The 72,089-nt window shown below is 36.6% G+C and overlaps 2 protein-coding genes across 10 annotated transcripts; one reads left to right on the top strand and one right to left on the bottom strand.

The window, feature by feature from the left end:
- The first annotated feature begins 22,069 nt into the window (after positions 1-22,069).
- Positions 22,070-46,517, top strand: LOC140764495 (uncharacterized). 9 transcript variants are annotated; one of them, XM_073103088.1, is made up of 6 exons: positions 22,070-24,023; positions 25,136-25,218; positions 35,720-35,834; positions 45,444-45,531; positions 45,850-45,941; positions 46,062-46,517. In XM_073103088.1, exon 1 carries the CDS (start codon positions 22,085-22,087, stop codon positions 23,891-23,893), a length of 1,809 nt encoding a protein of 602 aa, XP_072959189.1. In that variant the 5' UTR covers positions 22,070-22,084; the 3' UTR covers positions 23,894-24,023; positions 25,136-25,218; positions 35,720-35,834; positions 45,444-45,531; positions 45,850-45,941; positions 46,062-46,517. The 9 variants fall into 9 exon arrangements, with proteins under 9 accessions (XP_072959189.1, XP_072959188.1, XP_072959187.1 ...); XM_073103087.1 differs by lacking the exon at positions 35,720-35,834 and having other exon boundaries at positions 45,444-45,551; positions 46,062-46,515; XM_073103086.1 differs by lacking the exon at positions 35,720-35,834 and having other exon boundaries at positions 46,062-46,514.
- An 8,088-nt stretch (positions 46,518-54,605) lies between these two features.
- On the bottom strand, positions 54,606-55,964 carry LOC140765701 (uncharacterized). The gene has a single exon (XM_073104908.1). The coding sequence runs from the start codon at positions 55,843-55,845 to the stop codon at positions 55,162-55,164; it is 684 nt and encodes a 227-aa protein (XP_072961009.1). The 5' UTR covers positions 55,846-55,964; the 3' UTR covers positions 54,606-55,161.
- Between the last annotated feature and the right edge of the window lie 16,125 nt (positions 55,965-72,089).

The raw sequence follows: 72,089 nt of genomic DNA, 5'->3' as shown, positions 1-72,089 counted from the left end.
GAGGATAAATATGTAATGCTTAAATACAATGCTAGAGATATAGATATACAATGCAAATGCAATGCTAGTGAGATAGATATGCAGTGCTTGAACGTAATGTTAGAGAGATAAATATACAATGAAATGCAATGCTTGAATGCAATTTAACTATATTTTAATTTTTGTAAAATATTGGTTTATTAATATTTGTTCTTTTTTACATTTAATCCTACATATATTATAGTAAAAATAATAATTTATTATTATAAATATTTATAATATTGTAACATATTGTTATATTTTATAATATTTTAAATCTTATTATATTTTAAATATTACCTTATTTTATTTTACATGGAACATATATTCATAATAATCATTCCAAAATGAAATTATTAATTATAATAAACTATTTACACTTTCATATTTTTATTTTAGATGAAAACATGAGATTACTAATAATATTATATTTTTGCTAAAATTTCTTACTTTATTATTTTTATAAAAAAATTCAATTAGGTTAAAAATATTTAAATAGTGAATATATTATTTATCTACAGTTTAATATTTATTTTGGTAAAATATTAGTTTAATTATTACTATATTTTTGATGTTATTAGTACATAGAAAAATTATTTAATAATAAGATAATTTATAAATAAATTATTATATCGATTAAATATTATATTATTAAGAATTTTATAATATTTATATTTATATTTAAGTATATGATACGATCTCCCCTTAGACTAAGGTTTGATCTCTTCCAATTCTCTGATCTGGACTAGATCTGGCACGAAAATTTAAAATAAGATTTTGAAAGATGTTGTCATCGAATCGACGTGAAATTTGGATATGTTGTAGCATCAGAAAAGAGCTTACCAACAAATCAAGTTTCAAGCGAATCGGATGTGGAGATCTCGAGATATCATCCGATTAGTGGATGAATGTCAGGGTGGTCTGTTTAGGATCCATGGATAGAGGCACGAGATCCTAGGTGATGGTGGTTGGAGGCGGACCGGTGATTGTGGGGTGGCACCGGTGAAAAGTGGTGATGGAAAAGTTATGGTTGATGGAAGGGTTAGGGCAAGTAATCGATAGATTGGAAGAAAGGGAAGGAGAGGGCCGCCCCTAAGGGTCTAGGGTGATTGGCCGGTCAAGGGAGGTTAGGAGCGGCATCGCCGGAGATTGAGAGAACAAGAGCGAAGAAGACGAAGGAGGCAAAACAAAACTCAATTCTTCAATAATGACTCTCTAGTTTCCATTCACATCCCTTTAGAGGCTAACCAAACAATTCAAAATTAACCCTAAACAATACATTTTTGCCAACCGCGTTCGAACGCGCCTGATCGTGTTCGAACGCACCGAGTTCGCTCTTTTCTGGATTTACAAACGTGATGCAGGAGTTTGAACACATGATCGAACGCGCCTGTTTCCCACTTCTCTTGATTTGCGAACGCGATGCAAGCATTCACAGTGCGTTCGAACGCACAATGCACACTCTCACAACCATATTCACAACCATGTTCACAACCGCGTTTGAACGCACTCCACTCGCGTTCAAACACAACTTACAGAAAACTTATTTTCTTAGAAATTAAACATTAAAACAAGAAACAAAGACACTCCTAAAGTGTATCCATGCTCGAGATAACATCGGTGAGTCGTATCAATCCACTACGCTTCCGCAACCTTGTCCTCAAGGTTTGAAATTTGGGAAGTGATCCATGATATCTGACTCTAGCTCCCATGTAGACTCGTCAGTAGGTTTGCCCAGCCACTCAATCAGCACTTCAGTCTCCAATCTAGATCCATGGCGTTTTCTCCTACGGCCTAAGACTCGGACTAGTTCAATGGGGCCATCTTCCTCCATTGGTTCGGGTAAGGCTGAACCCACCACATGGTTAGGCCCGATTTGGACCTTCAATGCCGATACATGGAAGACCGAATGTATCCTGGTTCCTTTAGGTAGGTCTAACAGGTAAGCTATTGGACCGATTCGTTCTAGCACTCGGTACGAACCATAGTACTTATAACCCAATTTTTGGTTCAAAATTGGCCTCAATGTGAATTGCCGGTACAGTTGAGCTCAAACGAACACCCATTGATCCATCTCAAATTCTCGCTCACGTCAGCCTTTGTCATGAGTTTGCTTTATGCGGTTTTGGGCTGTTGCTAGGTAAATCTTGAGTCATCTCAATATTTCATCTCGATCGGCAAGTTCCAAGTCGTGCTCAGTTCTATCTCCCGTCGTGGGTCTATCGTAGGTACGCAAGATCGGGGGAGTGTACCCATAAACTGCCTCAAAGGGGGTCATGCCGATGCTAGAGTGATGAGCGGTATTGTATGACCACTCGGCCTATGGAAAGAATTTGACCCAATCCTTTGGTCGGTCCGCCACAAAGCATCTTAAGTATTGTTCCAGTCCGCGATTCACCACCTCAGTTTGTCCATCCATCTCGGGATGATAAGCTAAACTAAGGTTGATTCGAGTCCCTTGCAATCTGAAGAACTCAGACCAAAACTCGTTGATGAAGATGCGATCTCGGTCTGACACGATCGTCCTAGGCATCCTATGCAAGCGCGCCACTTTCCGAACAAAAATTTTAGCAACCTTTTTTGCTGAAAACAGGTGAGACAATGCTATAAAATTAGTATATTTGCTCAGTCTATCCACCACAACAAACACCACCAATTATCCTCGGACCTCCAGCAGCCCTTCGATGAAGTCCATGGAGATGTCCTCTCAAATATGCTCTGGTATAGGCTGTGGTTGCAACAGTCCACTGGGTTTGAGCGTCTCCGATTTGACTTGTTGGCAGGTTTGGCATTCACGCACATATTTCTTCACGTCTGACTTCATTGTTGTCCATGTACAGTTTTGGGCCAGCCGCTTGTAGGTACGTAAGACCCCTTCATGGCCTGCTATAGGGATATCATGGAAGTGGGCCATCAATAATCTCTGTAGCTCCTCGTCCGCGGGTACCTTGATCCGCCCGCGCTCGAGTACCAACCCGCCGTGCTCCTCGTGCTCGGGGTAGCTTGATGGGTTCTCTTTCAACTCCTCCATGAGTCGAACCAGTTCACTATCCCCTGTGCTGGCTCTCCGTAGATTTGAAAAAAAAAGGAAAAGTGGGTGCTGAGAAAGAGACAAGCTCACTTGCATCCCCTACGCTTGGAAGTTCCTTCAGTTGTTGATTTCCATTCAGCAACACTCTCTGGTCATTCCTCCAAAATGTCATAGAGAGGTTTATAAAATCAAATGTCACGGGCCTCAAGCTTCGAAGCCATTGGGTCTCCAAAACTATATCGGCACGTCGTAAGGCCAACGAATAAAGATCCAATGTGAAAGTTTGGCCTTACACCTTCAATTCCACACCTCCACAAATAAAATCTGCTCGCAATGTGGTGTCATCTTCAATCGTCACATCGAACCCTTCAGTGGGTTCCGACTCGAGCCCAATCTTCCTAAGGAGCCTCTCGTCGATGAAGTTGTGGGTGGACCCGGTGTCAATCAAGATTCTCACTATGATTTTCTTGACTACACCGTTCACCCGCAAAGTCTTTGGTGTAGCTGTCCCCGAATAGGCGTGGAAGGAGATTTATCATGTCCTCCATGGGTTGCTCCTCAGCTTCTTCTCCTTGATGTCCAGCCACACCTTTATTTTCAGCTGCAAACTCATCCTCAGCCTCCTCCAATTCGTCGATTAGCATCATCGATCCCATCGGTTTAGCGCAACGATGCCCGGGTACAAATTTCTCATCACAACGGAAGCATAGGCCTTTGGCTCTTCGTTCCTCCACTTGAGCAGGTGTGAGTGCTCGTCCCGAACCTCTAGGTGCGTACTTCACATCTTAGGATGGCTTTAAGAGTGCTCGAGGAGGCACCATCGCAGCAGCGGTTCTCGGTACTCTAGTAATATTTCCTGTCTCTATGGTTGGTTAAGCTTGATTGTGGCTCCCTTGGCTCGTCCAACTCTGTTTCAGGTGTAACTTTATGGCCCTATGTTTGTCTTCCATGAGCACCACATCTTCGAAGGCCTCTTTTAAGGTTCTAGGCTTTAAAGCCATCACATTGGCTTGTATGTCTCCCCGCAGCCCAGAGATGAAGGTGCTGCAAAATTGCTGATCCATCTATGGTGGATGACATCGGTTACTTATCCTCTCAAATTCTTCTTGATATGCCCCAACCGTGGTCTTTTGCACCGTCTTTAAAAGGAGAGCATCAAAGTCTTCATACCCCGACACTCCAAATCGCCGTATGATATCGACGCAAAAGTCAGCCCAAGTTTCGATAGCCTCAATGGCATTGGCTGCTCGAAACTAATGAAGCGCCGCATCCTCAAGGTAGAAGCTCGCAAGTGTCACCTTGTATTCTTCTGCGGTACCTTAGTATGCGAAAAATTGCTCCGCCCTATACAACTAATCGATCAGGTCGCCACCTTTGAACTTGGGGAATTGAGACGCACGACTTGTCCACGGATGCCATTATCTTATTCCAGATCATGTCTAAGTCGTTGTCTAACTGGGGGAGGATGCACTATGAAGGGTTGATGATCCCTCCTTCGGTTTTGATTAACTCGCCGTGGTTCCGGATCGTATTGACCCGCCCACGGATCTTGATCTCCAAAGTGATCTCCATAGTGGTTCACTCGTCGGATGGGTTCACCTACAACTGGGCCTGGTGGAACCATCCTTGCCTGCCTCTGCCCATAGGGTGGTGGCAGCAGCGGCTCTTGTGGTTGCATATTCTGAACCGACGGTGGTGGGTTCATGGAAGTGGACTCGCGTCATGGAGTTGATGGTGCGTTCCCGTTCGCCATGGCTTCCCTCGTCGCCCATAATTCCCGCATCATCTCCATCATCATCTGGTTGTTGATGGCCATTTGTTTGGAAAGAGACCCCAACACGGCTTGAACACTAGGTTCTTCCGTATTTCGATTAGACCGGGCGGTTTCGCGAGTGGAAGTCCTAACAACCGTTTCCCCCTCCTCTATTAGGAGAATCTTTTCTTCTTCATCTTGCCATGCAGCTATGGCTCTGGTTGTCGTCATAGGAAGTGCGTGTCCAAGGAACGGTGGTTTTGATACCAAGCTTGATACGATCTCCCCTTAGGCTAAAGTTCGATATCTTTCAATTCTCTGATTTGGACTAGATCTAGTATGAAACTTTGAAATAAGATCCTGAAAGATGCCGCCGTCGGATCGATGTGAAATTTGGATATGTTGTAGCCCCAGAAAAGAGCTTGCCAACAAATCAAGTTTTAAGTGAATCGAATGTGGGGATCGCGAGATATCATCTGATTAGTGGATGAACATTAGGGTGGTCTGTTTAGGATCCGTGGATGGAGGCACGAGATCCTAGGTGATGGTGGTTGGAGGCGGACCCGTGATTGTGGGGTGGCACCGGTGAAAAGTGGTGATGGAAAGGTTATGGTTGATGGAAGGGTTAGGACAAGTGATGGATAGATTAGAAGAAGGAGGAGGAGAGGGCCGCCCCTAATGGTCTAAGGTGATTGGCCTGTCGAGGGAGGTTAGAAGCGGCGTCGCCGGGGATTGAGAAAACGAGAGCAGAGAAGACAAAGGAGGCAAGGCAAAACTCAATTCTTCAATAATGACTCTCTGGTTGCCATCCACATCCCTTTAGAGGCTAACCAAACAATTCAAAATTAACCCTAAACAATACATTTTCGCCGACCGAGTTCGAACGTACCGAGTTCGCTTTTCTCTGGATTTGTAAACGCGATGCAGGCGTTCGAATGCGCCTATTTCCCACTTCTCTGGATTTGCGAACGCGATGCAGGCATTCACAGTGCGTTCGAACGCACAATGCACACTCTCACAACCACGTTCATAACCGCGTTCGAACGCGACTTATAAAAACTTATATTTTTGGAAATTAAACATTGAAACAAGAAACAAAGACACTCCTAAAGTGTATCCATGCTCGAGATGACATCGGTGAAGTCCGAATTTGTATCAGTATATAAAATAAAAATACTATTTAATAATAATACCTTTTAAAACGTGATGAAGTTTATGAAATATTAACTTATTGATATTTTGTGCTGTTTAAATTAAAATTTATTTATTTAGTATAAAATAAAAGTGTATGATAAATGATAGAGAGAGAGAGTAAAGTGGAGTGATAAATTATGATAAGATGTTTGAAGTAGAGAAGAGATAGTAATGAATTATGATAAGATGTTTGAAAGAGATAAGATATGAGTTATAAATTATAATTAGATATTTAAAAGAGGTTCTAGTCAAATCAAGGGTAAATTGATAATTCGGTTAGTGTGTGATATAAAATATAATTTTGATAAATAATGTTTATATTCCGGAATATGTCTATTATGGTGTTTAGCTATTATTCTGGAATAAGTGGTTGTATTTTGGAATAAGGACTTTTTTATTCCTAAAGTGAACAGGGGCTTAGTGTTAGTCTTCTAAGAAGTACTAATTCTATCTAACAATGTGGATTTAATAGTAAATTGTGCTAGCAAGCCCACTCTACTACCTCTTGCGAACTAAATCTGGAATGATCTGCTCATAGAAAAATTATAAAAAATTTCTAGGTGGTAGCCTTAGTAGTCACGGATTTAATGGCTTTTGAATGAGGTGATTCCATGATGTGATACGGGTCTGATCAGATCAATTCACGGGGACATTGGGCTCGATTGATCAAGTCTATATATCTTTTAATTATTTCATGATGTAAGCCTTTTAGATAAGTCTAGTTTAGTCATGTGAGCCATTAATACAAGTCAAAATAAGTCATAATAGCTCTTAAGACAAGTTTATTTAAGTCAAGTAAGCCTTTAAGACAAGTCCAATTAAGTCATATAAATCTTTAAGGCAAATCCTAATTCGAGTCATGTTAATCCTTTAAGCTAGTCCTAGTGGAACTCATTATAATCTACCTCTATATATAGAGAGGTTGGGCTTCTTATTAAGCATCTAAGCATTGAGAATTAATTGAGTTTAATTATTTTCTTATTACCGTATTTATCATTTTATCGTAGCCATTAGATTATTTTTACCTTTCTAGGAGTATATCATAGCCAAAGAACATCCAAAGCTTCCAAACTCTAGCCACCACCTTCCTTTAGTAGCCACCCTACTCTATAGCTGTTCACCACCACCCTTGACAATCCGCCACCCTCCGACAATCACCGTAATATCGGATATTTACTATTCTGCCCCATTCTGACCTATCTCCACTATTTTCTTTTTAACTTTTCATCCCAACCTTCAATTTAGGTGAAACTAGAGCTATTAGAATCCTAACTCATGAGGCTACCCTACCTAAATTTTTATAATTTTCTTACATCTGGATCAGGTCAGATCTAGTTCGTAACATTCCAAGGTCAAGATGGAAAGATACTAACAAAATCGTAGAGGAAGATCAAAACTAGACAAAATTAGAAATACTGATATTGCGGTGATCGTCGGAGGGTGGTAGACAGTCATGGGATGTTGAAGGTCAGCCGTATTAGGGGGTGACTCATGGAGGAAGACAGTGGCTATGGTTTTGAGGTAGAGTTAATGTTTTTAGGTTAGATATACTCCTATGATTAAATGGTAAATGCAAAAATATAAAACTAACTTAAATCAATATTCATTCCACCGTGATGAATAACTCATGACCACTTCTATTTATAGGAGTAGAGTCATAGTAGGTTAGATCAAATTCACCATATTGGGTTGACATCCGTGGATTATCTGCTTTAATTTAAATTTAAAAATAATAAATAAAATCAACTAATTAGACTTGACTTGACTCAACCTAACTAACTCAACTCTCATTGTCGGATCATAATAATCTACTACACTTTTAACACCTTGTCCTCAATCCCTAACGTTCTTGTATTCATAGAGTAAGTCATATCAATCAATAGACTTAGATTCATCCTCTTGAGCGCACTTAGGAACATAATGTGATCTGGCTAGCGCTAGCATTTGTGATCGAGGGTAAAATGGTAATCATAGTAAAATAGAAGCTTTTCTTTTGGCGCTTCTCCAACTCATTAGGTATAAAGTAGCATGTGATCTACCAGCGGTTGAGCTAGGCAGCTTGTGCAGGTTGAGCAAGAGTAGAAGCAGGCTCAAGTAGGCCCGAGTGTGAGCTGCTTTCCTTTTCTCCTCTTTACGAAGTTGGTTTAGTTGGTCCAACTTTGACTATATCAATACAGCTAGGGAGAATGCCTTGGATAACCTCGGCCTGTTTGTCAGGTTTGAGCCTACTAATAAAAGTACTCTTCAAGGCCAAGTTCGACTAGTCAGTGACTCGATTACAAATCTATTCAAACTCCTCTTAGTAAGCCTAAACTGCTGTTGACTTAGTCATCTTACCTAAAAGTCCTCGTATTGGTCAAATTGAACCGAGGACAAATCGCGTCAGTAGAAGCCTGTTGAGACTCGAATGATCGAGTCTGCTCTACCAATTGGTACCACCTGATCGTCATGCACTCCAAGTGGAATGATACGAGCTAGACCTTTTGGTGGTCAAGCGTGTCGAGCTAGGGCTACACGAGTCTAGCTCGTGTTGAGCTAGGGCTACATGTAGGTTCAGCTTAGTCAGCTATCATTGGTCCACTAGGTTATTTCACCAGTCATCCTTGGGCCCTAAGTTATGCCCACAGGTTCCCAACTAGTTCACGCAAGGTGGTCGAGCCTTGTGATGCGTGCACTTCATCTCCTCCACCCACTTGTGATAGTAGAATGTCGACATGTGGTGGTGGGAGGAAATTAATTTCTTCAGGCAAAGTTTACTACATAGGCATGAGATCCTCCCACCACCACATGTCGATTGATCCAAGGCGCACCTCTGATGCTATCAGACCGAGATGAAGTACTCAAGTAGCTCAAGCTTCATCTAATAGTAGCACTAAACCGAATGAAGCAAGTGTATGACTGCAAGCACTAGAATTGAAGCTACGAAGTGGGCGAATGGGTCTATGTTCAACTCCAATCGTATTGGCAAGTCTAGGTATGACCCATTCAAAACCAAAAGTTAGCCCATCATTTCTTTAGTCCATTTCAGATTCAAGAGAAGGTGGGAGCTGTAGCATATAGGTTGGACTTGCTCAAGTCATCTCAAGTTCACCTTGTCTTCCACATATCTAACCTAAGTGCCTGAAATGGATCGATTGAGCCGGTCGCGGCAAATTTACCCAAGCCCGGATTTGAGAAGATTGAGCCCACACTCAAGAAGATGTTAGCATGAAGAAGGGTCAGACATGCCAGACATCAGATCGAGCCACTTAGGAGCTCGAGATAACTTTGATGGACAGCTTCCCCAATTTTGCACTTTGAAGCCAAAGTGAAGCGTAGTGGAATGATGTGATTTAAGTCAGACCGAGTCATCTCATGTACGTTAGGCTCGAGCATGAAGGTTTTAGGCTCATGAACCGAGTCATTTATCTAGTTAGTTTTAGTTTTCATGCTTAGTTCGATTTAGCTCAAGTCGTTTAGTTAATGGGATGTTGGTCTAATCTTGAATTGGTTTACTTAATTGGTTTGGGTTAATTGATTAGCCTCCAACATATACTGTGGAGTGCAATCAGATTGGATTATGCATGAATTATTAGGTTAACTTATCTTTTCCCCTCTAATCTAAATCATCTTCCTCCTTACTCAAACCCTAGCTGTGCGCCACCTTGTCGCCAACTACTTCTCACCTATTTTGACCGTCAGATCTTTCCTCCCTTTGGAACACGACACCTTCTCCCCCTTCTTCCATCACCCTATTGCACCACATGCAAACCCTTCTTGGAGCCCCCTTTCAGGTCTCCATCTCCACCACCATCATCACGTCGAGAGCCATCACCACCACTCCTTACCAACACCTCCACCTGAAATTCACTTAATTTTAGCCCTAGCTACTTTCTGAATCTAAGAAGGGCATGAATACTAAAATTATAAATCAGGAGGTTATAGAACAAACCCATCTTATTTCGTAACTTTCCCACTACGAACGAATATCAAGCAAATATTTTTCTCTGACTACGCAAACTGCTTTCTTGCGTCTGAGCTTGATCTAATAGTCGAAATCAGACCATAACACAATAGTACCAAAATAGTAACACAATTTTTCATAATCCCCATTAATCATAAAATAATATTTATAATATTTTTTATAAAGTTGGTTAAAGAGCTCCAATATTTACAATACTTTATCAAATTTCAATTTACAAAATAGGTGCATCACATGTAGCATAGCATTGCCATTCTAAATATCTAAAGTAATTTATGCCGCAATCTTATGCCATATAGATAATTAATCTTTTGCCCTATTTTCCTAACAAAAAAGAAGTGTTAATGCCACGTTATACGATATCCTACTTGTCAATTGGTAACTAATTATGTCATTAGCTTACAAATATGATTACATACTTTGCTTTTGACCAAATTAGATCAACAAGTAAAATGTAGTGTAGTAAATTTTGCTAAAAATAAGTGAGAAAGATAAGGGAACAAAAGCATTTGCTTTGTTGAAAAAATTAGTATCGGTTTAGTATAGATTAGAAGCTATTGCCACTTAAAAGTGAGTAAAGAATTCATCGTTATACTAAACTGAAGTTCACCAAACGGAGCTTTAATTAACCATCATTTACTATAGTTAACTGATACACTTAGTTACGATCTTTTCTTATTGCATTAAGTATTTATTTTTATTAAAATAAAATTCTTGTAGGTCGTGTTCGAACACAGGTGGAGTCGCGTTCGAACGCCCTTGTGAACGCCAGCGTTCGAATGTCTGTGTCGCGTTCGCAAATCCAGAAAAGGGGCTTTTTGAGTACGTTTGAATGCGATCGAGCGCGTTTTAACACGATCGGGCGCGTTCGAACGCGATCGACGGAAATCCTCTAGAATTAGGGTTTCATATTGTTTTAGAACTTATTGGCTATTGGATTCTTGATTTTTTGCTTCCTATTTTCTCTCTAGACTTCTCCCTCCTCCCTCTTCACCATCATTCCACCTCTACCGTTGGAAAGTTTCTCCTCGCTTCTAATTTCCCTTGACTGTCGAGCCACCTCTCTTTTTTGGGATCTCAACCACTTCGTTCCCTTCGTCTACTTTCCTTAATTACTTCCACAATCCACCCTTATCTCCATACCCATCCACAACCCTAACATCCACTTCACCCATCACCATCACCATCATCCACGTTATTCCATGTTTTCGTCCCTGCTACAGTTGGAATCTGTGAAGGGTGTAAATACAAAAGTTGTAGATCAGGAAGTTATGAATCCAACCCAATTGGTTTCATAATTTTCTGACTATCAGAGAATATCTGACAAATATTTTCCCACGATTATGCAGACTGATTCATATAATAAATTCAGATTTTGAAGCAATCTTAGCATAGCCTATCTTTAGGTTCTACATCCTATCATTTGGTATCAGAACTTATTATTTGGTATCAGAACCTATCAATTAGTATCAGAGCCTATCATTAATCATCTGCACATGGTTTTTGGTAGGTTTCATATGCAACTTGTGCATGGCATGTTAAAAGTAAGAAGAGAAGCTAGTAAAGAAGACTACTTTATACATTATACAAATATTTCAAAAAGATCATGGGAGAGAATTAAGATGCCACAAAGATCTACAGAATGGTCACCATTAATAATAACAATGTTAGCTACATTAATCAATTGATAACCTACGGACAGTCAATCACAAACTAATTTAGAGAAATTCAAAAATTACATGCCAATCCAACAAGTTAAAAAAAAAAATCAAACTTACAAAAAAAAAAAGTAAGCCCTTACTTTGAGGCATAATTCAATCACCTATATTTCTGAAATCTAAAGAAAAATATAAGTAAAAAAGTCTAGCTTTAGTTTTAGGGCATCTTTCCATTAGGGGTGATTTGTGCAAAACCCATAGTGCATTTTTTATTTTGTGAGTTAGGCTCACTTTATATTTTCCTTGAATATCAGATTTTGTTTTTTATATTTCGTTTTCAACTTTACCCTAACTTTGTCACGCATTTAATACAATCTGACTTTTCTACCAAACTTTGTACTATTACGTTCAATTTTGCCTTGGAATACACGGGCACTAACATTTCTCTTGCATATATCATTAGGTAGACATAAATAGTGTGTTCATTTCCGATCAAGCTCGGATATAGAAAAATAGTCCATACAGTTAGAGAAGAATATTTTAACTTAGTCAAAAAATTACGAAATTAGTGATGATCGTTCCATATCTTTCTGATCTACGTTTTCTATATTCATGCCCATCATAGATTCTAACTACACCTAGGGCAAAAATACACAATATTGCGATGAAGGTGGAGATGTCGGGTGATGGTGATGATGGTGATAAAGGTGGTGATAATGGTAATGGATTTGGTGGCACGTGGTGTTGAAGGGATAATGATGAGGGGGAAAGGTTCTTCTAGATCCCAAAGGATGAGGGAGGACTCGATAGTCGAGGGGGATTAGAGATAATCGGCGTCGAGATGACACACAGCTAGGGCTTGAATAATGAGGGAGAAGAGTTAGGGTAGAGAAGGAAGGAAAGCAAATTTAATATTCATTTATAATTCTCTATTAGGTTGCCATCCACATCTTAAGAGGCTAACCTAACAAGTCAAACTAACAAATGGTAAACATAAAAACATTGCATTCTTGCCGATTATGTTCAAATGCACAATTTGTGTTATCTGTCGATATGAATATATGCAGGTGTTCGCAAGGGGGGTTCGAATGCGACATCCAAAATTCTTATTTTGTGAAGAACAACTAAAGCAAAGTAAGAAATAGGGCCTATAGGTTGTATCTATACACGAGATGACCCAGTGTGGCCCGAATCACATCATTCCACTATGCTTCCGCTCACTTTGTCCTTAAAGTGATGGGTGGGTTAGTTGCTCTTTCAATCTTGCTCAACTCAGTTCGAGCGGATTGGTCCAAATCGGCATCGTTAGTTTAACTCGACTCATTTGCGTCTCCTTTAAGTTGAGCTCAATCACCCTTGATCCATCATAGCAAGCTCCCTTAAGCTTTGATTTATTGGGAGGATCTAGACTCGAAAGAGCGGCTCAGTCGGCCAAACTGATTTGACCTGATTGACTTGACCCACCATAATGTTGTGCTCACCATGGTCTCAGGTGGAGTTGCTGGTGACCGGGGCAAGTCGAGAGTGTCTCCCTCAGCCCAAAGAAGGTTTTGATAGCCCAAATATCTATAATAAGTTTTCCTAACACCTAATTTGGGGTAACCCAACCATCAATTATAAATTAGCACTCGTACTTTGCCAAATTCTATTCCATCAGACATGTTTCCCTTTAAACTTGAATTCGAGCCATATATCCTTGAAGTCAAATGTAACCGGACCCAAGTCATAGAACCATTGAGTACCTAACATGACATCCGCTCCCCAAAGAGCTAATGGGTGAAGATCCAATTCTAAGGCATGTTCTTGGACCTTCAAGGTTACCCGTCGACACACACTATTTGCTCGAAGGGCCATGCCGTCTCCAATCATCACGTCGAAGCCTAAGATTGGCTTTGTTGTCAAGCCTCTCCTCTAGACCAGCCTCTCATCCACAAAGTTATGGGTGCTTTCGATGTCGATGAGTATTCGTACGGCATAGCCTTTAACGATGCCATCAACCCATAGAGTAGTCGTTGTGGTGGATTCGGCATAAGCATGAAATGAGATTTCAACTTGGACTTCCTCACTACTTTTCAGAGGTCTTTGGACAACAATCTCTTCATTTAAAATCTTCTTCTCTAGTTCAGCAACATCATCTACATCTACATCATCTAGCATTATCATCGTTGCCATCGGTCGAGCACATTTGTGTTACAGCATGTATCTTTCATCACAATAGAAACAAAGCCCCTTCGCTCTTCTACCTTCCACTATAGCTTGTGTGAGTCGCTAAATAGGGGCTCTAGGAGGTCCCCTCACCTTTGGAATTGTCCGTGGGAGGGGGCGAATACCCACTGTACGGGATGAGCCAAACGACACAACGGGTGTGGTTGTGGGCTGCTAGTGTGCATCAATCGCCTCCGGTTATGTCCAACTGCTCCTTGATGTGTTCCAAAGTTCTCTTAGCTTCTCCTCCATCACTTGGGCAGTAGAGAAAGCTTCGAGAAGGGTAGCTGGTCTGTCTGCTTTCACCTTGGTTTGGATATCCCGCCTAAGGCCACTAATGAACATGCTTCTGAGTTGGAAATCCGACCAGCCCCGCACTTGATTGCTAACACGCTCGACTCCTCTTGATATGCTCTCACCGTAGTCTTTTGGGTTAGCTTGGTGAGAGTAGCTTGGAAAATTTTATAACTAGAGGGTCCAAATTGGACGCATATAGCATCAGCTTCTCCTACGTCCAATAGGGCTAAGCTCAGTTCGTGGCCTGGTACCATTGGATGACGATGTCTTCGAGATGAAAAGATGCCAATAGCACCTTTTGTGCATTAGGTGTCCACTGGTATTCGAACAATTGCTCCGCTCGATAAACTCGATCGAGCGGATCTCCTCTGTTCAAGGGTGGGAAGTTGAGGCGAATAGTCCCTATACGGATGTCGCGTTCTTCTTCTTCATGTCGGTTGGCCCTTCTTTCCCTTGGGTTTTGTTAGGTTTTTATTTGTTGGCAATTGTGTACAAAATATTCTAAGTGTATTTTTTCATGTATATGAGCTTTACACAAGTCTAGAATATCTCTGGTCTGAAGAATTGCAAGGTTATTGGAGAAAAGCTGTTGAGTTCACATCGCGTTCACAAATGCGTTCGAACGCGGTGCGTTCACAAACGAGTTCGAACGCGGTGCGTTCACAAACAAGTTCGAACGCGAAATCTGCGTTCATACAGACAGAGAGCCGCGTTCACAAACGCGTTCAAACGCGGGCACTGCGTTCACACAGATAGGGAGCCGCGTTCACAAACGCGTTCGAACGCAACCTGAAGAATTCAAGCTGTCGCGTTCGAACGCACTCGAGCCCGTTCGAACGCACCAACAAAGTTTAAAAATATTGGACTTTCATGAGTACGGATAAGATTCGGATTTGGCTCTATCTTGAAGATCATGAGTACGGATAATGTAACGCCCCCGCCCGGCACGGACATGTGCACGCCCACGCGCCCACACGGCACGCGCGGCGCACGCGACAGGTCAGGCGGGGCCCGTCAGCACAGATACACTCCTGTGCACATACAATCATGATATCATCAAATAACACCTGCTAACATATCCATGATCACATAATCCATCACCAAATAAATCATACACTTAACCAAATAAACCTGTTAACATATGAATATCAAAATACACAATAATACACACTAGACCGCTACATAATCTGGCAGGACCCACACAGGCCACAACAAACCATCAAGATACAACTAAAATAACTAATACAAGGGTACACTATGATTCGACCTGTACTATGATTCGACCTGTATTATACAAATCATCGTCTAATACAAAAGAGTACAAATATCAAATACTAGTACAATTCAATTTCTATATAAACTATCATCTATGCCATCTCGCATCTATAGCTCACCTCATCATCACTCTAAAATATCTTCTCAAGTCGCTATCACGTACCACATATCTGAGGGGTTAGAAAAGAAATAAAGAGAGTCATGAGCAAAAGGCTTAGTGAATAGACCTTACCCCGAATTAGTGATGCCAAACAGAGAGTAAATCATGTACTGGATAATATGAATCAGAAGGCAGTATGATGTCATGTATGAACATATATATATATATGTATCCCCAATGACATATATATATGAATGAAATCAGTTCTCATGAATGACCATATTATATCCTCAACCGAAATTATATAACATAATGAAATTACCATATAACATCACCGACTATAACACCATATCATGTATAACAATTATGATCCAATGATACTAGTCATAACAATGATGATGCATGATGCATGCCAACTACTAGATAATCATATATGTCAGAGCCAGATATAATTCACATATCTCTCACTATCACAATCATCCGTCTCAACTCTGAATATCATCCACCATGCTGGACTACGGTACCCGGCCCCAAACTCGATACACATCATGTCACAAGCTCAGAGCATACCCTGTCATACGCTAAGAGTATCTCTGTAGATAAATCATACCCTGCCATACACTAAGGGTATCTCTGAAGAAAGTAATCATACCCTGCCATACGCTAAGGGTATATCAATGATAGTTGTACCCTATCATACGCTAAGAGTACAACTATCAGCCATCACCATACTCTGCCATACGCTAAGAGTATGTCCAGTACCAGTCCGGACCAGATACCGTTCCAGCCATCACATCACATCACATACACATGTACTTTTATGATTTCCTATACATGATAAATCATATGCATATATCCAGTACGACAACAGATCATACAACTCAGAAATTTTGGTGGTAAAGAAGCCGAGAGAAAAATGATGTAATGCAAACTCCAACCATGTATCTAACACATGCATACTCATGCTAATCTATCACATGCATACTCATGATAGAGATCATCTCGACATAAAACCATAATAGCATAATCATCTCCAATCATCTCTATGTATCACCAATGTACTTATATCCCAGATCAGTCTAATCAAATACATGATAAAATATATGCTCGACTGAAATCATCTCTATATAAAGTCATATAATCATGCTGGAGGCCAAAATATGCATGTACATAATATATAATAAATCCTAATTTGAGAAAGGGATCTAGGGGATAAAACTACTCACACTGATCAGAAGATATAAACCACGTATCCCTTACATCCGCCCATCAACCGTGTGACACTTCTCGCTAGCAAGGACAACGGGGTCTCAAATAAGGGGTTCGGGATCTGAAAATGTTTAAGTAACATAAAGTTAGTTGTTTATCTAATTATAATTCGTTCGAGTAAAATATGATATTTTATTAGGTTTAATATTGATTAGATTTATAGGATAAATTTAATTATGGCAATATTAATATGCTATTTATATTTATTTAATAAAATCCTAATTTGGTAATTATAGAAAATAAGTATATAGTAATTTATCTCCTTTTTATAAATAACCAAGACGTCTATATATATGATTTAATAAAAAAATAATTATAGAATAATATTATTACTAGTTATTTTGTAATACTTACTCTTATTTAACTAATCCTAGATTATACATAAAATAATCATTATCCTATTATACAAAAATAATCTGCAATTCTAGTATTCCATTTTATACAAACTATTAGACAATACTAATATACTAAAAATAGACATATATAATATAAGTTAAATATAAATATAAGACTACATATATTCACTAATAAATAATAACTAAAACTCTAAATAAATTTATAGGCAATATTTATAATTGTAATTAATAAATTATTATACTAAAATGCTTAGTAAAATTATATTAGTTATAAATTATCAAAATAATTAATTATCTAAATAGACTATGTTACTTATCATTAGGAAGTAATTATATAAAAAAAATAATAATAATAGTCCTCTTCCAACACTGTCTGCTACATAACAAGAGGAGGAGGAGGCCAAGAATGGAGAAGAAGAAGAGAGGAAGGAGAAGAGAAAGAAAGAAAGAAGAAAGAAGAAAGAAGAAGAAGAAGAAGAAGAGAAGGAGAAGGAAGGGAGGCTCACCTAGGCTGCGGCGGTGGCGACGGCGACGGCGACAGCGACAGCGATAGCGGCGGCTGGCGTTGATAAGAGAAGGGAGAGAGCTCAAGAGAGAGAGAGAGAGAGAGAGAGAGAGAGGAGGGTAAGAGAGAGAGAAGGTGGTGCGGCGACGACGACGGTGACAACGAGAAGCCGTCGACGAGGAGAGAAAGAGAGCGGTGCTAGAGAGAGAAAGAGAGAAGGGTAGAGAGAGAACGAGGGAGTTAGAGAAGGAGAAGGTGGTGCGGCGGCGACGGCTGGCGTCGGCAAGGGAAGGAGAGAAAGAGAGGGTTCGAGAGAGAGAGAGATCAAAAGAGAGAGAGAGAGGCGGTGAGGGTGGTGCTGCGGCGGCGCGGCAAGAAAATATGTGAGAAAAGAGAGAGAGAGAGAGAGGGAGAGAGAGAGAATATGTGAGAGAGAAAGAGAGAGAGATATATAAAGAGAGAGAGGGAAGGCGGTGGAGGAGGGGGAAAGGCTGCGGCGGCGGCGGAGCCCGCCGCAGCTAGCTGGTCCGGCCCGGTTGGCCGGGCCGGCGGTTGTGGGCGCACGTGGCGCCCCCAACACGCGCCCACGTTGCATGGCACGAGCTTGTGCCATGCAACGCCAATATTTTTTTATTTTATTTTATTTCTTTCTTTTTGTCTCTTTTATTTATTTTTATTATTATTATTTTTTTCAATTTATATATTATTATTATTATTCTTTTCTTTTCTTTTCTTTTTTTTTTTTTGGGTTATTACAGATAAGACTCAAATTTGGCTCTATCTTGAAGATTATGAGTACGGATAAGACTCGGATTTGTCTCTATCTTGAAGATCATATATAAGGATTGTGAAACCCTATCTCAAGGTGAGTTGAAGAAATATTATTGAAGGAGACTTCTTGAGGCTACATCGATTATTCAACTAACAATGTTCCACTCATCTACAAGAATTTAATCTTTCGTCTTAAGGGTGATCTAGACGAAAGATCAATCTCGAGGGCTACTGAGATTGGACTTCAATCACAAGAAGCAGTGAATCGTGGGTTCTAGCGATCAAGACTGAGAGAAAAAAAGTCGCTTGGATCGACGGGGTGTTTTGTGAGTCAGTCTTGTAACTGCTACTATTATAGTGATTGGTTTTGATCCGAGTTTGGATCCGTGGTTTTTTCCCGTTCTGGGTTTTTCCACGTTAAAATCTTGGCGTTCATCTCTGCTTTCATTCTTAATATTTCTTCGGACTTTTACTTAAGCGAACGAGCGATATCATTGCCTAGTGTTGAGATACATACGTGTGTCTAGGGATTTATTTTTTCAGGTTTATTTTAGGCTGATATCAAGGGGTCACTGGCTCTTCATAATTCGCCCACCTGTCATCGTCATTGTGGTGAGGTGGATCCGGTGCTTGATCACGGTGAAAAGCCGACAGTGGTAGAAAGGGCCCCCTGTCTTGGCCATCCATGAAGTCCTCATGGTCTTCCTCTAGTCTAGCATGAAATGGTGGAGGCGGTGTCTCTTGACGAAGATGTGGTTTCATTGGTGGTGTAGTCTAGGCTCGAGTAGGGAACTCGGTTGCCACCGTACCCCTTGGTGCACCTAAGAGGACTTGAGTCATTGCATCCATTAACGCTTGCATGGCTCGTTGTGTCTCCATCATGTCTGCAAACATCTTGATCAGATCTGAATTGATTGTAGAAGTTATTTGAGAAGTCTCGACTGATGAGTTTGGGTTTGCCTCCGATTTGATAATATTCGTGGCCTCTCCCTCAATGGAGGTGCTTTCATTAGGTCTCGATGCCATAAATCTAGTTGTTGGCATGGTGTCCGAGGAATGGTGGTTCAGACATCACTTGTTATGGATTGTGCGTCTGTTTTCGATCAAGCTCAGATAGAGGGAAGCAGTTCGCGCAATCGGAGAAGAATATTCTAAAATCATTCTCCTTTAGTCAAAAAATTATAAAATCAGTGGTGATTATTTCGTATCTTCTTGATCTACGTTTCCTATATTCACGCCTATCACAGATTCTAACTACACCTAGGGAAAAATGCACAATATTGCGGTGAAGGTGGAGATGATGGGTGATGATGATGATGGTGATAAAGGTAGTGATAGTGGTGATAGATTTGGTTGTATGTGGTGTTGAAGGGATAAGGACGAGAGGGGAGAAATTGGTTGAGATCCCAAGAAGGAGGGAGGACTCGATAGTCGAGGAGGATTAGAGGTAACTGACGTCGAAATGACACGCGGCTAGGGCTTGAATGAGGAGGGAGAAGAGTTAGGGTAGAGGAGGAAGGGAAGAAAATTTAATATATATTCATAATCCTCCATTAGGTTGCCATCTACATCTTAAGAGGCTAATCTAACATGCCAAACTAACAAATGGTAAACCTAGAAACATTGCATTCTCATCGATCACGTTTGAACGAGGTCGAGTGCGATCAAACACACAATTTGCATTCTCTATCGATGCGAATGTATCCATGCACAAGATGACTCAGTATGATCTGAATCATATCACTTAATAACTAATATAAGTAGAACTACGAATTACATAAATAAATTATGACCTATAGTAGTACAAAATAAGAACTTAGCCTCATTTATTTGTGGACTAGGAATAGCCTGCTTTTAGACTAAGCCTTCTTAGTTTGGTGTAGTAATTAAACAACTCAGCTTCTTCTAATATACTAGTTCATCGTTCTCTCTTTTCTTATTCTATATTACTTTTAGAAATCTATTTAATAATAATCCAAAGTTACTACTTTACTCATTGAAAAAATAACACTTAATAATCGATCACTTCATCTACAATTAGATTCTCTCTCACACAAGAGCAGGACTCTCACTTCTTTAACAAGCCCATCGTCGAGATCTCTTCTCTTCATCACCCCTCTCTTCTAAGAAGAATTGAGCAACACTTTTCATATACAGTCTTATCACTAGAGCACAACTTTCCTACCTCTCCAAACAAGCAAGAAAAGGCAATAAAAGTCATCCTTTTTAATTAGTGAACAACAATGTTTTGGTCCAAAAGTAGATATGGTGCATGTTATGCTAAATTTGTGGAATAAAAGTAATGTGAAAAGATGTAGACTTCTTATCGCAGTGCAGAGAAATAACTATCTAATACATATTATAATCTCATACTATGACCGTGCAGGGTTTTTATTCCATAGTGTGATGACATCTAATAGCAATGTAGGGTTATACATCCATAGTTTAGGGTTACATAGTGCGAGGTTATAATATGAATTGCACTGTTATTTCTCTACACTGTGATATTAAGTCTACATCTTCTAAAATGAACTTATTCTGTAAGTTTAACATGAATAGAATGATAATTTAAAATATACCACATTGGCATCATCAATTAAAATCAATACTTATTTCAACTTTGAGAACTTGCATTTTATTAAGTGCGTGTGGAAATTTTTTTATTAATTATTTTCATTGGTAGTGCGAGATGTTGATAAATGAGAGGAAATTTTTTGTCTTTATAACCATGTAGTGCGGTAATAGATATGACAATTACAGATAAATTTAAATATTAATAGTACGTTACTCTAATTAAGAATATTTTTATTATTTAGTATAAAACATCACCAATTCCTACTACAAATTCACTCTTCACATTAAATGTAATTATTACTTTGTATATAACTAAATATTAAAATAGTTTATATTGATATTAGTTCTCCTATTTTAGTATTAAAAATTAGAATACTTTTTCTAGAATTGGCCTTATTCCACAAGTCAATAGAACTTAAGTAATTTAACTACAAAATTCACAAAAATATAAAAGTTAATAACAAGAAATTATGTAATTAAATTGCGGAATAGAAAATGTGAATATTTAATAACCACGAATCACGTAATAAAACTATAAAACTCATAAAAATATAAGTGTTCAATATCTATAAATTATGTTAAAAATTGTGGAATAGAAAATAAAAGCGATCAATAACTATGAATTACATAATAAAATTGTAAAACTTATAAAAATATAAGCGTTCATTATTACCATGAACTATAATAAATTTTGGCTTTCAACTTGTGGTGCCATATTTTATAGAAGATGATTCGTGAGAGAGATTGGATTAGGGCTTTTACAGTGGGTTAAGACTTTAAGATGTGAGGGATGATAGTAGTTAGAGCTTAAACTGTATCATTATGTGATCGAGATTGACAGACTTGTGGAGAGAGGAGGAGAAGAGAAAGGAGAAAGAGGACTGTATGAATTTTGTAGCTTTTGGGTTGGTTTTAATTTTGAATTATTTAGTTTTGTTATTACAAAATTTTAGTAATTGATTCTGACCCAAAAAGTTTGCAAATTGCACGGCTGGGCCAGCTACCATCGATCCATCTAAATCCCCAGAAAAAAATAAAATAAAATAAGATAAAAAATCAATCCATCTAAAACCTCGCCTCAGTAGTCAGTCCACATCCCTCAATTCGCAAAACCCCGATGTCGTCGACGTTCCACCCCCTCCTCCTCCCCAACCCACCCAATTCCCCTCTCCGTTCCAACCCATGGACCGGCCTGCGTATCAACCCTTTCTTCTCCTCTTCCTCCCTCCCCTTCTCTACCCTGCCCAAAAAACTCCCCGAAATTCCACCCCACTCCATTCGCGCCACCTCCTCGCACCGCCATCCCTTCCCTTCTTCTCCCACCCTTTTCCCACTCCTCCTTCCTCCGAAACCCTCCTCCACAGCCGTCTCCGCCGGCCGGAGCAAGAAGAACAAGTCCCCTCCAGGCCGCATCGAGGGCGGCGGCGCCGTCCGCCGCCAGGCCAAGGCCAACGCCCGCCGCCGTAGCCGCCGTGTGGCCGAGAACCTCTTCTACCGCCGCAACAAGCTCCTCAACTCCAACCAAGCCGACTTCTTCTCCGACGAGGAGCTCCAAATGATCGGCCTCGGCTACGACCGCGCCATCCGCTTCATGTCGGGCCCCGACGATCCTAACCTCCGCCACCCTTTCGATTGGTATAAGTACGGGAAATATGGGCCCTACTCGTGGCGCGGCATCGTGGTCGGACCCCCCATACGCGGCCGGTTCTCGGACGACCGTGTCTCCCTAATCGGTGAGGTCGGCCATCCCGATGAGTGGGATGAGATCGAACAGTTCGAGATGGCCAACCAGTTCTCCCAGCGCCTCGCCCAGCTCGACGCCACAATTGGTCTCCGATACTATTGGGTCTTCGCCCGCCATCCGAAATGGCGTGCTTCCGAGCTCCCCTGGCAGCAATGGACGCTTGTGGCCGAGGTAGTGGTTGAGGCTAGGAAGCAGGAGCGGATTGATAAGTGGAGCCTCATGGGCCGGCTGGGAAACAGAGCGCGCGCCATGATTACCCAATGTGCGGCCTGGATGCGCCCCGACATCATCTACGTGAAGCGACCGGTTTATCAGTGCCGGTTCGAGCCGCAAGAGGACTTCTTTAAGGTGCTCGGGCCGCTGCTTGATCCCGAGACAGAGAATGACTACTTGTTTGAGGTGGAAGAGGAGGGGAGAGTGGTTGTGTGTACTTACTTTGGCGGTTTGTGTAGGCTTGTGAAGATAAGCCCCAAGGCATATGTGGATGACGTCGTGAAGGCGTACCAGAAGTTGACTGATGAAGGGAAGTCGCGGTGCTTGCATTTCTTGCTAGGGAACCACCCGATGGAGCTGCTCCACCCGTACACTAAGGAGTGGAAGATCAAGCTGGAAGAGATGGAGTTGGGGTGTGATGCACCTGACGGAAGTGATGATGATAGCGATGATCAGGGTGACTCACGGATCATCGATTGGATTGAGGATGATGAGGATGGCGAACGTGGCGAGCAAGAGGATGATGAGGATGAAGAGGAAGTGATTGATGTAGGAGAAGAAGAAAGCGAGGAAGTTGAGAGCAACATGGAAGAGAGCGAGGAGTACTGGAACGAGCAGTGGGATAAGGCGATGAGGAGCTCGGAGGACATGGAGAAGCTAGTAAAGAAGAGTGTGGAGGTATCAACTGAATACTACAAGAGGCAGATGACGGAAGAGCAGCGGAGGGAGGACGGTGCGAGAAAGGATGAATTGAGAACTGTTGTTCTAGACCAAGAACAGAGTAAGGAGGAATGGGAAAGTGCAGGGTTCAAAACTAACAAGAGGAGAGTGAAGAGCAAGATACCTCCGGAGCTCTTCCTGAGGGCTGCTGTCCGACCCTTCACTTACAGGAATCTTGTCAAGGAGATCGTTCTGATGCGGCATGCTATTATTGATGGAGACATCGGCAGGAAAAGCTGGGCAAATTGATCAGTTGCTTGGATGCTTTGGAAGTCTCTTTCTTTGATGAAGAAAGCTTCAATTTGTGGACAGCTAGCGTTGATGGTTTTCAGTGAACTATTTGAGTTCATTTCTAGATCAGAAGATTTTGAGTTTTGTGGTAATCTTCATTCTCCTCAATGATGGATATGGTTTCAATTGTATTTCCACAAGTTATTAGATTTTAGAAATGCAGTAGGAATCACATATAACTGAATTTATATGGGAAGAAACTTGTGGCCATACATGTTTCTTTTTTTATGAGTTGGAATTAGGATGATTGTGAACCCATCATTAATTCATTACCGTCATATTTTCTTTCTGCTTGTGCAAGCGCATCTAATTTCCTGATGACACATATGTCTCCTCTTCAATAAAAAAGTTTGCAGCTTGTGTGCTTGTTCTTTAGGCAAAGAAAGTACAAAATTGTGAAAGTCACCCCATTTTTTAAGAACTTAGGTTTCGTCTAGAACTTTGTTAATTTATCATAGAGCAGCAATTTAGTGTTTTGTTAGATGCTCAGTCTTATAATATGGACTTAGAAAAGAAAGGATCAAGCTTGTTTTATGAGGAGATGGTGACATTCTTGCCTATTTTCCACTAGTAAGTTTGAGACACTTTGATGTTCTTTCGTTTTCTCCTTTGAACTATAATTCCTGCAGTTGTACTATTTGTCTTTCTATTTGTTTCTGCTTAAGTTTCTTTTTTATATTCATATTGACCCATAGTGTAAATATCATGTGCCAATGTCTGTCCAAATGAGGAAAGGAAACCATAATGTTCTATAACTTCGTTTGTAATAAACATCACGGAGGTTTTAGTAATGAAAGAAAACAATTGAAAAAAAAAAATTCTTTTCAGTGTCTTAGTGGACTTTCTAGAAGAGCATGGAAAGATGAAAGGATCATTAGAAAGTTAGAATCTTGTCTGCAAGAAGGATATGCCCTGAATTATCGAAGGATAACATGGTACCATACTAATTTATAATTTATGGGCCATAATATGAGATTTATGAACCCTGTTTTACTTTAAGCTTTTCATTTCTATTTCCACACAATTAATTTCCTGATGGCTAACATGTCTTCTAAAAGAATGGAGAACTTGCAGCTCTTGTCATTTATTTAGGCATGCTAAAATGCAACTCACATCGGTAGTTAAAAACTTAGATTTTGTCATGAACTTCGCCAGTTTATCATAAAACATGTAGTTTATTTATTTATTTATTTCTGTTAGAATTACTACCTTGCACAATGAGGGAGGGAAGAAAAGATCAAGCTTGTTTGGAGGAGATAGTGACTTTTTGCCTATCTTGAAAGGTGAACTTGCAATAATTTTTTATATTAATATATTTTCTCTCATATCTTTTAGTTTCTGCACTTTACTTGCACTATTGATCATGTTCTGAAAAGATGTTTGAAGTTATTCATTGAATCTGTCTCCATAGTGGCCATTGCTATAAATCATGTACTATTCAGAGAGAGGATGTGAGAACCAAAAAAGAAAAAAAAAAGGGTTGAGGGAGGAGGGGGCACGTGCTCTACACGTGCAACCCCTCCCCTTTCCCTCTCCGGCACAACGGAAATCTTGCCTAATTCGAATCAAATTAGATTTATATTTTCTTTTAATCTATAAATTAAACCCTAATTCTCTCTCTTTCTCCTTAACCCCCCTCAGCCTCCTCTCTTTTCTCTCTTCCTTCGTTTTTTTCTTTCTCACCGTCGGAGTCACGCAGTAGAATCAGCCTATCGAAGTGTCGCCGGAGCCAACGGAGACCACCACGTAACTCCTTGGTAAGCTCTCTCCCACCCCTCAATTTTAATTTCAGTTTAATAAGTTAAAATAAAAATACCTAATTTGTGGGATTTCGGCTTCGCCGGCGACTCACGCCGGTCGGCAGCTTCGGGTCGCTGTCTCTCCTCCACTGGAAGCCTCTTGTTGTTAGTCTCGTGCCATGGGTGTTCGCCTTGGGGCCCTCGTGGCTCCAGCCGTCGTTGGCTTTTGAGTCGGCCGTCTGCGGTGGGTTCTCCTCCACCTCGTGAGGACAACGAAGTCGCAAGGAGTCTAGGGGCTTGAGCTGTGGTTGTTGAACAGTCGTCGGTGGGGTCGCCAGCGATCACTCTCTCCCTCAATTCTTCTCTTTCTCGCGTTGGTCGTGGGAAGGGAAGGATTTGGTTAGGCTCGGGTTTAACCCGAGCCAACCCTTTTCTTATGATTTTCGGGTTTGGGTTCAGATTTGGATTTCGAATCCAAAGACCATACCCGAACCACTAAAATTGGGTGGGCTAGCCCAATCGATTGTCTTGGCCCAGCCCGATTAGTTTTTGTTTAGGGTGGGCCGGGCCAGCAGTAGCCCAGCCGAGCTCAATCCAATGGGTAATTTAACCCATTTTAGTTCTTTTTAGTTTTTTTTAAATTTTAGAAATATTGATATTATTCATATTAAAAATTTTATTATAATTTATTATTAAAGGTGGTGATTTTTAGCACGTGAGCGAGATATTTGAGATTTCAGTTGTCTTGCATAGACTCTAGTGAGTGGGTTCACTCACATATTCATTTTTATTATATTTCGTACCTTTTATCAAACCATATAATTTTCTGTGTGCAAATTTATTTATTTCATCCTTACGTGTAAATTTAATTGTTACATTTTTTGTGTGCATTTAATCATTATACTCAGTGCATCGCCGTACCTTATGCAAATATTAAATTTTAGTAAAAAGAAAAATGAGACTAGTATTGGTACGACTTAGAGAACAGTCCCAATATAAATCATTTGCGGTTTTCCGTGGCGACTCAAGTCTATCTGGAAGTCTAGGGGAAAGTCCTAAATCAGATTACTACGGTGACTTTCTTAGGTGACTCTGACAGGGTTAGGAAACAGTCCTAGGATGAATGAGAAATTTCTTAGGTGACTCTAACCTCTCTGAACGGTTAGTGGAAAAGACAGGGTGTGTTGATTATATAGTGATACTATCTGATGATCCTAATTGGATCAGCTATGAAGAAAAGTCTCAAGCGTCATCTCGAGATGACTTCTAGTTGATGTGGATCCACAAGGTATAGACCCATTGAGACAAATGACAGTATAAATATTTGAAAGATATTAATATGTTTAAACTGTGCAAGGTTACAAGTTATGACTTTCTATTGTTATCATTGTCATTATTTAAAGAGCATGCCTATTGTAAATTGTTATGTATATTGTTGATCTTAGTTTTTATTCAATATTAATAAAATTTAGAATTTATTTGGTTTTCGAGTGGATTCCACTCATTGAGTTATAGTTGTTGGCTCATGGATTTTTTTTATTTTTATTTATTATCTCACGTAATAGTCAGCGTGGCGACTGAGCGAGACGTACCCGGATCCCACCTCCACTTAAGACCCACCTATTTACCTTTCCGCTCTTGTGGATTTTATGCTTTAGATTAAATATTAAATTTATTTCGTTTAGAGACTCAAAAAAAGATGACATTGTTTTATAATTATTGCAATTAGTTTAAATTTAATAAAGCAGATCTTCGTTTATTTATTCTTGCCATTGTACACTTAGGAAGTATTAGTAAGGCTTCGTGTATCTCAAGTATATTGAGGTGCATGGCCGGTCATGATTCTTATCTCGGGTCGTGACAAAGGAGTAGTAGGGCACATGTCCAAAAATAATTTTTTTATTATTTATTTATTTTGGTATGGGCTGTTAGAGTAGGATACTATGTGAAGATGAATGCCTGAGGGTTGTCTCAAAGACCTGGCATGGGTATGTTCCTATCAAGGTTCCCAGTTTTGATCAATCCCAATTCTGGTCGAAATGCTGGTTTTAGCCGAAACTTGATTCGTTTCAATCGAGATCGGCCGAAATGGTCGATCTCGACCGAAACAAGTGGGAACGAGTTGAATCCAACCTAGATTCGACTCGAGGGGCATCAATAATTGATGTCCCCTCACCCACCTGCCTCTCTTTCTCCCTTTTCTCTCTCTCTTTTCTTTTTTTCTCTTTTTCACGGGTCTCTTTCTCACTAGCGACTGAATAGATCTCCAGTGACCTCGACCAACGATAGCCGTGCCACAGGCACAGACCGTGCCAACCATCGGCCGGCATGGCACGTGCCGCGGCACTTGCCGGCCGTGCCGTAATAGAATGAGAGAAAGAGGTAAGGGATATTTACCTTTGCCATTGTAGTCGCCGTCGTCGTCGTTGTCGCTCGCTGATCGTCGCCCGTCGCTCGTCGCGATCGCTTTGTGCCTGGATCTGGATCCGAACCCGCAACTTAAGTTTTTAACTCTCTCGATCTCTCTCTCTCTTCTCTCTCGGGAGCTAGGGCATGAAGCGATCGGTGAGCGACGGGCGGCAGGCGGCGATCGATGAGCGGCGGGCGGCGGGCGGCCATGCATTAGAAGGGGTGCGGCACCCTCGTGCCACGTGCCGGTATGCCATCGGCACGGCCATCCTTGACCTCGACCTCCAGCGGCAATCTCCGACAACCTCGGGTGAGTTTTTTTTTTCAGTTTCTAATTCTCCGACAACCTCAGGTGAGTTTTTTTTTCAGTTTCTAATTCCTTTCTTTCTTATTTTTTTTTATTGCGCACCTGCTGTGGTGCAGCAACAGTGCTGCTGCTTCACCATAGCTGTAACAGCACTAGGTGTGCTACTATTGTAAGTGTTGAGGAGCAACAATACTAGTAGCAAGGTGCCGCTGTTGCACACCTGCTACTGTTGAGAACTTGAGAGGTTGAGAGAGGCAAAGAGATGGGAACTGAAAATTGGAAAGAAGTAAAGAAAAAAAAGTAGAAAAAAATTGAGAGGGTTTTATTTTTGTAAATTTTAAATTATTTTATATTTTATTTTGATTTTGATTTATATTTTTTAGTTGCAAAGTTAAAATATTAATGTTTTAAAAAAGAAGTCAATCTCGTGAGGATAACTCGCCACATATGCCCTGGCGAACGGTATGTGTCCGAATGTCTGCTGCGCACACAGACTAACGACCTCGGACGTAAGGCCAACAAGATCGCGACCATGTCGAGCGATCAATCATCCACCAAGCGCGTCCTAACCCTCGCGCCCACTCGGGTATCCTCACGCTTTCTATCAACTATCCTATCAATCACATTTCATGCTTTCCTTTTTAAAAGACAAATCATATGCATATATCCAGTACGATAACAAGTCAATGCATAACAGGAATTTAGGTGGAATAGGAATCAAGAGCAAAATGATGTAATGCAAACTCCAACCATGTATCTAACACATGCATACTCATGCTAATCTATCATATGCATACTCATGATAGAAATCATCCCGACATAAAACTATAACAGTATAATCATCTCCAATCATCTCTATATATCACTAATGTACTCATATCCTAGATCAGTCTAATCAAATGCATGATAAAATATGCTTGACTGAAATCATCTCTATATAAAGTCATATAATCATGCTGGAAGCCAAATTATGCATGTACATAATATGTAATATATCCTAATTTGAGAAAGGGATCTAGGAGATAAGACTACTCACACTGATCAGAAGATACAAACCACGTATCCCTTACATCCGCCCATCAACCGTGTGACACTTCTCGCTAGCAAGGACAACGGGGTCTCAAATAAGGGGTTCGGGATCTGAAAATGTTTAAGTAACATAAAGTTAGTTGTTTATCCCATTATAATCCGTTCGAGTAAAATATGATGATTTATTAGATTTTAGAATTTCTACTTATTTTTATGATTGGCTAGATTTTAATTATAAATAAAATATAAATATAGATAAAAACCTAATTATAATTAAATTATATATTGATTAATTAGGGACTATGTAGTCATTATCTTATTTGTTACAAAATAATAATGTATAATAAATTAATAGAATTACTTAAAATGTAGATCATAAGAATATTAGAATATAAATCTAATAATTATAATTTACAAATCTATCTATTAATCTAATAGATATGTAAATAAATAAATAAATATAAGTATTACATATATTTATACCTAATTAATCATTAATTATAAAAATTATCATTAATAAAATTATATTGAAGGATATATAATATTATTAAAATAGTTCATGTGATACCGACATTGAGTGGCAACATTGCAACACTATTGGGCAAGATTAAAAACGTGTTAAATGCAACTGGTGTGAAAAGAAAATGAATGGTGGTGTCAGTCGTTTGAAAGAACATTTAGCTGGAAGATAAGAAACTGTAGTAACTTATACTCAAGTGTCCTTAGAAGTTAGAAAGCAGATATTGGCATATTTAATTGGCAAAAAGAAAGATAAACAATCTGCACAATAGAGAGAGTCAATGATTCATGAAGAATTGATGCATAATTCTATATACATTGATGATGATAGTAGTGACCAGAGTAGAGAGGATGAGGAGAGACATATGAGAAGGGCAATGAAAGAGAGCAAAAATATGTATATAGAAGAGGAAGAAATGAGAAGAAGCACTAGTGATAACTTTCAGAAATCTAAATCAATTAATATATAAGGAGAGAGAATATGGGGGCAGCAGTTCTATCCCTAAGACTCCTAGTGTTACAGCAGAGTCTGAAAATATTAGACCAATAGATACATATCTTTAGAAAAAAAGAGGTCGTACACAAACTTCTATTAAGATAGCTCTTAAATTAAAAATGCAAAAAAAACACATTGGTAGGACTATTTCTAAATTTTTCTTCTACAATCATATTCCTTTCAATGTAGTTGATAGTCTTTATTATCACATTATTGTGGATGCTATATAATCAGTAGGATTTGGTGTTCCACTTCCTAGTTCAAATGATATTGCTATTAAATATTTTGACTCATAGGTAGATGAGGCTTGTACTTACATTGAGACATTTAAATAGTATTGAGATGAATTTAGTTGTACACTAATGTGTGGTGGGTGGAGTATACAAAACAGAAGAAATATAATTAATTTCTTAGTGTATTCTTGCATGGAGATAATATTTCTGAAGTCTGTGGATGCTATTAATTATTTTAAAAATGCAGATTATATTTGTCAGTTGATGAATGAAGTGGTACAAGAAATCGGTGAAAAAAAAGTAGTCCAAGTGGTTACTGATAATGGGGCTAATTATAAAGCTACTGGAAATTTACTTATGATAAAAAAACTTTATTTATATTGAATGTCATGTATTGCACATTGTTGATCTAATGTTAGAGGATATTACAAAAGAGTCTGAAATTGATATGGTCATACATGAAGGTCAGAGGTTGACAAATTTTATATATAACTATGGTTGGGTTCTTAATTTACTCAGGTAGATGACTGGTCGTAGGGAGATCATCAAATCTGGCGTCACTAGATTTGCCAGACCTGGGACTTGGAATCGTCCCCAGCTTCCACACCTTGCTGAAGAAACTGAACTCCGCAAAATTCGGGTTTACCGAACGATCCTCGGTCTCAATCAAGCGACTAATTCCCGTAGAGGCATGAACACATATGAAAGTTCCAACATATCCAGTTCCAAAATAGAATGAATTTTTTACCCTTGGAGAGCATCATACGCTACAAGGATATTATGTGGATGTTTACATCATAGGAGTGGTTTATAAAATTAAGAATATGAAACCTAAAGATAAATCTTTAGGTGAAATTTTGAAAAATATAGCTTTTGCAAATGCATTTTGGGATATTACAATTGCCACCGCAGTATTTGAGTTTTTTGTCAAAGTATTAAGACTTGTAGATAGTGATAACAAATATGAGATAAGTTTTTTATATGAGGTAATTGACATAGCAAAAAAATTAATAAAAAAAATGTGGGCCAAAGTTATAAGAAGTGGTGGAAGATGATGATTCTAGATGGAACAGACAACTATATAGAGATATACGCGCTGCTAGTAGGTATGTTTTTAAGTTTTAGATTTTAATTTACTAATTTACTTTTATTTATGAATATTTAAAAACTAGAATGCTTACAAATTTTAAATTTCTATAGGGTATTTTTTTAATCCAAAATTTTAATTCTCTACAAATGTCAATAATGATGGTGAAGTCTTGTTGAGAGTTAGGAAAGTAATCAGCAGGGTTAAGCCCGACATTCATAAACAAATCCTTTGCGATAAAGAAGTGAGTTATGATTCAATTAAATAATTTTATTATTATTTGTTTCAAGTTTTAACTTTCAATATAATCAGTATGCAATAATATATTTTTGATTTCAGATAGAGAGATAGATTGAGAGCTGGGCAATTTAGTACTGCTAAAATTGTTGCAGTTATATCTTATAACACTCTAGCTGAATGGTAGTCTATCTATGGATGGGAGGAGGCACCAAATTTGACGCTAATAGCAAAGATAATTTTAGGTCAAACTGTGTCTTCATTACAGTGTGAAAGAAATTGGACTATTTTCTCCTTAATCCATATAAAAACACGCAACCGATTGACAATGGAAAGATTTGAGAAGTTAGTTTTTTATCATTATAATATGAGATTGAGGAAGAGAAATTTAAGAAGAAAGGCAGAAAATAAACAACTGATTGATTTAAATTATTTTTTTATGAAATCAGAGAAATAGAGGATAGGTTATTAGATGACAGAGATAATCCATTGTCAGATGATATATTGGGGAAGACCATGACGAGGGCAGAGACTGGTACGAATCGTTCAGTAGCGAGAGATAGTATACCTACCAGTACTAGTCATAATCCTAATAATACACATAGTGATGAGATCATCCTATCTACATTTATTGAGGAAAGTCAAGGAGGCATAAATATTGAAGACATAGAAACTGAGGATGTATATACATGATATTTCATCTAACCATGGGTTATCTTTGTCATCTAATAACCTGTCATCTATTTCTCTGATCCATAGAGTCAAGGGGTCTTCTTCATTAGAAACATGATTTAAATCAATCAGTTGTTTATTTTCTACCTTTTTTCTTAAATTTCTCTCCCTAATCTTATATTATAATGATAAAAAATTAACTTCTCTAATCTTTCCATTGTTAATAGGTTGCATGTTTTTGTGTGGATTAAGGAGAAAGTAGTCCAATTTCTTTCACACTGTGATGAAGACACAGTTTGACTTAAAATCTTTTTTACTATTCGTGTCAAATTTGATGCCTCCTCCTATCCATAAATAGACCACCATTCAGCTGGAGTGTTATGAGATTATGTCAATTTCAAGCTCTTTTGTAATATCCTCTAACATCAGATCAATACAATGTGCAGCATATGGCGTCCAATATAAATGAAGTCTTTTAATCATTAGTAAATTTTCAGCAGCTTTATAATTTGCCCCATTATCAGTAACCACTTAGACTACTCTTTTTTCACCGATTTTTTGTACCACCTCATCCATCAACTGACAAATATAATCTATATTTTTGAAATGAGCAGTAGTATTCACAAATTTTAAAAATATTGTCCCCATATCAGAGTACACTAAGAAATTAATTATATTTCTTCTGTTTTGTGTACTCCACCCATCACACATCAGTGTACAACCAAATTCATCCAAATACCATTTAAATGTCTCAATATAAGTATAAAGTTTATCTGTCTCTGAGTCAAGATATTTAGTAGCAATATCACTTGAACTAGGAGGGGGAACACCAGGCCCTACTGATTGTATAGCATCCACCATAGTGTGATAGTAAGGACTATCAGCTACATTGAAAAGAATATGGTTATAGAAGAAAAATTTAGAGATATCCCTACCAATGTGTTTCTTTGCATTTTTAATTCCTTTGAGAGCTGTCTTGATTGAAGTCTGTGTACGACCCATTTTTTTCTATGTATCCATTGGTCCAATATTTTCAGACTCTGCTGTAACACTAGAAGTCCTATGAGTAGAACTGTTGCCCACATATTCTCACTCTCGTATATTAACTAATCTAGACCTCTGAAAGTTACCATCAGTGCTTCTTCTCATCTCTTCCTCTTCTCTATGCATATTTTTGTTCTCTTTCATTGCCCTCCTCATCTGTCTCTCCTCATCCTCCTCATTTTTCTCACTGCTATTATTATCAATTTGTATAAGATTATGTATCAATTCTTCACGAACCATTGACTCTTTGTTGTACAGATTATTTATCCTTCCTTTACCATCAGTGCTTCTTCTCATCTCTTCCTCTTCTCTATGCATATTTTTGTTCTCTTTCATTGCCCTCCTCATCTGTCTCTCCTCATCCTCCTCATTTTGCTCACTGCTATTATTATCAATTTGTATAAGATTATGTATCAATTTTTCACGAACCATTGACTCTCTTTGTTGTACAGATTATTTATCCTTCCTTTTGCCAATTAAATGAGCCAACATCTGCTTTCTAACTTCCAAGGACACTTGAGTACAAGCTGCTACATTTTCTTGTCTTCTAGCTAAATATTCTTTCAAACGGCTAACACCACCACTCATTTTCTTTCCACATCAGTTGTATTTAACACGTCTTTTATCTTTCCCAATAGTGTTGCAATGTTGCCATCCAATGTCGGCTTTTGGAGCCATTGATATTTTAACTCTGCAACTAAAAAACATAAAGAAAAATCAAAATAAAATATAAAATAATTTAAAATTTATGAGGCATAACTGCATAAGCAGCACCAGGTGTTGCTGCTGCTGCTCTGCTTTTGATGCTCTGTGAGAAGCAGCAGCAGTGCTGTTGTTGCACTACTGCACAAGCACCTGCAGCAGGCTGCGCACCTACTGCAGGTGCAGCTGCTGCACAATGAAAAAAAAAACTAAAAAAAAAACTTACCCAAGGTCGTCGAAGATCGAGGTCGTTGAATCTTCATCAGAAAACGTCACCGGAGGTTGAGGTCACCAGAGATCTACTCACTACTCAGTCGCTGGTGAGAAAGAGAGTAAGAGACCTGTGAGAAAGAGAAAGAAAGAAAAGAGAGAAAAAAAAAGAGGCAGGTGGGGGGCGGGGGCATCAATTATTGATGTCCCCCGGGTTGGATCCGACCCGTTCCCACTTGTTTCGGTCGAAACTGTCGAAACCCCAGCCGAAACCAGCAAACCGACTGGTTTCAGCTGGGATTGGCCGAAACTGGAAACCATGGTTGTCATGAGAATGTTGCTTTCTATGATTATGGTACATCGAGTATTTATTGTTTGGAGCCATCACAAAATTCATATGCTAGTTATTATCCTTCATATCCTCAGTATTCTTAAACACAAGATCTAAATGCTGATTATTATCCTCGTTAGACGCAAGTCACACAATAAGATCTATACAATATGACTAGTATGATGAAATTACTTTTTGTAGTGTAAGGTCCCAGACATCATTATTTATAAACTTATAGTGATTATGAGGATGAAGACAATAAAAATTTACGAGAACCAGTTTAGTATTATTCAAAGTTTTAAATTTTGAGTAAGTTAATACATTTTTTAAGTTTTTAGACTTTATATGTAAGTAAGTTTTATTTTCTTATTTTTCTATAATTTTTCTAAATTTTTCTACATTTTTAAATAATATTTAAAATTTTATATAATTAAAAAATAGTCTGATCCGATACGAACAGCCGCTATGTATCGTTTTTCCGAACGGCCGATATCGATCTCGATTTTGATACTGGAACCTTGGTTCCTATGGTCCTATAAATGGGTGATCTTCTAGGATTTGAGGCAATAATGTCACATAAACTAGGTGAAGATTAAGAGTAAAAGCATAAGAGGAGTATGTCATTTGGAAATGCCAAGAATGGTGAACCTCGTTGCATTTGCTAATTGTCAGTGCTGGTGTCATAATTTTTTAGTACATTCTGCAACCTTTATATAGTGATTTGTCATTGGATATTGAAAGGCTGGTTTAGGAATACATATTAATACAGGACAAACTGGAACCCTGGTAGTTTTGTCAATGTACATGGTGAAGAAATGTCATGGAAACACGCTTCAGAATGAGAGCAAAACCATGTAGATCTTCCTTCCTTAGGCCTTGCATTGGTGAGAATCTCATTCATGGTGGCACCTTTTTTCAATCTGTTCTTACTGCTTAAAATTTATTCTGGTCACAAGTGATTTTGAATTATAATATCTTACAATTTGTAAAAATCCTTTATGCATTATTTTACATGCAATTGTTCAGTTGTTTTATTGAGCTTATTGCATATATTTTAAGGAATTTGTATTTAGCACTTTTCTTTTCAGGCCTATCATGGTTCACAGCCTCTTTTTTGCTTGTATCTCAAATGATAATTCTATTTTAATTTTAATGTCCACGTAACGTCGTATTACTGTACAAGTGGTAGCTAACTCACCTGCTGTGTCCACAACCATCATCGTCCACCATCGATGCCATCTCCATTATCATCTATAAGCCGATCCACACCTGCCACCTACACCACTTTTGGTTTGTCATCCATATTAGACCTCGATATCATCCCAATCTGAAAAGGGTTTGAATATTAAAAATCTAGATCTGGAAATTACGAAACTATTCCAACTGGTTTCGTAATTATCTGGCATTCAAAGAATATTCGACGAATATTCTCCCTCAACTCTGCAGAATTATTCGCAATTCGAATTGACCGCAAGTTGGTTCGTATTAATTTGGTATCAGAGCTGATGTTCTTAGGACCGTGATGACTAACACTAGATCAAGAGTAGCGAAGCAAGTGGAGCAATCATCTTAAACAGCGGGTCAAGCCATGGAAACGGAATGAAAAGTACCATCTAGATTATCGTCTCCACTGCGTTTGCAAGATATGACGAAGGGCTATGTTGATTTATCGCAAACCTTGGCATTTGTGGCACAAACGATGATGGCGATTTAAGCAACTCACCTAGACATGAATCAGCACCTTCCAAGGTGTACCTCAGACCCTACCACCCGTGGGGTGAATGTCCAAGGCGGCACGCCGCCTCGATCAGGCGTTGTCGCCAATCCTGATCCACCCGCGCCCACTAACGAACTCATGATGGCTGCAACTTTTGTGGCGCCTCCGTCGGCCCGGCTCAACCAGATCTCATCCTCCAACTCATGACTAGCATTGTAGGCTAGAGGAGCATCTTCCATTGCTGGAACAGGACCACCGACAGTCAATTCTGCAAGCACTATGGTTTTGGCGCGGCAAACCACAACGTCGACGTGCAGAATTTCGACCCTTGTGTCTTAGACCACCTATAGCAGCAAACCATGAAGAAGACTCATGGGATGAGTGGAATGAACCCCACTATCGACCAAGGGTAGAGGGGAAGGTCAAGAACTAGCTAGAGACCACAACTAAGGACAAGTTAAGCACTTTCACTTAGGAGCATGAGACAGACTCAGGCCAAGTTGATTTGATCAACTTAATTATAAATTTATGTCCAAACTTTTTGTGTTTCAGACCTGAAGAGTGGCCATTTGCAAGGACCAGATGTGATCAAGCTTGGGTTAGAGAAGATGAACTTGAACTTGGCTCAAATGTTTAAAGAATTCGATAACCACAAAAGGTTTGACAATTTGTCAATTGATGATAAATATGGCCAACGTTGATAAAGATTAGTCAATTGATAAATATGGCCAATGTTGCCTCTCCTGTCGGAACGGTATTGCTAGCTTCTAATCTCCCTCGTCCACTGATCCCCCTAGTCCCATAGTGTAGTACTTCTTTTCCTTCTCCTCTGAACTATCAATCTACCTAATCACCACCATCATCATCCACTATAGACTCCATCTCCATTATCATCTACAAGTCGAGCAGACACTCGCCACCTACACTACTATCAGTTTATCATCCGGATTAAACCCCGATATCATTACAATCTAAAACGGTTCTGAATATCAAAAACCTAGATCTGAAAGTTACGAAACTATTCCAACTAGTTTCGTAATTTTCTAGCAGCCGAAGAATATTCGATAAATATCTTCCCTCAACTGTGCAGAACCGTTTGTGATTTGGATCGACCCCAAATTAGTTCGTATCACTTAGTTTTAGTAAAAGCTGCCAAACAAAAAGACAAATGTTTTATCACTTTGACTAACCCTTAATGGGTTATTGCCTAATTGGAGCATTTTCATGACTCGTGCCAGTCAGCACGATTCGGCATGCATGCATGTCAACTGGCATGAGTAAGCATAGCTCAACACAGTATGTGTTGACCAACACGACTATCCCTATCTGAAACTAAGGGAAATTTTTGGTATAAGGGTGATGCAAATCTAGTATGAATGCAATGTTTTGGAGAACAGTTGACCCAAAGAAGTAACTAAAATAAAATATGATAAGCAGTAACTGACAATAAGTTAATCGATTAAAATGATTACTACTAGATAGAAGAAGAGAAAATCATTCAGATAAGACAGTAACTTTCTCAACTCTCAAATAGGTAGATAGTAGAAAGGCTTAAAATATAGTGTAAGGAAAGACTTTAGAATTTAAGTTTACCAATAAATGGAATAGTAGTGTTTTTACTTTGAAACCAAGTCTTCCTCTTTACGTTCGGGCACCCAAAGATTTTCTTTCACTATTAGAATCTTTTGGACAGCAATAGTAACCAATGAAAACTAGAAATTAAAGGAGAGGTTTAGAGAGGAAGTAGAAGAGATTAGAGAAGAATCTTAAGATGGAGTAGGAGAAAGGGGGAGAGAGAGAAAGGGAGAAAATGAGATATTCTAAATAAATCTTATTTCAATTGTTCCTTGTTTTTCATGAAATAACCCTTAAATAGGTTAACAATTTTGATTTTAGCTGATTCTTATAGGAATTTATTTCCTAATAGGACTCTAATTGATTATCTTACCTAAATTGACTAACCCAATTTAGGTAATAAATCAATGTGGACATCCCCCACGTATAAACTTATTATAACTACCAATTGAGATTCTAATAGGAATTCATTTCCTAATAAGGATCCTAATTGATTAGGTCTTATCTAAATTGACTATTCCAATTTAGGTAATAACTCAATATGGACATCCCCTGCATATAAGCTTACCATATTTATCAATTGACTAATTTAATTGATCATTTGAATTAAAAATCAACTCAACAAATTAAACGTGAAAATAAATTGACCCTAATTAGATCAATTAGACTAAAATTGGACTCAAGCAACTTTATTTCGGTCAAATTGAAGATGATGCCCACATCAATTACTTATGGGTGGGAGAAATCTCGACTCCGACAAGATAGCCTCCATATACTTCTGGTATAGATCTTTTTATAGTCTCCTTAATTCATCTTCCTCAATCCAGCTAGTATTAGAAATGTAGCGATCTTTCCATCAAATCAAACATCGTCGGTGTGTACTCCGTCGGGTTTTGGTCTCATGCACATCAAGTATATCATCAATCTGGTCAGTGGATGTCAATTGCTCAAAAGGTAGTGAGCTAACATTTGTTGGTCACATTGGGCCTCCATAATATGTGAACAAATCAGCAACATTAAAGATCAGTGAAGTAGACATCTCAGGTGGGAGTTCTAACAAATAAGCATTACTTCTCAACTTGGCAAATCTTTCTCCCTGCGGTGTTGGTTTGCTACTTCCTTATATTTATCTATAGATATCTGCAGCTTTTTAAGAATCTCTTGGTGCACTTGGTGAATTATTTGAACAAAGGTTTCAGCATCAGCACTATTTCTTCCATTATATGGTATAGGGGTTCTATCAAGGTAGTGGGAAATATGATGGCCATATATACTCTCAAAGGGTGATTTTTCAGTGGATCTATTGATTAATCTATTGTAAGCAAATTTAGTTTGAGAAAGAACTAGATCCCACTGAGAGGGTTTCTCTCCAACTAAACACCTCAATAGATTACCCAATGATCGATTAACTACTTCAATTTAACCATCTATTTGAGAATGATATGCACTACTATATTGTAATTTAGTGCCCAGTCCATAAAGTTCTTCCAAAAGGACTCAAAATTTTTGTATCCCTATCTGAAGTAAATGATTTTGGAAAACCATGCAGACGAACTATTTCTTTGAAAAACAAATTTTTTATGTAAGATGCATCAGATGATTTTTGACATGCAATGAAATATGCCATTTTAGTAATCTGTCAACAACTACAAGGACCAAATCAACTTTACTCATCAAAGTATACACTACGGGTGATTCAATCATGTCATGCGGAATTTATTCCTTTTATTGTCAATGCTTACATGGCTTTTTGTCTCTTGTTTCCTAGGATATGGCGCATTCCTTTGTGGATGTAAAGTTACCTATACATTGTTTTTAATAAAAGTGTGTATTTTTCTCCCCATTATGCATTATCTTCCTATCATATTACCAAGGTCGACCTAACAAGACATAGACATATATCCATAGGTACTACGCCGCACCAAATTTCATCGTTATATGACTTACCAATTAAAAATTTAATTAGGTATCTAGTTGTAACAGGAACTTCATCCCCACCTTTAAACCAAGCAATCTTATAAGGTTTATGCAACTTATCAGTTTTCAGATTAAGTTTATCGACCATTTCCTGAGCAACGAAATTTTCTATTCTTCCACTGCCTATGATGACTGAAAATATATTTCCATTTGATGTGCTAGTAGTGCGAAAGAGACTTCGCCTAAGCCACATATCCTCATGTGGAGCTCTTGGCATTAGCGTTACATGATGCATGACAAGTAATTGGCCCTCAGTATCACCAATTGCTTCATCTTTATAAATGTCATCTTCTAATTCATTCTCATGTTCATTGACCTTTATCATTAGTTACCTCATCTTCTTCTTGCTCAATCAAATTAGATTGGTGTGTGAATTTTCTTAGAGGGCAATCAGAAGAACGATGACTAGGTTGCCTACATTTGAAACAAGTTAAGGGTGTAGGTCTAAATATACCTTTGCTCTTCGCAAATACATCAGGATTAGACTAAGGAAGGATTGTCTGTGTTGATTTTGGTGGTTCCTTCCCGACGACTTGCATCCTAGTGCCTTCATTTGAATCAATTCTACGAAACTCTTGTCTTCTAAGTTTAGCTTTAGCCTTTGTGGCTTTGCTATAGGCTATGTCAAGGCGCAAGGCATCACACATGGTTAACTCATCTTGGATTTGAGGTCGCAACTCGGTGTAACAGACAACCTTTTGCTCTTTACTTTCTTGTAGTTCATTTCGTGCAAATAAAGAATAAAATTCTTCAGTGTATTCTTGTACAGTTTGGTCCAAACTGTTTGGATCCTTGTCGCAAGTTTTGAAGCTTTTGGAGAAGTGTTTGTGTACAATCAATAGGTAAAAACTTTTCCCTAAAATTTTCTTTCATACGGGTCCAAGAATTCATTTTATCTTTTCCTTTTCTAATTCAATCATTTTGGATTTGTTTCCACCAAATTAATGCATGACCTTTCAATCTGAGTTTAACAAATTTTACTTTTGTCTTCTAGGATTTCTTTCTATTTAAAAAATTGGTCTATGCGGTCGATCCAATCCAAAAATTCATTCGGTAATATCAAATTCGCTAACATCAATCTTAATTCCATGATCCCACCTATTAACAGACCTATGTCTCATGTGATGTGCAGAATAATCCCTATCATCATCACTCCCTATATCTTGGACAGTAGTATTGCCTCGTCTAGGTGCTCTAGGGATATTCTCTGGTTGTGGATTGACTTGGATGTTACCTAAGCGTTGTAAAATTTGATCCATTCTTTGTTGTAGTTGCAGAATTTGATGTTATAGTTGTGTGACATCTTCTCTAATAATATCAGTTGTGTTAAAATTTGCATTTGACATAATTCCAAAATAACCTAGACAGATATAAAGAATTTTTTTTTATAGAAGAGATGCTAAACTATATCTATATGCCAAATAATGTATATCTATATTTTTATAGAAGAGATACTGATACCAAATAATGCAAATCTAGTATGAATACAATGTTTTGGAGAACAATCGACCCAAACAAGTATCTAAAATAAAATATAGTAAGTAATTACTGACAATAAGTTAATCGATTAAAAAGATCACTACTAGATGGAAGGAGAGAAATCACTTAGATAAGGCAGTAATTTCCGCAACTCTCAAATAGGTATGTTGACAGTAGAAAGACCTAAAATATAGTGTAAGAAAAGACTTTAGAGCTTAGGTCTACTAATAAATAGAATAGTAGTGTTTTTACTTTAAAACCAAGTCTTCCTCTTCACGTCCGGGCACCTAAGGATTCTCTTTCACTACTGAAATCTTCTGGTAGCAATAGTAATCAATGAAAAGTAGAAATTGAAGGAGAGAGGTTTAGAAAGGAAGTAGAAGAAAAGGAGAGAGAGAAGAAAAAGACTACAAGAGAGAAAATGAGAGATTTCAAATAAATCTTATTCCAATCGTTCTTTATTTCTCATACAATAACTCTTAAATAGGTTAACAACTTTGATTCTAGTTGATCCTAATAAGAACTTATTTCCTAATAGGACTCTAATTAATCATCTTACCTAAATTGACTAACTTAATAGGATTAGCTGATTTTAATAGGAACTTATTTCCTAATAGGACTCTAATTGATCATTTTACCTAAATTAACTAGCCCAATTTAGGTAATAAATCAATATGGACATCTCTCACATATAAGCTTACCATAACTATCAATTGAGATTCTAATAGGAATTCATTTCCTAATAAGATACTAATTGATTAGGTCTTACCTAAATTGACTATCCCAATTTAGGTAATAACTTAGACATCCCCCGCATATAGGTTTACCATATTTATCAATTGATTAATTTAATTGATCATTTAAATTAAAAATCAACTCAACAAATTAAATGTGAAAATAAATTGACCTTAATTAGATCAATTAGACCAAAATTGGACTCAAGCAATTTTATTTTGGTCAAATTGAAGATGATGCCCACATCAAAGGGACTAGAGGAGTTAAGCTAAATGATCTCTAGATGTGGTTTATGGAGGCTATCTATGAAGCATGGATGCAAATACAGTATATGGATATGATACGATACAAATAACCGATGTAACAAATATTAAAAAATAATTATACATTTAGGATATGTAGTTCATAATATTTTGAAAGACGACCACGAATGGCGGGCTAATCCACTGTCTAGCGCCTAGGCAGAAGGCGAGCAACAAGATGGGTGACAAGACGGATTAGCATTTTTAATATAAATAAATAAACATATAATTGATAATTCACATTACAAATTTTAAATTAGTAATTAATTACTATTTTACATCCTCCATTAAAAGCTAAAAAAATAAAAAAATAATAATCAATAATAATTACTAATTACTTCCTCTAGTTAATTCATTAATTCACATTAGCACTCTTATAACTAATTAACTAATTCCTTGTTTCCATAATTCACTAATTCAAAAAAAATAGATTAACATTAAAATGATCAACAGATTAAGTGATTATTAGTAACTCATTTTCCTTCAAAAATTAAAATATTCAATTAAGAAACTTAAGTAACTAAGTAATTAACAATTGAGAGAATAATAGATTAGCAATCAAATAAACAAACTAAGTGATTTAGTGATTTAAACAATTCAATAGATTAGCAGATAATTGCTGATTTACTTCAATTAATTTATTTAACAGAATGATAGATAACTACTTCAATTACTTTTTGAAGTTAAGATCTAATACATTAATTAATTAAGATAGAATTGAAAAAGATTAGCACTACCCAGCAAAACTCTTTGATGTGAGAGACTGTGAGAGAGGCATAGAGTGAGAGTGAGATTGTGAAAGAGTGACTTAGTGAAACAGAGGCAAAGAGGACAGTGGACACCATACCTTTGCTACCGATCATCATCCACTTTGATGCCATTATCGCACATTGCCGCAAGCCACCGCGTTAGCTGCCTCGTCGCTTGCTACCATCGGCTATGGAAAGGCGAGCCAGAGAGGACGATTGAAAAGAGTTAGGAATTTAGGATTTTTTTATTAGTGAGAGAAAGAGAGGGGAGCTAGCAGAGAGAGAGAGAGAGAGGAGAGCTTTTATATAATGGTTAATGGGTTATTTTTTTAAATGAATAATTTGACTTTTTCATCTAACCAGATAAGGCGGGTTTACGAGCCGAATCCCTAGCCTACCTTATTAGGCCACGTCGCCTAGCGCTTTTTGGTGCTCAGGCGGCTCGCCTAGGTGACAGATTGCCTTGAATGAGCGCCAGGCGGAATAGCGAGGCGGTCAATGCATTGCTCGGCCATGGCGGCCACTTTTTCCGCTTTTCAATACATCGATAGCTCATATCTATTGTATTTATTAATGTCTACATGTGTGTGTGTATATATATATATGTATATTAGTGAACTTTTGTACTTGAATTTTCTTAATTGAGGAATTATATATAATTATTGAATATGATAGTATATATAGAAAGATCTTTAATTTATCCACTAAAAGAAGTACCTTTTGTCATAGAGATCCAATATATCACGTAGTATAATACTAACTAAGATGTAAGATAAACAGACAAATTCAATCTATTAATCAGAAAAAATTAATCATTGTAATGTGATTTCCTAGTAAAGTTTATAAAATAAATAAGCGAACTAAAATCTTCTCACAAAGATAAACTTTCTAGATTTGATAAGAAATGAGAGGTAATAGTCTTCTTCAATTTGACTCATATCTGTAAGAATCTCAAAAATATCAAAATAGTTCCCATAACATTAATTTTATTTTTATAAAGTTGAAGATTTTAAGGAAGTATCTAAAACCTATCTGAAAGTATCCTATGAGCTATGAAGCACGAATATAGGATATGGATATGGAACGACAAATCTTGAAATGTAAGGATATAATATGCTTATGATATATGGCTCTCTCTGACACACACACTAGGGAACTTTTGTAAGACATTTTATATAATTATTCCATATGATATTATATAAGGAGACCTTCAATTTATCCATTAAAATAACTACTATTATAACAAAGGTCCAATATGTTACATAGTATACTACCAGCCATGATACTAATTCAATCTATTATCATAAGAAATTGACCATTGCAACATGATTTCTAATATAGTTCGTAAAATAAATTAGAGAACTCAAATCTTTTCGCAAAAAAAAAAAAAAAAAAAAAAAAAAAAATCTAAATTGGTATAAGAAATAAAAGGTAATAGTCTTATTCAATTTGACACGTATCAGTGAGAATTTTGAAAGTATCTAAGAAGTATCTACAACAGTAATTTTATTTTTTTAAAAAATCAGATTCTTTAAGAAAGTATTTGATTTGTAACTGGAAGCATCCAACGAGTATTGTATCCAATATAGATACGGCGAGAGTATGGGAGTATCCAAGTTATGAATAATTGAGTTCTCTTCAATATTTGCAAGGTAAGAACTAGGATGAATTCTTGCCACAAATCCTTAGTTCTCCTAATTCTCTCATGCATTTCACCACCTTTTTCATCTTGTACATGTTATTAACTTTCCTTTTGATATATCAAAAATTCAATTAGTAATGCCACTCAAAGGACAAGAACAATTTTCAGATTCTGACGGTTTCTTTTCTATGTTTACTTGGATGACTGCTTTGTAACTAAATATGATTATCCAATTGTTTTTGGTTTTTCAGTTTTGCACCATATTTTCAGTTGAAAGTTGGAAAAGTGCTATATATGATCTCATTATTTGCAACTAGGTATCACATATGGGGCATTCCGCATCTAAGCCAGCTCAACTGATGCAAACAGCTCCTTCATTGTGCACAAACCATCAAAGAGGAAGAGGTTCCTTGCTATGCTAAGTGGTCCTTTCACATTCTTTGCACATTGTTGCTGTTTTCTTACCCTGGAAAGTGGCCATTATGTAATGGGAAAAAAAATAAACAAAAAAAAGTTTCAAGTGACCATTATGTAGCAGAAGAATTTTTTTTTCTACAGCAGGAAGCAATTCACTGTAGTCTTAAAAGGACTAAAGTTGTCCTTCTCAAACATATAAAAGGAGTTTGTACGCATACCTGGCTTGCAATGGAAAGTAACAAAGTGTTGTCATGCTTCCTTTTTATATCAATGATTGATTGTGACATGTACTATTCTCGATTGCAGTTGTTCCTGAATGTGGGATAGATCTGGAGAACTGAAGCATAGCCCAGTATTTTGCTACGAGGTTCTGGAAATTATTGCCTTCGTCAAAACAGGTTCATTCCTTTCAAGGGCCAAAATGATCTCTGTGAAATTTGCTTCTTTTTCTTTTCCTGGGGAAAGATCTCCATGAAGTCTGATGCTTCAAATGTCTTTCTTTATTTCAATTGTCGCAGATTATAGAGGAGCATCCATATCTACAATCGCACTAACTGATCTGGACGACATTGGGATCAGTGGTTAAATTAACTCGACATTTGGAAGAGATGATTTCAGCTATTTTCTGGTCACCTTTTTCATGTTTTCCTCGAAAGCCAGATTAGATAGATAGTTCTTAACAGTGTCCAACTTTGATCTCATTTCTCCATAATGCAGCCAAACAGTAGTGATAAACTGACACCCATTGTATCTTGGAGATGAGTTTGCAATAACTGATTGCATGATACCAATTTATTTGGACTGGCAGGGAGCAAATATTATCATTTGGAAAGCGATGTTGTAATACACCTTGAAGCGAATCATTATTCTTGGGATGTGCATGAATGAACCAAAAGATAATCCCATTTTTGTACAGGAATGCCGAAGGCGTCGAGCGTTTCGTGGAACATTGGCTCTTGTCCTCGTTTGCAGTGATTCATTTCTTTTGTCGTTTGTCTAGTTTTTTTCAATACTAGCTTTTAATTATTTTGGGTCTACTCTTTATGTTGGCTAGCTTATATATATAATTCAAGTGTAGGGGTCCCAATGAAACAATCTTTCTATTATACACTCTAGCAAGCTGTATGGGATTGGAAACAATGCAGACTGTCTATTATCTTCAAGAAGGAAATAATTCAACTCCTTGCGATCGCCTCAGTGGCAACCTCCTTAAATTTGACCTATTCCGATGGACACTAGGTGAGCCATCTCACTCGATTAGATCTGAGGTGTCTGACTCTAGCTGCTACACTGTGCTTTCTATCGAGTAGAGCTTTTCTTTCTTTCTTTTTATTGATCATGAGTCTGCATGTTATAGGCTAGATAATACGAGTAGTTCTTGATATATAGGTTGGAGAATAAATTTAAATTATGCATATATAGTGCATAGGTAAAAAATTCACCAAATATTAACCGTAATATTAATGTGGAATCAATCCCCGTGCTAGCTTCCATCAAGCAGGTTTAGGTAATATAGTGTTAGAATTCTCGTATATTCAAGGCTAGCTTTTGACTAAGGAGTTGTTTGAAATGCTTAGCATCAAGAGAGTAACATGCAAAAAGCTAGCATGTTAATATTCATTTATTAGTTGCGGTTCTTGATTTAGATGTATAATGAACATTATTAAATCGCTTCAATTTGTATCAATTTTTATTTATATTTTAGGGAAATAAGATAGTTTCTAACAGGTGCATTCTACACAAATAGATGGGTTTAAATGCTTGATTCGCGTTCGCACATACAAAAAATGTATTTTGGTCGTTTGAATGTTTGATGTTGTGTTCGCACATATAGAGAATACGTTTTACCCGTTCGGACGCGATTGGGGTGTGTTCAAATGCACGACGAGTAAGTTGAGTTATAGTAGAATTTGTTTAGGGTTTTTAGATATTTGGCTAGCCTTCAAATATGCAGAAAAGCAGCCTCTTCGGATGATTGATCATTGAAATTAGTTTTAATCTAGGTTTGAGTAACCTTCTCCCTTCTCCTTTCTCCCTCTCAGTATCCAATTTGAGTACTCGTCTTTTGCCAAAGTTAATCCTCTGTTGCTTCTCCCTTCTCCCTTTAGCGACTAGCCATATCTGAAAGCTCCCTTTTCTCCCCTCATCTAGTTCCAAGTATTAATCCATCTATCATACCATAATTATCTTCCTTAACCCTAACCACATATTCCATGTCCATCCTGCTACCTCTTAATTTTTTTTATTATTGTTTTGTACGTAACTTCACTCATTCGATCGACAAGATTCCAGCTGTGTTGGATTCCTAACTTACAGAGGAACAACTTATCAAAAACTCATAGCAATCCAATGGTTGGATCGATCCGAGTTACTTTCGCAAGTTCTGTGTTGAGTTTTGTCCAAATTACTAAATCGGATAGAAAATCATCTCTACCAAAGGCAACCATAAAAAGTTGGTATCAAAGCCAGCTTTCCTTGGCATACATCTGCAATGATGTCTACCACTAGATCCATGGCATCCCGAAGAAGAGAAGAAGGGGAGACATCCACGTGCATGGGAGAGTGAAATTCTACAGATCTATCATTGGGCAATGAGAGGCAAGAGGACCACACACACATAATATTTCCTCTTCCATCTACCATTCTCAACCCGAATATAGAGATGCTATCAAAGTCCATTGAAGCATTAGGACAAACCTTCTCTACCATCCTTGCCCAAACTATTAGGACCTTGAGTCAAATGATGGCGCAACAAAACACTAGGTTATTGCGGGTGACCCAAGAATGGTCAAATCGAGGACCATAAGTACCCAAGTCTTCCACCCTCAAAATCCCCATGATGGTTCCACTGATCGACCAAGAACCACAAAGGGAAGCCACGCCGGCAAGTGTGGTTTGTTGACGAAGAAGATGATGATCTCTAGATTGAGAGGGAATAAGAAGATAACATCATAGCTATAGCGAGAGGACACCATAGAGCAATGGTATGGCCCGAGGAGCATGCTCCCCCGGTTAGGGTTGGAGCTCACTTCAATTCAAACCATGATACTGGTATCCGCGGGCAAGCGGTGCAGTTAGAATTCCCCAAATTCAAAGGTGGTGACTTGTTGGATTGGCTTTATAGCGTGGAGCAATTTTTTTGACTTCCATGGCACTGAAGAAGATCAAAAGGTGCTCTTTGCATCTTTTCATTTAAAGGACATGACATTGCGGTGGTATTGCTCGGCGACGATGCATAGAGGAATAGCAAATTGGGAAGAGTTTTACCTTTTGATCTATAAATGGTTTGGATCGTTGGGATACGAGGATTTTGATGCTTTGTTGACAAAGACAGTCCAGAAGACAACGGTGAGGGCTTACCAAGAAGAGTTTAAACGGTATCTAATTATTGTGTACCACCTTGGATGGATCGGCAACTCAAAGCCACCTTTTTGCTGGATTGAGGGAGAAATTCAGGTTGATGTACGTGTCTTACGACCGCTAAACCTAGGGCAAGCAGTGGAGGATGCTTTGCTTATGGAAGACAAACATCAAGCACTAAGATATCAGATGTGCCTCACTTTCAAGCACAATGGTAGATGAGTCCGATTAAATGGAGCGCGTCCACAATAGGGCACCACCTTGCAACCTCTCTTAGGGTTGCCTAGCCGCAATAATGATGCTTTCATGATACAACTAGCCTCTACTGAACCATCTGAGATGCAGATATCGAGCACTCCAGCTAATTTGCGGAATTTGTTACAAGTTTGCAGCTCATTTCAAAGAGCCGAAGGGATTGCCACTAGTACGAGATGCAAATCACTACATTAAGATTGTATTAGGAGTAGGACCAGCAAAGGTGAGACCTTACAGGTACCCTCATGTACAAAAGGAGATTACACCGCTTTAATTTGTATCAATTTTTATTTATATTTAAGAAAAATAAAATAGTTTTTGGTAGTGCGTTCGAATGTAAATGGATGGTGTTCGAATACCTGATTCGAATTCGCACATACATAGAACATATTTTGGCCATTTGAACACCTGATCTAGCGTTCGCACATACAGAGAACACGTTTTGACTATTTGAACCCAATCAGGTATGCGTTTGAATGCATGACGAGTAAGTTGAGTTGTAATAGGATTTGTTTAGAGTTTTTGGATGTTTGGCTAGCCTCCAAATATGTGGAAAAGCAACCTCTTTGGATTAATGATAATTGAAATTGGTTTTCATCTAGGCTTGAGCCATCTTCTCCCTCCTTCCTCCCTCTCGGTATCCAATCTGAGTTCTCATCTACGGTCGAGATTAATTCTCCGTCGTTTCTCTCTCCTCCCTCTAGTGACCAGCCATACCTGAAAGCTCCCTTCTCTCCCTTGATCTAGTTCTAAGCACTAATCCATCTACCATTCCATAATTATCTCCCTTAACCCTAACCACATATTCCACATTCATCCCGTTATCTCCTAATCTTCGGTCATTGTTTCATACGTAATTTTGATCTACTCATTCGATTGACAGGATTCTAATGGTGTTGGATTTCTAACTCACAAAGGAACAAAGGAACGAGATATCCAAAACTCAGATCAATCCAATAGTTGGATCGATCTCAGTTACCTTCGTAAGTTCCGTATTGAGTTCTATACAGATTGATTATTAAATCAGATAGAAAATCATCTTCACCAAAAGCGACCATAATTTATGCATTTCGAAATAACAAAAAGATTTGTTAGATCATCTCTCGAATAGAAGATTTCTAGAGGACATTCCAAAATCAACATTTGTAGTTAATTTGGAAGGCATTCTTTCGAGATCCATCAATTTTGGCATTCTATTATGTGTTCCAACTGCATGTGTTTGAATGACCTCATAGCATTCAAATGATAGCCTTATTTTCATGTATTGTAAGTAGAGGTATAGATGCTCTTTTTCCTCGTATTATAGTTTAAGCTCATGGGTCTATTATAAGAAAGTATGTTTCTACTGGATAGAAAAGAGTTGATTTTTGAAGTAACTCACAAGCATATCATCTTCCTAATGGATTGAAGTTCTGCGCTACTCGTGAATATATGTATATTGCTAAACCATATAAAATTATTGCGATTCTGCATAACCTTACTAAAATACCACTTATTGTGCATAGCCTAAAAATAATCGTTGAAAGTGTTTTGAAACTCTATATGTGATTTGATCTTGCCAAACACTAAAAAAAAGTAAAATAATCATACTAAGCTTAGACACAAAAGTATACATAGAAAACCCTCTCAAAAAAGAAAAAAAAAATTATGAGACTATAATAATTTCACTGTGCAAGATACATAGTATACACATTTTAAAAGATATCGGATATACCAATCCAAGAAATACAACCACATGTATATGACCAATTAGTACAATATTTATATCTCTGTTTGATCCCTCCTCTTTAAGGATTTTCATTCTTTTAAATCAGGGAACACCACTTTAGATTTGTAATTAATTATAAAATTATTCATACTCTATATTATCTATGCTAGTTTGAATCTTATTCTACACATAGGCTTAAATATAATTTTATCCTTGATTTGACAAAGTTGTTTTAATTATTACAATTCAAAAAATTCTCTCTCCTCTATTCTAATCGTAGGAAAAAATCATCTCATTTTAAAAATTAATTTAACCCACCTTCCTACTCAAATCAAATGTTTTCTTACTATCTCCTCTCTTCTGTCACTCATCTGTATCATTTTTTTACTTCAAAATGTATTGCATACCTACAAGAAATAGAAACAATTAAATTTAATTTTATATGTTCAATCAAATTAAAGGGTATTTGAGTTAAGTTTCACTTCTTATTTGTACTTTAACTCAACTTTATATCAAATTAAATATAATTATTATACAACTAATTTAGTTTACAATTAAACACCATGTTTCTCTATTCTAGATTAGATATATAATTATAAATGATAAAAATAAATTAGATTTTCTCTTAAATGGAAACCAAATAGGGCAATATTTGAGAGACAGCCTGAGACTCTTTATTACCATATTTATTATTATTCATGTATTAGCTCCCATAGATTCTTTTATAGGCAGCCACGAGTGCGAGTTCAATTTGCCATGTCCATTTGTCTCACTTGCTCCGCACCACCATCTGGCTTTCTATGTACCATCACATATTTATCATAGATTCATAATGCACCATCACACATTCATCCATATCCTTTTTCTAGATAAATTATGATAAGCCTATATCTTTTTCTAGATAAATTATGGTAACATTTTATCCTTTTTCAAAATAAATTATGGTAAACTTATATCCTTTTTCTAAATAAATTATGGTATACTCCTAATCCTACTGGGGACCTCTCACAATCTTCCTATTTAATATAAACTTCTCACCATCTTTTCGTTTATCAAGGTAACTAAAAATATAATTGAATTAGTATATTAGTCACACTAGACTCCTCATGAGGAAGCCTAATCTAATAATTTTCTCTCCAACTCATAAGGACTTTCTCTTGCTCAATGATATCTTGCCCAAACAACATTCTTATCACATTGCTTAACATTCTACTATTTCACTATCTTTAGTAGGAAAAATTTGTCATACCGGATGAATCATCTTTTGTCTAACAATGTTTCACTTTTTACAATCACCACAAATATTGGTCTTAACTCCAATGTGCTACCCTCAACCAATCATTGTCCTCCAATTTCTATTCAAATTACATAACTTATCTCAAGAGTTTCGGTCTTCTATATCTTCAATTATTCTTCATGAATTACTATGAGCACACGTGCTCATGTGTCAACCAAGACCCTTGCTTTATTTATTATAACTAATTTCAACATAATTTGCTTGTCGGAACTTACCTGCTTTATCATGACTCCTCCATAAAAGTCTGTATGTCAATCAAAGCCACCAAATTGGCTACACCAAACTACTAAATTTGCTTTAAGATTGTTAAACCATCACTTCTAATACTATTTATTGGGATTCACTACACTATTGATTTGATACCACTTGTTATGTACAACATAACAACAGTCATTACAAATATTCTCACACTTCACGTATGAATTGATGTTGCTAAAACTGAAAGAGAATAAAATAATCACAATAAACTCAGACACAAAGATATACATAGGAAACTCTCTTAATAAGAAAAACTTATAGGACAACAATATATCTACTATGCAAGATATATGACAATCTCTAGAATATCTCGAATACTAATCCAAGTAACACATCTTTATGGACATTATCGACTAATGCAAAATTCATACATAATAAATCACAAGAGACTCTCTCTTACTGTATTTTATTGCCGTCCATGTATTTGACTCTTTACGGGCCTTATATAGGGCAGTCCACTAGCACTCTCACTCTCATCTTGTATTACATATTTATTTCGCACACTCCACACCTCTATGTGGCTCTCTATATACCGTCACACGTGTACCTCGAAGTTCTAGTGTGCCCTACCATAAGTCCTTATTTGTCATATAAAAAACCAACTTTCTATGTCTTTATATAATCGTCTAAAGTATTTATTATTCTCCTAACCATTTATTATGGAACTATCAACAATCAGTGATCTATGCAACTGAAATCATGGTTGTTAATGCAATCTTTCAATCTCTGCCTATTTTTAATCTTTGGGATGTGGTTTCTTAGAGATTCAATTATAATGGAATCTATTTCACCAAATTTCTTAAATTATCGTTGATGAGGTTTATAGATATCCGACTTTTATTTGGAAACTCTCTTTTCATTCGAAAGTTTGAATATATCCTTAGCTTGCGATTTCTAACAAATTTTATATCAAGGATCTCTCTAAATAAGATTTTAGTATTGATGTTACTTGTGGGCTTACGTAGTTACAATGAAGAATCTTCCTTCTACGTCTTCACTCACTACCCATATTTTTAAATATTTCTTTATTGCATTGGTAATAAACTTCATATTCACACCAACAATCATTCCATGAATAAATATTAGTTCTTTGGCCATAAAATCAATATCCCAAGAAGATCAAATAGTCTTTTGATTTTCTTCTAGCAATTACGCGGTAAATAATTATCTCCCTTTTCTAGTATCTCTTAACTTTTTAAAAATATATTCTAATTGAGGCTCTTCTCTTATTTTCTTAAAAAAAACTATATTATTCTCCTAATTAAATTAAGGCACACCCTTAATCCCATTAAGAGACCTCTTCTAATTTAATCAAAAAAGCTCTCACCTGCTCCGACTCTATCAAAAAAACCAAATGCATATTTAAACTAGTATTACCTGCCAAATTAGGACTCCTCGTAAGAAAGACGCAATCCAATAAAAATCTTCTATTTTCTTCTTTGTAGATTTGTTAGCGCTTGGTGTGCTGAGTTACACTTACATTGGTAGATTATATTTATACGTCCGGCATATCGAAGGTGTATATCATTATCTCAGTATTTATGAATGCATTATTATAGTTTGGATCTGTTACATAATTGCCATTGAAAATTTTCAAAGCACCGTACTTGGCATCACTAAAATCTTTAGACTGTTTCAATATTGCCACTATGGCTGACTTTTAATAGAATATAGATTACTGTTATAAATAACAAACATATTTAAATTTCTGAAATATTCTTCTTTAATGAAGTTAATAGTGTTTATCAATAATTTTTATCTTGTATAAGAGGACTTTTTTTGTCTTATACTATGATGTTGGATAAAATATTGTACAGCTTTTGAATTATTTTAAATAACTTATATGAAGACAAAATAATCCTATTTTAATCAAAGTTTATTTATACTCATGATTAGTTAAATTTAACTAACGGAATAATATTTTTAGAAGAGTTAAAAGATTTCAGTAACTATGTGATATTTGGGATCGCTTATATAATTAGCGAGGATAATTAAGTGATTAGCCTCATCGATCGTTTTAAATCCTCTGCAAACGCAATAATTGTACAAATTACGTGTAATATTTACATTCTGATAACGTGCATTGCAAATCTAATATATACACTGTAGCCGTCATCAGCAATAAATAATGAAGATATATAAAAGCACACAGATTGATTCTCTTTTCTTTTTAAATTCTTCTAACCCACTTGCTGAGAGACAAACAGTCTCACGCAAAGGCTTCGTTGCCTTCCATAAAATCTACGTGCAAATCCAAAAGTCAAAAGCTTCCATAAGAAAGAAGGAGGAGGAGGCTGGAAACATAGCACCAGAAAACCAGGCAGTAGAAACCCCAGGCGCATTAGATGAGAGAGAGAGAGAGAGAGAGAGAGAGACAGCAATTAAGAAATCCAACAGTACTTCACCAGACATTCTAATTAAGCAACGCATGAGATCCGAGTGGGGAGGGGGAGTGGACCCATTCGATCTATTTGTCCCCCACTCCTTCAGCATCCTTGATGATTCCTCCAAGCCCACAATCCCATTCACCACCACACCCATATCACAAAGCGACACGAACCAAAGAAAAAAGAAACAAAGGCCATCGAAAAAAGTGGCTCTCCTATCATTACAAGCATTCAAAACCAAATCCCACAAAACCTACTAATTATCTTATTAACACACTGTACGTAAACAGATAAACCATATATAGCAGAATATATAATATATGTTAAAACTAATATTGTAATATATATAATTTTTACGGAGAACAAGCAACTGGTAATCCCCCTCTCATGTTCTTGCTCCCGCAGCTACACATGAGGTAGCTGACAAGGCTCATACCACTGCTGGAAGGCACGTCCAGTACGGGGCTAACTCCAATCTCGTAGCCATTGCTGTAGATTCTTCTCCTATTATTCCCATTATTAACAACGTTGCCGTAGTTGGGACGAGGCCTAATGGAAGGAGCAAGGGACGACCCGGTGGATTTGCTCCTAAGAAGTGGGAAAGGGCACATCGAGCCAGTCTTGTAGCTACTCCTGCACGACCCCAAGCTACTGCTTCGCCCCAGTCGGTCCCAGAACGACTTCGGGGCAGGCTTCTTCCCCGCTTTGCCGAGTTCGGCCACGTCGGCGGAGGACATTAGCTCGCGGAGGCTCCCGTGCCTGGCGGTAAGGGTGACTGGGGCGGGGGAGAGAAGGGACGGCTTCGGGGTTGGAATGGGGGGGAGGGGGAGGAGCTTACCTTCGGAGAAGATGTCGTCGGCAGGGGAGGGGGAGAAGTCGGCGGCGAGGATGAGCTCGAAGCCGAATTCGAAGTCGGAGTCGTCGGAGACGTGGGCGCGGTGGTTGGGGGCTTGGGTCGTGGCGAGATCGGATTGGTGGAGGTCGTGGGAGAAGGAGATCCTCGGGCTCGTTGTCGTCGTCTCCAAGCTTGGCTCCATTGCCGAGAGAGAGAGAGAGAGAGAGAGAGAGAGAGAGAGAGAGAGAGAGAGAGAGAGAGGAGTTAATGACGAGGAGGGAATGGGGAAAACGGATTCACGGGAATTACGGGAAGTGTGGGAATTTGATGGGTCTGGTCGGAGTTGGACCGGTTCAATTTCTAAAGTCGATTTATAATCGTGCTAAGGGAATGGGTAGCTTTGTTTTACAAATCACACCCTAAATTATATGGTTATTCCCATTTACACACATTTTTTTTCCCAATTTTTAGTTTGATCATTACCTTTTTTTTGTTGATTTACAAAAAAAAAAACACACTTTATTTTGACGTCCAACTTTGCTCTTACTTAGCGATTTAAACTAATTATGACTACTATTTTGTGAGATGAGAAAAGAAAAGTTTATATTCATTTAATAAGGTCTAAAATGAATATTACTTTTGTCTCGGAAAAACATTAGTAATAAAAATTTCTTTCTCACATATGTTTTCTTAATATCTAAATAACTACGAATTACACAAAATTACTCAGAATTATGTTTTGCAAATTGTATTCAATACTTACACAATCTATTTAATAACTGTGAACAATAAGAATAATACTTATGAATTACATAAAAAATTACAAATTACAAAAGTCATAACTTCAAATTATACGAGTCATAGCTATAAACTACAATAGTAATAATTATAAACTAGAACAATAATTTTGAATATATATTATGTAGTTACTATATTTTTTCCCTTTTAGCTTGAGAAAATAAAATAAAATTTTTAATTAATAGACGATACTTAAATATCCTTTCGGTTGTCCACTATGACTGAAGGAATGAGATTTTTTTTTATCTTATTATATAATACTAGCATAACTAATTAGGTGTAAGATAATTTTATTATAGCTAATATAAGATGCAGTACAACTCTTTCTCTAGGTGCTTTTTATATGGGCTGATGGCAACCGAGGAAGAAAGCCCCCTCTCTTTATTATTTATAGATAGATCTTTCTATTTAATGAAAAATAAACCAGCAACATCAAGAGTTAAATTTAATTTTACAAACACATAATGGAATAGAGAAAATAATAGAATATTTCGTCCATTTCAAATCACATTTTTATATTCCTACATTATTCTTACCTACTCTTCCAATATGATCTTTGATATTAAAGTTTGCTGGTTGGTTTAGATATGAATTTGCGTTTTAGAGATCTAATTTGATCTAATTTTGTTGGAAATCTGTATTTTGATTTAATTTGGTTTAATAAATTAAATTAACTTGACGTGGAGTTAAATGATATTTATCTCTTAAGGAGTAGGGTGTGGCTTAATATTTTTTAAACAAATAGAAAGATCTATTTATAAATAATATAAAGAGAGGTGCTTTATTTGTAATATAGTTAAAAAAGAAAACTTAAGTATAGTTTCTAGCTTTCTCGTTACAATTTAATAAAAGAGTGTAAACCATAATAAATACATAACGTAGAATGTCAAATGAAATAATCACGTATAGAACGGAGTGCCTGGGTGTTGGGTTCTCCGCATACATCAATACCATGAAATAGAGGGGTTAAAACATTAATTTCTGTCCAAAGATAACGGTGTTTCTATGTTTTTATCTTAAAAATTATTACGGTAAACTATAAATTATTCTCTGGTGGTTATAACTGAAATTAAACTACTCCTTAACGGTAAGCTTAGACAATATGATATATAGTTAAAAGAGAAGGTACTGACACGAGGGATATGCCTCTCCACCTCATCGAGCTGTTAATTTATGGTCCACATGGTTCTCACTAAATAAATAAATGACTTTTTTAAGAAAATATTTATAGATAACCATCACAGGTAAAAAAATTTCATCCTAAATATATTCATATCCTAGGTTTTTATTCTAATTAGCTAATTAATCTGTAACTTGATTATCTTCTCTAAGTGTACTAGTAATTTTTACAATTTCATATGGTCTAAAGTAGGGCTGTCAAAGTAAACTAGCAGCTTGGGTTCAACTCGACTAAAGCTCAAGTTTGGCTTGGCTCGGTTACAGCTGAGCCAAATCTAAGTTGGGTTCGGCGGCTTGATAGATTTGATATAAAAGGGTCTATCACAAAACCCTAATTCCCAAATCCCAAATTACAGAACCCTATCTCAAATCCCTAGCATGCCTCCTTGTCCTTCTTCGACAATGGCAAACTTTGTGCTCGTCTTCCTCAAGTTGCCGCCTCGTCCTCCTTCTCCAAGCCGCCGCCTCCACCTCCTTTACAATGGCAAGCCACCTCCTCCTACTCCTTCGGCAATGGCAAGCTAGCTCCTCCTTTGGCAACGACAAGCCCCATGCTCATGCTCCTCTAAGCTACCGTCTCATCCTTCTTCTCCTCCATCGGCTCAATTTGGTTCATTTCATGCTCGAAACTCGAACTTGGTCTTACTTGGCTCTAGCTTGGCTCGAGTTGAGTTAAGCCAAATTTGAACAGAATTATAATGCTCGAAAGTAGTTTCAAGCTAAGTATGAGCCGGGGTCAACTTATTTACACCCCTAGATGAGGAATCAGTTTGGAGGATCAGTATTTGAGTGTAGAGATCCAAATAATAGAGGCTTCACCTAACTCCAATAAAATAAAGAGTTCCATTATACATTTGAACCTGGAAGCCCACTCCTCCAAGCTCCAATAAATAAATAAGTAAAAATAAAAATAAATTGTGGTCCAAATGGAGATTTGGCATCTATTTTATTAAGCCTTTTTCTGTAGGAAATTTAAGAGATTTATTAATTCAATGAGCAGCTGACATGAACAAAGACTTCTTTTTTTTTTCTCTTACGTGCTCCCTGGTTTTGATCTTTTATAGCTAGCTGGGCGCATGTTTTGAAGATTGGGTTAGATACAATTTACTCTCCACCGAACTTTGTTTGAATCACTTGTTTTACTTTAAAATTATTAGCAGTTTAAATAAAAATCACTTTATTTCCCTAATCTTTTTAGTATCACTAAGATAATCCACTACACTGTTATTTAATAGAAGAATATTACTGTTAAATTTGTGTTAATGACATTTATATTTATAGTTTCGTCACAAGTATGGAAAGATGCATGCAAAATAAAGTTTATGAAGATATTAGTTCAAAGTATTAGGTGAAAAAATGTATTTCACTTAATTTTTTTAATATCTAATTTTGGAATTTATTTTCAAATTAAGTTAATATTAAATTATTATTTCTTACGTAATTGCTATTGAAATTTTTTAAAGTATCATTATTGTCATTGTATTTGTTTTAAATATCATATCCTTTTGAATCTTTCACGAATTCACGATTGCCATTATGGTCAGTTTTTTATTACAGAATAGTCATGGATGGTTATTTAAGTTAGAAAATATAAGTAAATGACAAAAATACTTTTTATTTCTTAAGGTTTACAGTTCAAAATATTTATCACAGATTATTTCTTCTAAAAATAAGATTTTTATTCTTGTATTATGACATCCATAATATTATTTTTCTTTTCTAATTTCCTAATCTAAATTTAGTTTTAATTATGATGAGGTAGATTTAATTGATGAAATGATTTTTGGGAAAAAAAAACAGCTCAATAATTTTATTAGAAATTATGTAAAAGTCCCTAAAATTAAAAAATAGTAATACATAATCTTTGCACTCTCATATACAATTTTTATTATTTTATTTTATATGATTCGGATGCTTTAAGCAGCAGAGTGTAAGAGTATTTATATCCCTTTCCTTAATTTATTTTCTACTCCAAAATTTAAAAAAAATATGGTACACAATCTCTCTTGTAGGGTAAAATGGTTTGAATTACATTGCGATCAAGTTCTGTATAAGAGTTTTATTTGATATGTGTTGAGAGTTTTCTTTCCATCTTAATATTTGAATTCGTATTTGTATTTGAATAGTCTATACAGATATAAATTTTGAATTAAAGAATAATATAACAAAATAGTAATATAATTTTTTTCTAATATTTATAAATAAATATCTAATCAGTTTTCTCATATATATATATATATTAATTATATTATTTTGATAATTATATCACAAGTAATTCTACATTTAATTAAGTTCATTATCTATTCAAAATGAGTATCCAAAAGAAAAGATAAAAAATATGATTTTACCATTATCCAATCGTCATCACATGCTTCTCCCTGTAGTGAAATAATAATAGGTTGAATAACAAGACTTTTAAACTATTAGTAATAAATAAAATACGATAATAATATTTAGGTTTAAATATATTTTATCTTTTTATATTTATGCTTGAAATTATTTTACTTCGTACTTTAAAAAGTTTTAAACTAGTCTCTATTTTTTCATCCAAATTAATTGAGACCTAAAATTTTTTAAAAATTAAGTGGCGGGCTGAATTATCTCCATTTTTTATTTTTTTTGTTGACAAAAAAGCCATTCCTATATTATATAAGCATTTCTTTTTTTTAAAGAATATAAACTTAGAGTTTTATGAAGTTTATTAGTTATATCACATGTAGAAATAAAATAAATATGTGTTAAAAAAATTAGAATAAAAATCTATCTATTTCTCCTAATAAATACGATGGGAGTATGGCAATCATTTGAGCATGCTCCATTAATTTTGACAGAAAAACTTAAAGTTTCACTTTAGTAGATTGATTTGAGAATTTTTAAAGTATAGAAAATTAAAATGATTTGAATAAAAATACAAGGAGGTAAAATATATTTAATTATAATATTTAAATAGTACATAGAATAAAATAGAGAATTTGATATGGGCTTACTATAGAAAAGTGGTTCACCAGAATAAATAAATAAAAGTTGCCAAATTCTCTAGCATATAGAAAAGGTGGTGAGTCTGAATCAATAGGAATAAACTTGAAGCCATTTATATAACCTCTAATCCTACCAAGTTGGACATCCAAGTGATAGACAAAATAAGCTTGAGATCTAGAAACAACGGAAAATATAATAATATTATGCTAAGATTTTCTATTTGTTGAATATTAGGTGGTATATCATTTTCTATCAAAAAGTTGCTGATGATCATAACAGAGACAAGTTTAGAAATTTATGGTTGATTAGGTAAAGATAATTTATTAGTTAGGGTTTTAGTAACACGTTTGCTGAACTAATCCTTGTGTTTATGAAAAGATCTCCATATATTGGTGTTATTAACTGATGGATAGATAGATTCGAAACTAGGTTGAGATTATTAAAAAGACCATCTAGGGAAATAATATATGTAACAACTTATATGAAAGGGGTTATGTCAACATTAGGCAGTAGGTGGTTTACCAGGATAATGCAGTTGAGAGCTAAGCGTGCTTTCAGTTTAGACTTTCTGAAAAAATGATTGAAAATATTGCACAATATTCCTCTACTCAATTTTTCTTTTTCTGTATGCAAATTGGGTTAGATAAATGTATGAAAGTAATTGCATAAGAACGCAGCTTGAATTTTAAAAAGTGACGTTCTTTTTAAAGTTTCTAAAGAAATTGTTAAGCTAAATGACAAAAGTAATTAGGTTGAAATAGATTAAATTATTTGAATAATGATCATTTTCGAGATATATAGTAATAACCTTTTACAGAAATGGGAAATAAGTAATAATAATAATAATATTATTATTATTATTAATATGTATAGTAAAATAATAACATTAATAATGACGATAATGGTAAAAGTATAAAAGTTTCAAACTTCAGTTTAGATCTAGCTGACTCAAATCAGTCCTAATATATCAACCAAAAATTAGGCTCTAGGCCTAATTGGTTGCAACTCTAATAAAATAATTAAATATGAACCTTACTTGATTAGCCGGATCAAACAAGTTCGAGTTCGACTAATCTACATAAGCAAACACAGACCACGCAAGTAAGGATTGTAAAACAATTACCCTAAACATAATGACTAATAAGCAAATGAAAGTAAAAAATAATTAAAAAAAAACTAGCAAGGGAAAAGATGGATATGATTGTGACGACCCGCCCCTATGGCCGAACATAGTTAGAATTGAGTTCATCATCAGGGATGGCCTGTAACGGATCGGGGACAAAGGGCACAATTAGTCGAGGCTAGATGAAAGTTAGATCAGCTAAAACTTAGAATTAGTTGAATAAGAGACAAAGAGAGTGAGATAAAAGAAGATAGATATCTATAATTTTTAAAATAATTAATCATAATCAAAAGGGACCGGCTATACACCTATTATCAAGCTAGTCCACGTCCTAAGCTATTAAAGAATCCTAATGCAAGATAAAATTGTAAAGAAATCAAGTTTGAAAAAGATTCATCAGTGGGCGTTTGAACAAATACAGGGGCCGGGGCGTTCAAAAGCCTAAGGTGGTCTTTGGCTCTCGTCTTGGGGCATTCAAATGCCTGAAATTGAGAGTAGTTTCTCATGGCAGGTTGGTTCATATCATGCTTCTACATTTGGTTTGCACCTAAACTAGATGTTTGATGGACAATTATGGTCCTCTGATGCTTCAGATTATTCTTTGATGTAGCGCAGGCACAAACATATGAAGTATCTCCCCTTATACTGTAGTAGAAAGTATATTCTATAGAAGACAAAATTTGTATCTGTAGTCCTTAAAGCTCCTTGTTAGCATAGGCACTAGAAGCTCCTTGATGATAGCAAACAAATAAATAAGCTACATTATTTTGATGATACCATTCCTTTTCTAGTATATAAAAAGGAGATTCATACTTCATGTTAAACCAAGAGTTTAAAAGGCAAACCAATGGATTTGATATGATCCGACTACGTGGTTTACGTTAGTCAGATCGAATTGAGTTAGTTAGATTTGCTTATTACTTTAAATTTCAAATAAAGTGGATGTAAGCCTAATATAATGAATTATATTTAATACACTATAAATATGAGTAATCATGGGTTAATTATTATTATGGAATATTTATTGAGTTTAACTAATTTTATTATTTGCCTTTATTTTTTACAACAGTCGTTAGATCGTCTTTATCTTAGTAGGAGTAGATCGTAACCATAGATTCATTCAAAGCATTCAAACCTTAGCCACCATCTTCCCACACAAGCCACCCTACCTTATGGCTGTCCACTACCACCCTTGGCAATCTACATATTTGACGACCATCGTAACGTCGGATATTTACCAATTTGTCCAGATTTGGCTTTCCCTTGTTGTTTTATTTTTAGCTCTTCACCTTGACTTTAATGTCACGTGAAACTAAAACCTCTAGATCCCTAACTCAAAAAGATATCACCTATTAAAATATCATAATTTTATAAAATATAAATTATTCCATATCTACTTCATAATAGTGGTATGAGAACCAACGTTTCAAGATCCAAAGCTAACCCAAGAGAGATGACTGTAGTGGAGGACTAGAAACTCATCTCAGCCCCTATGAAAGTTTTGTCAGTGCCACCACCATCACTAGCAATCATCGGCGATAAACCATCGACTTGGGTGAGAACTTTTGGCCAATTTGAAGGAGAAATTAAAGGAGATGCAAACCTCCCTTAAGGACTTGACCCGAGCCTTGGTAGAAGCCTTACTAGCTGCCCACCATTGCCCTAGGACGCTAGCACCACTAGCCATGGCGGAAATGCCCCCCCCCCCCTACACACACATAGTAAGGATAATCCCATCCACGAGGGAGGGGAAGTGCTAGCCCAAATCATCTCAACTGCTCGTCCTTCGGCCGTGATGGAGCTTCCCTCATCCCTACAAACACTCCCAACCATAGTCGCAATGTTGAAGCAGCCGCTAGTGTAAGGGCAGACATCGTCTTCTATTATGAAATCTAGAACAATTTGGACATAAGAAAATTATTATATTTTTTAAGAAGCCTTGAAAGTCATAGATCCAATGGCTTTGGTTTCACGTGATTTCGAGGTCAAAGTAAAAAGATAAAATTAAAATAGTGGAGGAAGGTCAGAGTTGGACAAATTGATAATTATCCGAAGTTGCGGCGGTCATTAGAGGGTGATAGACAACCAAGGGTGGTGGCGGACGACTATAAGGTAGGGTAGCTTGTGGAGGTGATGGTGACTATGGTTTGAAGATAAAATTAGGATTTTAAGTTAGATCTACTCTTAGAAAAGTAAACAACTATAATTAATTCACTTACTCCTTTATTGTCTTACTTTTACTCTTAAGATAAACTCAAGGCTAAAATAATATTTTAATGCTTAAATGCTTGGATGATTAAACAAGAAGTCCAGTCTCTCTATATATAGAGGTCTAGTACAATGACTCCTATTCGGACTAGCTCTTACATGATTTGAACTAAGATTAACTTAAATGCTTACATAACTTAATTAAACTTGTCTTAGTGTCTTATATAACTTAATTGGACTTGCCTTAAGAGTTTACATAACATAACTAGACTTGCTTTAAGGGTTTATATAAGAGATAAACATATATCAATTAAAAGATAAATAAACTCAATCCATTAAGCCTAATATCCTTATGATGCGAACTGACCTACTATTTTCGTATTTACGCCCTTCACAGCTTTGAACTATAACTGGGACAAAATCACGATATAGTGCAGATGAAGGTGGTGGTGACGGGTGGAGGTGATGTTAGGGTTATGGATGATAATAGAGATGAAAGTGGATGGTTGATGTTGTTTGAGGGATAAAGACGAAGGGGAAGAAGTGGTTGAGATCCCAAGAAAGAGGGAGGACTTGACAGACGAGGGAAATTAGAAATTAGAAGAGACATTGCCAACGGTAGAGATGGCTGGTTGGTATAGAGGGAGGAGGGAGATTAGGGTAAAAAGACTAAAAAGGGGATAGAGGAGGATAGAAATCAATATTCATTAAGCATAATAATTTTGGCTGCCTTCCACACCTTTATATAGGTTAGCCAACAAGCCAAAATAATAATTATTAACCCTAATTCTAGTGGACTCATATCGATAGCGTTCAAACGCGCCCGACCACGTTCCAACGTATAAAAGGCGTTCTCTGTATATGCGAACGGATGCAGGTGTTCCCACGTGGGCATTCAAATGCGACCCCTTCCGCATTCAAACGTGACCTATAGAAAATTTATTTTAATGAAAATAAATAACTAATAGAATAAGAAAAAACTCTAGCAAGGTGTATCATCTTACTAACATCCACTAGAGGCTTCGGTAGGTCCGTCTAAAAATTCTCTTACATATATTAACCAAGTAGAGCTGGCATAGCTGTACAAAGGACTGATGTGTTATTAAAAGTAATTTAAAATAATTTACCTCAAATTATCGCTCCACTAATTGTTATTAATTTAAAGTGAGACAAATAGACCATATTAAATTAATCAGATTCATTAAATAAAATAACCATTTTAATACTATTTTCCAACACTGATCACCTTCATCGGCAACCGAGGCGATAACGTTGATCCAGCATGCCCATTGAGGAAGGCACACATTGTAATAAACAAGACCTAATATATATCTATATATATATATATTATAAATAATAGTAATCATAATAATAATTATTATTGTAATAGAATTATTATATATATATATATTAAATTCAAATAAAAATAACAAAAAGGAAAAAAAAATTGTTGCATGGCACGAGGCCGTGCCATGCATGCTTTTGGGTCGCGCTGAAGGTGCCATGTGTCCCCAGCTGTCGGCCAGACCAATTGGAGCGGGTCGGTGGGCCGCTGCAGCCACTATCATCTTCTCTCCCCACCGCCACTCTCTTCCTTTTTAATCTCTCAGTCCCTCACTATTTATCTCTCTATCTTTGGTCTCTCTCATTCTCCTCTCTCCCTCTTGCCAACATCGCCGAGGTGACCCCCTCATCCACTTCTCTCTCTCTGTCTCTCTCATGTTCGTCAAAACTGAGCCATCGATGAGAGGTCAGCTGCTAGCTCGCTAACAACGGCCAAGCCCCTCCTCGCCGGCCTACCTCCTCTTCCCTTCGCTTCTCTTTCTTTCTTCTTCTTCCTAAGTTCCTCCTCCTTTTGCAATAGTGCTGGGCTCGGCCTAGCACTGTAGCATGCAATTGTGGGCCGAGCCCTGGACTATGGCAAAGGGGATTGTTTTTCTTTTCGTTTTAATTATATAATTTATTTTCCAATGTTAAGGTAAATTAGTTTATTTAGAAAGTTAATTATTTTGATAATTTATACTCACTAGTATAATTATTAGCTAAGTGTTTTTAGCATAATAATTATAGTATAATTATTAGCTAAGCGTTTTTAGCATAATAATTATAAATATTTGCATATAAATGTATCTATGGATTAGCCATTGTTTATTAGATTAATGCATATAGTTATATTGATTTATTGATAAAAAAATCTTATATTCATGTTTCTATAATTAGCAGCTTATTATTGTCTAGTTTATTTTTTTGTGAAATATTAAGTTTACATATTATTTTTATATAATTGGATAACGACTATTTTACATATAGCTAATGATGAATTAAACAAGAGTAAGAATCACAAAATAATTACTAATAAGAATATGTTTATTATTATATTTTTCTAAATCATATATATGTGGCCGTTGTTTGTTGTATACTGTTAGGTTTTTAATTGTTGGCAATTGTGTACAAAATATTCTAAGTGTTTTTTTTTACATGTATATGAGCTTTACACAAGTTTAGAAAATCTCTGGTTTGAAGAATTGCAAAATTATTGCAGCAAAGTTGATGAGATCAAGTCATGCCATTCGAACGCACTAACGAATATGAAAATATTGGACTTTCATGAGTACGGATAAGACTCGGATTTGGCTCTATCTTGAAGATCATGAGTACGGATAAGACTTGGATTTGGCTCTATCTTGAAGATCATGAGTACGGATAAGATTCAGATTTGGCTCTATCTTGAATATCATATATAAGGATTATGAAACCCTAACTCTAGGGTGGTTGAAGAAGATTATTTAAGAAGACTTTTTGGAGGCTACATCGTTTCTTCAACAAACAAGGTCATTCGCATCTACAAATCTTTATCTTTCGTCTTAAGGGCTATCTAGACGAAAGATCAATCTCGAGGGCTACTGAGATTGGACTTCAATCACAAAAAGCAGTAAATCGTGGGTTCTAGTGATCAAGACTGAGAGAACAAAGTCGTTTGGATCGACGGGATGTTTTGTGAGTCAGTCTTGTAACTGCTACTATCATAGTGATTGGTTTTGATCCGAGTTTGGATCCGTGGTTTTTTTCCCGTTTTGGGTTTTTCCACGTTAAAATCTTGGCATTCATCTCTACTTTCGTTTTAAATATTTCTTCCGACTTTTACTTAAGCGAACGAACGATATCATTGCCTAAAGGTTAGATACATACGTGTGTCTAAGGGTTTTTTCAATTGGTATCAGAGCAGGTTCTCTCACTCTTTGAGAGAGATCAGATAGGCATGGATTTTCATAGAGTTGGACCCTCATCTATTAGACCTCCTATTCTAGATGGATCAAATTATGGATATTGAAAAGCTAGGATGAGAGCTTATTTGAAGTCTATAGATGAGAGAGTATGGATGGCCATTATGAACGGTTGGAGTCCACCAATGTACATGGTAAATGATAAGTTTATTGAGAAACCGATTGAGTCATGGGATAAGACAGATTATGAAAAAGTTGGCTAGAATAGCAAAGCAATAAATGCAATTTTTAGTTGTGTTTCCTTGGAAGAATTTAGAAAAATTTCTACTTGTGAGATAGCAAAACAAGCCTGGACGATCTTAGAAACTACTCACGAAGAAAACTTTGTTGCGTTTGCCTCTTCTCTACTTAATACTGACTCTGTTGTTGATACTGATAGTACAGATGATCTTGATATGTTACCAGCTGAGGAAGATGAATCTGAAATCCAAAAGGCATATAATGACTTGTACCTAGAGTCGTTTAAACTCAAGAAAAGCAATCTTAGACTACTTCAACGACTCAAGGTAATCGAACCAGAAAGAAATCAATTTGAGGAGAAGTACAAATTTGAACTTAAACGTGTCAAAGACCTTTCTGAACAACTCGACAATGTAAAAAATAAGATGAAGGCTGATGAAATTGAACTAGAGCGATTGCAGAAGGAAGTGACATTTATTAAAGGGAAGAACAAACTTGACGAGATTCTAAAAGCTCAGATCTTTGGAAAAGACAGATATGGTATTGGATACACTGGTAATTCAAATAATAATAAAACTGTCTTTGTTTCTACAGGTATACAAAAGGAAAAATACCTGAAGCCATCAATTGCATTTTCAAAGCAATCCTGGATGAATCCTTCTAAACTGAAGTTCAATCAACAAACTGGTAACTCTTCAACGGCACCAAAGGTAAACTTTAGTCATACTTCTCGATAAAAGGTGAGTAGAAAAGGGTTTGTTCCAATATGCTTTCATTGCGGCATTCTAGGGCATATTCGACCCCATTGCAAATTTTTGCAAAAACCTAGAAATGCTTTCATTTATGGGATGAAAACAAAGACCATGTGGGTCAAGAAAAGTGATTTGAAATGTTATGTTGTACATACTGCCTTGAAAGCCTTAAATTCTGATTTGTGGTATTTAGACAGTGGCTGTTCAAGACATATGTCAGGCGACAAATCCTTATTTTCTAATCTCGAAGAACATGAAGGGGGAGTTGTGACATTTGGAGATGGTAACTCATCCAAGGTAATAGGTAAAGGAAAGGTAAGTACTCTAGGTGTTCCTATTCTTGAAAATGTTTTTTATGTTAAGGGCTTAAAAGAAAATCTACTGAGCATCAGTCAATTTTGTGATAAAGGTTATAAGGTAAAATTCTCCAAAAATGATTGTACTATTCTAGATCATGATGGTAATGTTATATGTTTTGGATCTTAAACATCTGATAATTGCTATGTTGTTAGAACTTCACATAATCTGAAATGTAACAATGCAAAACATGCTAGAACTCCTATTAGTACAACTACCAAACTAGGAAAAAACACTTTAGGAAAAAGTCTTGATCAGACACTATATAGGAGCATGATTGATAGTCTTTTATACTTAACTACTAGCAGACCAGACATTGCATTTAGTGTCGATGTGTATGCTAGGTTTCAGTCTGAACCTAAGGAGCCACATTTGTTTACTATGAAACGTATCATAAAATATGTCAGTGGCATAGTTGATTTAGATATCTGGTTTACTTATGACTCGGATGCTATCATATCGGGATACACAGATTCTGATTGGGTAGGTTCATGTGATGATAGAAAAAGTACTTCAGGTGGATGTTTTTATGTTGGAAACAATCTGGTTGCTTGGCACAGTAAGAAACAAAACTCATTATATTTATCTACTGCGGAGACCGAGTACATTGCAGCAGAGAGTTGTACTTCTCAGTTACTATGGATGAAACGGATGGTCAAAGATTACAGTATTGAACAAGATACTATGGTGCTTTATTGTGACAACATGAGTGCTATTAATATATCGAAAAATTCTATTCAACACTCGTGTACAAAGCATATTGATATCCGACATCATTTTATATGCGAGTTAGTTGAAGACAAAACAATAGCATTAGAACATGTTGAGACGGAGAAACAGTTGGGTGATTTGTTTACAAAACCTTTGGATTTACAGAGATTTGAGTATCTTCTTACTTCTTTAGGGATTTGTGCTTTGAACTGATTTTATTGGGATTTGTGTTCTTTTTAGTTTGCGAGTTTCTTTCGTTTCGTTTTTTTTGAGTTTTCTTTTACTCTGAAATTTTCTTTGGTTTTAGTTTCAGATTTGTCAAGAGTCTTTGTCATAAAATAAAATTGATGCACTCCTAGATTCAATAATATACTCTTGACATAAAAATATGATTTTTCTCTTGATTATGAGTTATTATAGTCAATCTTGTCATCTTGTAGTATATTGTATCAATTTTGATTTTGTCACTCTCTCGACTTCTATTATAATGAAACCAAATTTAATGCACTTATAACGTATGTGTATTCTTGAGTGGGCATGATATCATGAATTATTTTTTTAAATAGCTCACTATTAACCTTGATTTGTACAGTTTGACCTCATACTTAGTCATAAAAAATAAGTTTATAAAAGATCAATGAAAAGGGCTACAATGAGTTAGTGTGAAAGCCGTCTTGTTTCGAGTCCAGTTTGACTCAGTACATTATATGCAAATTAAAAAAAAAGATGTGAATTTCTTTTTGCATTTTGTTTGATATGTACTACAAGAAAAGGGCTACCTACTTATGTGTGAAAGCCATCATTGCACCTATTTTGTTTTTTTTAAAAATACAGAAAAAATTCCTGTTATGTTATGGAGAATAAGTCGGAAAGTGTAAAATTTCAATACTAAGTTGGTTTGACTACTGTGTTGCATCATTGTTTATATAGGAAAGTTTGTTTAAGAAGATTGGTTCATGTTATCTATGCTCATCTTACATATATGCGTATCGTTATGATCAATCAAGATTAATTTAATTTTGAGTGATGCATTAGAATTGATTATAATATGCTTTTGATGATTTGATTGATCTTGTATGACTTATGTCATTTGATTATCATATTCTATGTCTTGAATCTATTTTGATTTTCTAGAAGTGCATCTCCAAAAAGATTTCTGAATTTTTCTTAGACTTTTTACTATTTTTTAGAAAAAAGGGGTTTTTTTTCAATGTTTTCTACATCAACGGCTGTAGGGCGATACAAACATAATTTTGGCACTCCACCTATTATCTATGAATGGCCCGTGGTTATTTCTGATTTTTCTGAATTGGGGGTTCGAACGCAGATTTGTAAGATTGAACGTGATAACTTAGCATTTTCAAGTGGAAGATGGATTTCATTTAGGGTCTTCATGGTTTCTAGAATTTTTGGATTTCTTGTTATTTTTTTGTATGCTTTGGGCATATGTTGAATCTTGCGATTTTTTTTCTAGAATGCCTAAAAAAGCTACAGTTACCAAGAAACCAAGGCCGCCTTCGTCACCTATCTTGACTTCGTGTTGATGATTCTTCATCGTCAGTTCCCTCTGAGTTCCTAGTCTTTGGCATTTGTGTCAAAAAGGGGGAGAGTGTGTAGTGTGTGGTGAGTTTAGGAGTTTACTGGTGTAGGGGGAGTGCTGGCATAGGGGGACTTTCCTTGTTTATGTTTACTGCATAATAATTTTGCTTAAGTACTTTCAAACTTATGCTTGCTTGATAACTTGTGTTTGAATTATTATTAATTTCAAGTTATTTTCACTTGATCTTGGATTGGTATATTTATTATTTGTAGGGATTGAAGTGCGAAATCTTCTAGACATGTTGAATGCTCATTTTGAATTATTTGTAATATCTTGTAATCTAGTTGTTTTGTCACAAATTGCCAAAGGGGGAGATTGTTAAGTTTTTAATTGTTGGCATTTGTGTACAAAATATTCTAAGTGTTTTTTTTACATGTATATAAGCTTTACACAAGTTTAGAAAATCTCTGGTTTGAAGAATTGCAAAATTATTGCAGCAAAGTTGATGAGATCAAGTCATGCCATTCGAATGCACCAACGAATATGAAAATATTGGACTTTCATGAGTACGGATAAGACTCGGATTTGGCTCTATCTTGAAGATCATGAGTACGGATAAGACTCAGATTTGGCTCTATCTTGAAGATCATGAGTACGGATAAGATTCAGATTTGGCTCTATCTTGAATATCATATATAAGGATTATGAAACCCTAACTCTAGGGTGGTTGAAGAAGATTATTTAAGAAGACTTTTTGGAGGCTACATCGTTTCTTCAACAAACAAGGTCATTCGCATCTACAAATCTTTATCTTTCGTCTTAAGGGCTATCTAGACGAAAGATCAATCTCGAGGGCTACTGAGATTGGACTTCAATCATAAAAAGTAGTAAATCGTGGGTTCTAGCGATCAAGACCGAGAGAATAAAGTCGTTTGGATCGACGGGTTGTTTTGTGAGTCAGTCTTGTAACTGCTACTATCATAGTGATTGGTTTTGATCCGAGTTTGGATCCGTTGTTTTTTTTCCGTTTTGAGTTTTTCTACTTTAAAATCTTGGTGTTCATCTCTACTTTCGTTTTAAATATTTCTTCCGACTTTTACTTAAACGAACGAACGATATCATTGCCTAAAAGTTAGATACATACGTGTGTCTAGGGGTTTTTTCATATACAAAAAGAGATAATTTATTATATACTTATTCTATAATTAGCAAACTAAGATTTTTATGAAGTAAATATAAATTATAAATAATAGTTTATCAATATTATCATAATTAAATTTATCATATGAATCTAATTAATTTTAAAATTAGGGTATTTTACAAATCACATACTAT

This window comes from Typha angustifolia, chromosome 8 (genome assembly GCF_048772165.1).
Source record: "Typha angustifolia cultivar Huaian chromosome 8, ASM4877216v1, whole genome shotgun sequence".
NCBI classification, from domain to species: domain Eukaryota; kingdom Viridiplantae; phylum Streptophyta; class Magnoliopsida; order Poales; family Typhaceae; genus Typha; species Typha angustifolia.
The sequence above is the reverse complement of the archived record's forward strand: the minus strand, read 5'-3'. Positions and strand labels throughout refer to the sequence as shown.

What these genes read in the sequence shown, in the direction of transcription:
- LOC140764495 (XM_073103088.1), top strand. Translation starts at nt 22,085, where the DNA reads ATGTCGTCGACGTTCCACCCCCTCCTCCTCCCCAACCCACCCAATTCC.
- LOC140765701 (XM_073104908.1), bottom strand. Translation starts at nt 55,845, where the DNA reads ATGGAGCCAAGCTTGGAGACGACGACAACGAGCCCGAGGATCTCCTTC.